We start from the raw sequence: 56913 nt of genomic DNA on the forward strand, positions 1-56913 counted from the left end.
AAATTGTAATAGGCTACCAACGTGATGGACACATCACTGGAGAGTTCTTATCATGTAACACTACAAGCCACCAGGACTAAGAGGTTTCTTATCAGAGAATAATAATATTCTTGAGAAAAGGGACATGAGACATGATCTATCTGGCAAATATCTATCCACATGTTAAAGTCAGCCTCACTAACTGTAGGCCTGTGTCCAAAGCACTTCCCGTTAAAGTTGTGTGTGCAGAGGATGGGAAGAGGCACTGAACTAGTGTTGCTAGGCAACAGAGTAGAACAGAGCCTGCTCTCTTCTCACTCACGCACTTTGTGTCTCTGTCCTCTCCTCAGCTCTGCCCTAGTACAACAGCTATCGACAGATGAGTGATGTAACCACAGTAGAACCACCTGGCTCATTTGATTTGAATCCACTGATTTACAGGAGGTGAAGAGAGCAGGGCTGTCTACAAACCAAATGTTTGGATAATTATTTCTGCTATGTAAACAGTAGTAGGCTAAATACATGTTTAGGTCCACATACACTAAAAATATTTTAATCACTGAGTGATAGATAATAGGACCTATATGTGTTTCAGTGTGTTTGTATATAGGGGACAGTGCAACTGCTGCTTATGAGGAAGTCCAGGGATTTGCAGCCTAAATCTTGCTCATTACTCCAGCTGTCTCCAGGTCTGCTCTGGACACGTGGACACAGGGATGTACTGCCGTGTCTCCTCCACCAGTCTGTGAGGGGACAGGAAGGGAGCGGCATCCAACTGCATCAGGACCAAAAACAAGGTAGGACAGTGTCAATATTTTATTCTTTGTAGTTTAGCATGGCCACTTATCCATGTTAAGCTATCATTTATTATTGTTTAGATATGTCAGTTTTGTATAGCCAGTGCTTTGATATCTGTCCTTTATTTGTGACTCCAGCGATCGGCGAAAATACCCTGGACAGTGAAGATATGATTTGATTTAATGTTGAATTAGGTGTAGGTAGTAAAAGTTCCCTTTTCAAGCAGCAGATGGCAATAAAGTAAGTCCTTTAAATATTCTGAGGAGGGTTAGCAGATGCTTGTTATTACTGTCCACTGTCTAGTACCACAATTTCTATGGTCAAACATACTTCTTACAAAAACATACTATGTTAACCATAAGTACACACTCAAAGGTTTAGTGTATTCATTTAGTGGCCATATTTCAAAGAAAAGGCATTTATATAATATGATGTTGATTTATTGTTGTGGTTTAATAACAAAAACTGAGACAAAGTTCCACATCTCCTGTCAGTAATAAACATATAGCAGAATGTGGCTCAATTATTCAGCGATGTAATTGCTGTCAATTGGAAGGACTTAAAGATTATTATAGCATGATTGTGGAGCCACTCCCGAACAAATAATGTTAAGGTCCAACATTTGTAGATCATTTGGATATTTCGTTCAACAGGAAATGTGTCATACGGTATAGTATATATTTTCATTGGGGAAATATCCTCACAAAATCCTATCAGGCTGGAATAATTTGCCTGAAGCTCATGAATAGGCCCCTTCCTACTATCAAATTATAGAACATAAATACTTATAACTACCCACAAGACCAGGTTTACCAAAGACCTTATCCTTATTGAAGCCGCTAATTGAAACACTGGGTTTGTGGTTTGAGTGGCAGAATCTGTGTTTCCCAAACTTTTTTCTGGGGACCCATATTTTAAAACTCACAATCCTTTGTGACCCAAGTCAAAAGACATTATTCGTAAATCACAAATTAAAGGTGGATTTGACTATTTTTGAACATTAATGAGGATATTTTATTGTTGACTAACTGATCATGTCTCTCTGAAGAATTAGTATTACTCAAGTTTTAAACAATGAAAAACAGTCACTGAACCAGCAATAAAAGGATCCATAAGTCACCTATTTGGACATTGAATGTAGCCCATTTCTTTTTCTTTTCAACATTCAATTGAACCAGCAATACTAGAACAAAATAGTCAATAAAATAATTACAAAAAGATTAGAAATTATACAAAACATGTCTTAACATTCCAACATTTCTTATGAGATCGGTAGGCCTGTCTGCGTTTTTATAGAGCATTCCAGTCTGGGGTGCAGAAGAAGAGAGCAACACATATATCAGGCACAGCATTCAGTCTGTTTCTGTGCATTGTCTTAATTTTTGTGAGCACAGAAAATGTCAATTCACACATACATGTAGTAGTGAAAGGAGTAAGCATAGAAGCACTGGGCCTACTGAGGAGATTCTCTCGCTCTCTCATGTGTCAGAACTGTATATTGCAGACCTACATGCAGATTGTGACAAGGCGACCCAGAAAAAACCCTCTTGTGAGCCACCTAAGGGTCGCGACCCAGTCCTTGGGAAACAATGGTTTAGATGCCCCGTGGCCTACAGTTTATCTGACCTTATTCCAGTGAGTTATCTTTTTTTGTTCTCTTTTTTCACTTGATTATATTCAATGTTATGCTTACATGTTGATTGCAGTTGCTTTTGCAGTACGTAGTTTTTTGTTGTATTTGTGCTACTGTGTGTAACATACATCTCTAAATGTCACCCAAATACCACCAGGAACAAAACCTCTGGATGTGATTCACCTTAGGCTCACATTTTTCACTATAGTCACATCTATAGTCGTGTCAAGAGATGGAATAGAGAAAATGCTTTAGTTCTGATAGTCACAAGTTGTTAATTGTCCAGTGTTTTTTTTTTTTTATTATTCTAACCATGAGTTTTGTTCGCTAGTTTAGTTTAATTAATACATTTTGTCAAGTGAAAATTGCCTGTGATGTACTGAAGTTGATGCATTTATTTCAGAAAATCCTTCCACCTTACTCACTCATAGTTGGTATGAGCAGGATGGATACTAATAGTTATTGTTATTTGTTGCCCTTAAGTAAAGATGGAAGAGCAAAGCTATAGTCTCTTGGGTTGAGTCACTAGACTGATATTGACTGTACTTGTAAATTATGGTAGAATAAAAAAAAATAAAAAATGAAACAAGAAAACTCCACATTCAGCAAATATGAAAGATTCAAAGTAGTAGTTACACAGTACATCACACCCACAAGATGAAACTTAATAAATGATTTTTGAATAGAGTGAAAGCAGATCTAGACTGCTGCAGGCCTTTTGTTCTAGTGCTTATGCAGACTGTGCAGTTTCAAAAAGAAGGCCATTGTTCTCCCCTCATTCCTTGCTCCTAATATACGGACTCTTGCCTTGACTATTGTCTTTACTTTACTCTATTGGCATAGAAGTGGTGGAGTTTTATAACTCACAATTGTGCTCTGGCCCATATATACACATCATATTAGATCTGACAAAGCTCTTGTCAGAACAGCTCCAGTGTGCTCCGGACATGGACCAAACAGACAATGCAACATACAGACACCATGTCATGTCAGCCCACATCTGTTCAATCACTCATTTGTTTGAAATAACTTTGACACCCCATCGTTAGGAGCACAAGTAGTATTATTATATTCTGTACTTCACTTTGGGAACCACTGGATTTAGCAATAAGAAGCATTCAAAATGTACCAAACAACGCAGATTTGTTATTCACAATCTTTGCAGTTTTCATTTACTTGTCCTGTTAGCTTTCTGATTTTCCTCTGGCTCCTCTCTTTGGCAATATTTCATTCTGTTTTACCCATATGTGATGTGTGTGTTTGTTCCTTGTTGTGTAGGCTTATTACACTCACTTGTTCCATACTTAATGACAAATGAGTATTAGTTGACAGTGGCACATACTGCTATTGTCTCCTTCTACAATATTTAGTCACCAGCACCACCTGCTATAATCGAAATATTCCATCTCTCTCTGAGGCGTATATATTCTTAAGGTTGTTTACAGTTTTTTCTTTCTGCCGATTCTGTACTAATTAATTGGACCATCCTGTTTCTCTGCCGGGAGCCCCACAGTACTGACTGGCAGATCTGTCCCTCGGTCTGGTGTTGGACTGTCCACCATATTAAATGCTGTAGACTTGTTGGCTTGGACGCTCTTGCAGTAATAGCAGGTGGTTTTGGCCTTCTTGTTCTCAGTTGGCAGCTTTGTCAGACTGGCTGAGAGGACTGGCCGTGGATAAACTGACATGTTCCCTGAAAGTTTGTGTTGAATATTTATTTGTGTGGAGGATGGTGTCTGGCTTTGCCTCAGATGCTCTGCTTCTTCACTGTGTATTTCTTTGGTGTGTTTAACATTGCACCAAATGTTCCAGTAACATGCTAATTGATATAATAAGGAATGATAAAACTGATGCTTGGACCATCTGTTAATCTGTTTTGAGCCACCATAACCAAGCAGCTATAAGAGTTTAAGTATTACGTTTCAAGTTCAGTAGAGTTTTATATGTAAAGATGTAATAATAGATTGTTAATATAATATGTGTACATACCAAGGACTGTATAAAGAAGTGGACTTAGGGAGTGTGATGTCACCCATAACATTCGGCTCCAGTTAAATTAAATGCACAAGGCTAGCAGCTATAGGAGCGGATTTCAAGCTAAATTCAATATTAGGAGTAGGAATTTATTTACAGACAAAATTGTTAAATATAAAGACCAGGATTATGTAGAGTGGCTTAATACCAATATTTTAAGATCAAAATGATGAGGCTTACTGCAGCGATTACAGAGAGAAGTGACAATTTTTCAATGTCAAATCAATTGGAGGCGGATGCACCCCCATGTTCACTTCCTATTTGGAATGTGGCGGCTAGGGAATCAGCGATGTCCATGTCCATTCATGGTTCATATACAATACTTTATTTTACTTCATAGGGACCGAACAGCCTATGAAATGTGTCATTCTAATGACAGTTTCAAAAATATGAGCTGGACCGATTTTTAAATGTCTTAAAAATGTCTAGTTAGAGTTAGAGCATATGGAAATTAGGGTGAAGATTTCATTACTGTGTATAAATGGACATAGCTAACACGCTAGCTGGCATGTTCCAGATATTGAGAGGCGCTTTTGGTCCTACTGACCCTGGTTCCCAGGATTTACATTGGAATATTGTCACCCCTTCTCTGTAACTGCCACACTGAACCCCATAATGTAGGTCTTAAAATGTTCATATTAATCCACTCTACATCATCCTGGTGTTTTTTTGTTTTCACTATTTTGTCTACTACAAAAAATCCTATTCCTAATATGGCTCTTGACTCCAAATTTGCCAAATTTGTAGGTGACGCCACGCTCCCTTAGACCTCTTCTTTATACAGTCTTTGGTTAGCACAGAGCAAAGTCCACATCTTGAGCAGTGAATTCAAACTCTTCCAAACTACCCACCGACCATTATTGAGGTTGGGGGCCTGCTTTGTACAGATATAGTTTATTTCCATTCCATTTATGCTATGAGTGAAAATCCAGTTTCAAAGGCCATTTTCCCATCAAGAATATTTGTATGGGAGACAAATCTGTGAGACTGCAGACCTGTTGCAGCACAGGCTTCATTTCCAGGCCTGATAATCCCTTCCCTGTGAGTGACCCTGCAGGATACAGCTAATGCTTTAATACGTGGCCACAGGCAGAAGTGGCTAAAGCTCCAGAGAGTTTGCAGAGTTTTCTAGTCATCCTCTACTTGTTTGCCTGCTTCATTCAGAATCTGTGCTTTTATATATCCATAATGTTCAAGTTACTTCACATAAAAGATATCATCCTCTGCATCCATCTTTTAATCCTGCTGGAGCTTGGTCAGGAGTACTTTAATTGGAGGATATTTGCCTTTTTTCCTGTCAAAGTATTACATTAGATATTATTTATTTATTCCTCACTCAATGCTAACCACTAACTCAACAGTAACTGGCTCTTGTAGCCACTGCTGTCCCTGGGTAGATTTACAGAAATAAGGCTGTCAATGCAAAAGAGTCTGGCTGCAGGCTTCTACCCAGAGGACCCTACCTTGCAGAGCTCCACCAGGTTGTACCTCCACCCAAATGTTCCTCACCACTTCATTATTATTATGTATTACTTTACTATATGATTTCGAAAGCATTTACGCATTATTTGTGGTTTGAAATGATCTTGCTTCTCTGCTCTATTCTATAGGTTAATTAGCCCTCACAAATAAAAAATGTTATCTATGCCTGCATATAAGGGCATAAATAGTATAGGCATTAGATGTAGTTTGTCCGCAAATGTGTTAAGAACACCTTGTTTTGTTTTTTGTTTTTTTTACTTTTAGAAAACTGTGGATGTCATGTGAGGGTCATCCTGGTGAAGGTCTGTGGGTGGAGCTCTGCAGCCAGATCCCTCTCTGTCAATGTCTGTCACATCCTGTGCATATAGATTTCAGAAAATAGAATCCAACATATTTTTGATGCTCTACATGAGGGTAGGATGCTTATCTCCATCAAAATAAATAGAAAGCTTGTATTTGTTGTTGATTTTTTGCTATTACCATCCGCATACGTACTGCAGGAACTGCCGATAGGACCATCCACGCATTGTTGGCTGTCATTTCACGAGATTATACACATAAATGCTGGTGTGTGCAGTGTGTTTAGAGCCTTATTCACACTTTGCAAGGTGGGTAAAGTGACATGCCCAAGAATACAACTGCAGTATGCATTGGTCCCAGCTCGGTTTGAATCTCGCCTTGAACCTTTGACCTTCGAGTTAGTAATGAATTAATGTTTTAGGTTGGAATATTGCAATAAACAGAACACAATTAGATATTTTTAGTAAGAAAAAAGTTTACTTTAAAACATGTCAAATTAAATTATAGGAATAGAAATATCTGATCTGACTGTTTCATTTCCAAAATGTTTAATAATGACATTAGGCTGAGGAAGTGAAGTGAAAACTGTGTTAAAATTGTAGGGATGCTGATAAAATGTTAATAAAAACTCTCTCTTTTTTTTTTATTCCTATTTTTTATTTATTTTTTTTGTAGTATCTTTGCTTAGGATTCCTCACCGCAAAACCAAAACACATAGTGTTCATGTGGAAGCATCAGTAGAAATGTGGTAAACCCACTTCACTTCCTCCTTTTTCCTCTCACATAATCTCTCCTGAGCCACTCCTCATTGTTCACACTCTCTGGATCACAGGCTGAAAATAACTATAAAGCATGTCTCCTTCTGGGCCTGAGATCCTGCTCTGACTACATCTGTAACATAATAATAACACTTCTTCTTTTCAGCAAATGATTTTTGTCTAGACGGACACTTGGGTGGTCAATTTTACAGTCCATTTACATTTTGTGAGACATTTATAGTCTGATGGACTGCTAAAAATTAATTGGGATGATAAAAAAATATATATTTTATTTATTTTTTGCCTCCCACCACTTGTTAAGAAGCAATAACATTTGGGTAAAGACAGAAACTGCTAAACTAATACAAGAACAATATATTACCTAACTAACAGCCTTTGCAATATGCTAATATGCAAACATTAAAGTCCTGATTGAAATTTGACTGTGACAAATCTTGCAGCCCTAGTATGCGGTAGATGTTGTGGATGCCTGGGTGTGAGGTCTGGGGTGGATAGGCATGTGAGCTGTTGTCTTGGCAACACACCCATATGTCGGAGTGTGGACATACAGGCATAGCAAAACCGACAAAGTGGAATAGCTGCTTCTGTTTGAAGTCTCAACTGCCTGAAATTAGTTTGAGCAAATTGGGACAAAGCTGGGACCAGGCCCTCATAAGGATAGTGGCAGCCGACAAGTATTGAATAAGTGCAAAAAAACAAATGTAAATTATGAATGCAACTATGTTAACATTTAACCAACATAAGATGTATTTGAAGATGAATTTATTGCATATTTATATTGATAGTTTGCCTAACCTTAAGTACTACTCATTATGTAGTTAAACTTTATTTATACATTATTTATCATAAGCATTAATTATACATAAACAAAATACTTTACAATGTCTTTAAATGTCCCTGTCCTGCTTTAGCTTACATCACTTTCTGCTTTATAGAGACTACTGTGCTTTGCTGGCAGTCTGAGATATGTTGTACACATTCACAGCAAGGAAGCTGGCACTGATCCCATGCTTTTGTCTGTCCCCATAGCCAACATGTAGTTGTCTACCATGTAAGTCAATACGATTTTGTCATTTTGTATGCGTGTGTGTGTGTGTCCTAGTGTGGTTTTAATATTCTGCAGTTACTGTTGGATGCAGTCCAGTTGGGAGCCTGGCAGTATTTCCACTGTCACTGCTGACAGCTTCACTCACAGTCTGCATCATGCTTATCCAGGCACACGCTGACTCCACTGTGGATCTGCTGGACCAAGAGAAACTCGCTCACAAAAGCTCTATATTAGGCCATGCTCACACAGATCACAAACACACAATGGAAAAAGGCATAGGTCGTGTTCACATTACATCACAACATCTAGAATTTCCATAGTTTAAAACTGTAACTAACTAACATTAACTGATTTGCAATATAACTGTCATATTAGTGTAATATTACAGATTAGTGTAATTTTTCCCCATTGTAAATGGGAAAACAAATGATACTTGATGCTTGTAGCATTGTCATGAAGCTTTAGAAGTAACTATATTAAGAGTAATCAGTGCTTTATGCTGATTTATCTGCTATGGAAATGCAGCCTGCTATCCTCCCTTTTCTCGCTTATTTGCTGAAGTCAGAAAACTTTAATAACATGAAGTTCTTAGCAATAGGCTAAGAATGTGGGTCTTTTTCAGTTGATAAATCAATTTTTGTTTTATCCCTAACTAAAAGGTTTCTGGTTTGAGTCAAGGCCTTAGATCCAGGTCACCATGATTGTCTGCTGTCTTATTAGATGTCCATACTTAATGAGTTCCTAGTTGTTTTCTGTTTCTCCAGAAGCTCAGCTTGGATTCTCTGACTTGATGCAGAAGGTGGGCTGACCCTGAAATGAGAACACAAAGTTTGACCTGGTTGCCGGGGAACAGCAGTAACAGACAGTGCAGTACCTCAGGTGAGGAGTGACCTTCTGTCTTCTGTGTGGCTGCTGCTAAAAGGCCACAGCTGTCTCCCTGGACACTGTCCCTATAGCAACACTTGTGTACCACCACCAGCTGGTCCCAATAATGATATGGGCTGCCCTGGACTGAGGAGGACAACAACTAATCAATACGACTAATAGTACCGCTGTCTCAACATGCTGGACAATAGCCCTTTATACACTGTGTAGTCAAAGGAAACAAACAGGGGTTAAGCATAGACCTGTGTAATGTGGTGCGACTTTTTCCTGGACAATATAGTCACCATCTTTTCTAAACTCTGAAATAGCCTTCCATCCTTCATAGAATTTGACCAGTTTAAATCTCTGCTAAAAACTCTTTTTATTGAGCTATACAAATGAAACCGCTAGTCTTGCTTTTAATGTTGGAGAGCATTGTTACTTACTTTATTCATTCAGATCATGTTAGGCCATTTAAGAAATAGAGATTTTAGTTTGATAATATAATACAATCATCATTATGACTCACCGACAATGTCTAACTTTGGGACAGCACTATGATAACTCAAACACCAGAGACAGGACATGTGTGCTTTGTCCATACGTTGACAATATTTTGGTCTGTTCTTGTAAGAGATTAGAAGTTTTAAATTGGTTAGTCTCAGGTGTGCAGTCTTGCTTTTGGTAAGTCTTCATTCTTCGGACTTGTTTTCAGTTATCTCACCTCTGATCTCTTCTTATTCTTCATTATATATTATATTGTGGAAACCATCCCAATCACTTCAAGGCTAGCTGTTCCAATTATTTTGAGAATTGTGTTTCTGAAAGAGTTGCAGTTTGTCACTTGAACTATGAACCACAAAAACTGTGCCTGCCTGACCATTCTGTGCAGACCTTGTTTACTCACAGCTTTCACTTTTGTTTTCAGCCTGTAAATGGAACCTTTGTTTTAGTCATCGCCATCGTTCAGTTCTGCCACAACACCAAATGATTTTCCTCCGTCATGTCTCCCTGTCCACACAAAGCAATTGCTCCTTTCTGTTTTCTTTCCAATCTCTTTCTACTTCCTGTTTGACCTCTTTACTGCCTGGCACAGACAAAGAGGCTGGGGCTGCTGTGTTTGCTTTAAAGCACCAATTATTTGATGGAGAAAACCAGCCTGCAATTACGCAGAATAAACAGATGATATCAGATGAATTATTTAGGCTCAAATGCTTGGATAGGGTGAAGAAAACACATTACAAAGTTTGCACTGGACCCGGCGTGACCAGAGCTAGAAAGATTTATTGCATGAATAAAAAGTATGGATAATAAAAAGTATGGATAACATTTTGAATTAGAGTTTATTTTATTTTGTCAGGAAAAGACATGACACAATACTAAGTGGCTCACTGGATTGAGAGCTCATCCAACAACTTGAAGGTCTGAAACTTGATTGGACCAGAGCATACTGTTGTGTCCTTGGATAAGACAATTTATCCACCTTGCCATTTTTTTAATGTGGTGTATTCTGAGATTTTTTGGGCTGGTTGGAAGGGCCAGTGACATAGATTGGCAGCCTCGCTTCAATCAGTGAATGAATCATGATGACTGTATAGAACTTTCAGGGCTTTGTCAAGCATGTAAAGCACAATGACAATCAGGGATTATTGTCATTCTTAATGTTACAAAATTATATTGAGCTTCTGACTGGCTATTTTAATTTGGCATGGGCTGGGCTGTTTATGTTTTAGTTTTTGTTTCTTTTCATTTTATTTTCTAGTACAGAAGTGTTCAGAGCTTCCAGGCAGTTTTGATGCTCTTCTTGCAGATCCCAGGGTCCATCATCTTCTTTAAATCAACAATATATAAGCCCATTTACCCATGGAAGATATTCATTTTAGAAATCACACCTGAAAGCCAATGCACAGAGGAGGGATTGTGAACATATAGGTATGGATGTTGTGGTCAAGGAGCAGAAGACCTAGAGGTCTTCTGAGAGCCAAAAGAACAAGTCATCTACACTTTGTTTAAATGTACTTAAATTGAAGGACACACATTTGGACAGAAGCTTAACCATGCATAAACTCAATTTTAGCAAGCATCAACAGTTTTCTACATCACTCTTGTGTCACACTGGATAATTTCACCACTTAAATTCTGTTCCATCTAAAATTACAGTGCTGTCAAAAATGTAGGGCCTTCCTGGATTAATTGAAAATCTCTTTAACAGGATTAAATCACTTTGGGGCCTGGCTGCAGTATACCGACATTTCTAGTGACACATATACTCACATGAACCCCCGCATAAGCTGATGTCAATATGATATAATTACTCATTGTGACAAGGCAGTGTAGGCAGTGTGATAGCAAGTCCATTCTGTGTTGTAGTTGGAGGCTAAAAACTGTGAAACCGTGAGGATTAGACACAGCGAAACCGAAAAAGGATGCTTGAACAGGACCAAATTCATGCTGAGATTTTATGCAAATGAAACACATTTTCACACAAACAAGGCAGCTCGAGTAGCATATTTTTGTACATTGCATAGTCACAACACACTGAGACAATAGTACTCACTTCTAAATGGTTATTGGTGCCCTGGGCACTCAAAGTGTTTTACATTAAGATAATTTCCCATTCAGGGCCGCAGTGATCTTTACATACTCACTGAGTGTAGCATTAGTCTGGTTAACTTGATTGATGCAAAATACATAACACATTTACATCAGTCCTCAAAGCAGTATTAATAAACCACTAAGGATGAGGACCAGTGATTCTTTTTTTTTTCTTCTTTTTTTTGGATCAAAGGCATTAATTGACAGAACAGCTGAAGCATCAAAGAGGCAGAGAGTGGGTAAAGAAATTCAGCAAACTCTTTTGCTATCTTTTTGCTACTTATTTAGAATTTATTATTACCATTGGTATTTTTTTACTCTTTGTTATTATAATATATTGTGATGTGTGAGCTGCTGTGTCCAAGTAATTTCCCTTGTGGATCAGTTGAGACCAGATACCAAACCCATGATGATGAGGTGGTGACTACTACTACTACGTATAATCTGACAAGCAGTTCTTGTGGTATTTATGAGGGTATTTGTGGCGGTATTTGTAGTATTTCACAGGGCAACATTGTAGTTTGGACGGATCGTGTTCAGTGAGAACCTTTCCATATTGATAAAAGTGAAGAACCCATTTCAGAGCCTAACTCCCCACATATCATTCTCCTGTTAGCCAGGTTATTAAACCACTACCCCACAGGTAAAATATAGTGCAAAATGTCTGTATGTAAAGTAAAGTTCCCCTCATATCTCATGAAACCACAAACAAAAAACCTCAGGCATTTAGACTGCTAAATAATTCTGACACACCATGAAGTCAATGGACTGATTTTAATCCTTTTACAGTTCCACATGTAGCGTTAAGGTTACATTGTGTGTTGTGAGAGCTATTTAATGCATGCTAATCATGTTATTATTCTACAGAAACAATAACAAGCAATTTAAGCTCTTATTTAAATGCCTTTTTTCAAGACCTAATGGCTACTGTTAAGCATTACTTTACCCTTTATACTTTGTACACTTTAGACATCTCCATTTAATCCTTACTCTAACACACTGACCTACACTGACAGACAACCTTGCACTTGCATGAATTTATTACAGGCCATTTAGATTCACTAATTCCCCTGTACATACATGTGTTTCAGCTGTGAGCGGAAGGCACTTATGGCCAAGTGGTATCTAACAACATAAATACAGCAGATGTAGATCACCTGACACTGACACATGAATTGTGGGTAGTTTACGATGGGAGGGGAAGATTTGCAGCCACCATCACTCAAGCGCACATCATCAAGGCTATTTTGGCAGTCACACATCCCAGACTGCGTAGGCCATCCTAATTTGTGCGTGTAACTCTGATTCGTCTGCTCTCAAATACCAATCTGTGGGTTTCTCTTGACAGTATCTCACTGATTTAACCAATGCTTGTAGTGCCGGAGCTGGCTGATTAATTCAACAGAGTGGATTTGCGCAGCTCAGTGCACACGCGGACGACGCAATGAGAGAATAGGGGAAATTGAGCAGAGGAGAAGAGAGAGGGAGAGGAGGATAGGAAAAAAGGATGGAGGAAGGGTGCCAAGGAGGAGTGTCTTTGGGGGTGGGGAGAGAGTGAAGGGAAAGGGAGAGTAGCGAGGGGGCGGAGGTAGTGTAGAGAGAGAGAGTGAGGAGAGAGAGATGCAGGCCTAAGAGCTGCTACTGCTGCAGCCAGCCGTTTGACAATTCCCCACCCAGAGAGCAGGGAGAAGGGAGGAGATCCAAAGCTGCCTGCGTCTTAGCCGGGATGCTCCAGCTCTAGCCAGTAGCCAACATCAACGGTAACAGCTGATCTCTTTACTATGTCTTTCTGTGTGTGATCCATCCACTGTCATTGATTTAGCCCTATATAGTGCTGCACAGTGTTAGCATAGCCAAGCAGCTGGGGAAAAGCAGTGTACCGCCTCTGCTGCTGCTGCTAGTGCTGCAGTCACTGACAGACGTCTACAGAGAGGAGGAAGAGGAGGAGGATTTGTCTTCTCAGTTCAGTTTCTCTCAGCCGGGAATACGCAAGGCAAAAATACACCATCCGGCTTAAATGTGCTTCTTGACAGCAGCAGTAGTGCCACCTGTTAGGGGATGTGTGGGTGAGTGTGCTGCGGGGGTGGGGTTACACTACAATGGCTTGAGGTTAGCATGTGAATATAAGGGGCATTTAAATAAGGGAGTGCCACAATAAACGGCCATAACTATGTCAAGTCTCAAATGGTAAAACTCTAAAGAGATGCTGGCACGCATGTTTATAAGGGGTCGTGCTTGTGCTTTTCTGTCAGACACATTGATTCAGTGTGTGTGCGTGTGGTGCGTTATCAGTGGTGGTGATGGTAACCTGAGCTGTGCCTATGTCCCCCGCTGCTGAGAGGATGCCAGGTGTTGGAGATGAATATTAACTCATTCATGGCTGATTGACACGGGCGTATTTGTCAGCACAGTACTCAGTCGAGTGGTGCGCATGAGGGAGAGGCACTCACTGGGGTAGTATGTGCTGGGTGTGTGCCCGCATACAAACAGGCAGTGACCGGTGAGGTGGACTTTTCTTCTGAATGCACTGTAACTAGTCTATTTTGGCCTTGTATGGTAACTGATTTACGGTATAATGATCTATGTCAAGATTAAGCCATTTCGTAATTAAGGGTGTGTTCCCTCTTTGGTGTTTGGTCCTGATGTAGTCCTGACGAGGGCTTGGTTTGTCCATGTTCTAGTCCTGATTTAGTCCCAGTTTTGACCATTGATAGTTGGGTATTTATCACATTGTAAACCTTTATTTTTAGATCAAGATTTAAAGTTAATTTATGGACTGAAAAGGGGGTCATTAGGTTGTTTAAAAAGGCTAGGGCACTGCTGGTGATATCCAGGCTCTTGTACTTGTTTTACTTAACGGGCTTACTAGACTGATGATTGCTAATTAGAAAATTACATGCTGGTTTAGTTCAAGTTTAGTGTAGTGGATACCTTGCTCAGTCTTACCCTGGTTTACATTAGAGATGGCTGACCATGGCAAAAACACAGTTACGATTATTTAGCTTATAAATGAAATCACAATTATTTAAAACTATTACTTTTATACTGACAAGATTAACCTATAGAGAAAGTATGCATCTAATATAGTCTATTAGTAATGTGACAATTTTGTTTATAGCTTTTCCTCCAAGTTTAATTGGCAGAACGAGCGCACACATATATCATTCTGAACTGGGGGTAAATGATTATATTTGGAATTATAACATATTTGTAACTGAATAGAGTTATAATTGAAAACACAAATTTAAATGTGATTAATTGCACTGCTATGTTATAAAAATATAAAACTACGTTATAAAAATCTTTTTTAGAACCAGTTCATACGGTTTAGGATTTGTTTCTCCTAGTACAGTTGTATTTTCTGTGATGAATGGTAGCCTAATGTAAATCCTTTTAGACTAGAATTTCTGATTAGACTATTATTGATTAAACAACAAAGTTTATTGATGACTTTTCAAATTAGACAGATTATGTGCTTTTATTACACAAATAATATTCATGTTTAAAAAAATACATTGTTTTAAATTGCCCCGGTGTCAGTTGCTTATGTTTAACCACAACAGTACACAGCTCATATGCTTTCTGCTGTGCATATGTCTGAATATATGACTGTGTGGGTGAGTGAGAGATCAGGAGAGAAACATGGCGTAACGCACACAGACAGCCCTCCCTTAGACTCATATGCTGCATTTGGCTTCATAGGGCATATTTCTTGTTATTACTCAAATTGCTGACTGTATTTTTAAAAAGTATTGAAATCAGGTACTAGTTGATAATAAAACTAGTGCTCATTTGGGCACAGTCACATTCAGAGGACAGAAATGGACTGTATAATGTAAGCTTCTGTACTGTAACTTTCCTACTTTCCTAATCAGGCTACTTTTACACTGCCATTTCCCCATTTCCTTTTCTTTGCTATGTACATCTTCTTCTTCATATAGCTGGGTGACTGTGCCAACTGATTCTTAGGGAGATGCCAGGGGGCAAGAGGGAGAGAAGTGAGATATGGGAAATGAAACTTGTGTTTGGAGTCTGATGGAGGATTTGCGCGCTCCTCTCTTGAGATTATCTGTGAAGTCTACCAGTGCTGTTTTAGCTAATCAAAATGCCTCATGGGACATACAGGCACAGCAGTCTCTATTGTCTCTTTAAAACATATAAATAACTACAGATAGGCCATACATTATACACACTTTTATATTTGTCCTTTTCTTTAATATGAAGCTTTTTCATTTATTTAGAAAGTTAAATTATGATAATGGTTGTTATGGTAATTAAGCACTGTCAGCAGTCTTCCACTTAAATTGGGTCCTTTAAAACAATGCATACTTTTCTGAATGTTTTCACAAAAGAAGTGATTACATTTTCATAGAGTTTATTTTCTTTTTGTTAGATAATAAGATTCTTTGCTAGAATAAGTCAACAAATGCAGCACATTCCAGAAGATGTCCTGTCCCTAAATAGACAGATAACAGATATAGGCTACTTTGTTTTAATGCCACCACCAATGTGTACCCAATATGATTTCAATTACATTATATTTCTTAAGAGTGCAATGTTCAAAATAATAATTTTCCTAAGAATAATTCACAAAAATATCTTAAAACTTAACTCTAACTGTATTGTAATATTGTCTTGTCTCATCTCGTGGAGTTTATGTCTGTACCCAGGCCTAAGACAGCACAGTGACTCCTGTGAGGAAGACTAAAGTTGGCATTGAAACATGTAAAGAAAACTTATCATATCAGTTTTACTTATTTTATTTATTATGAGTTTGAAAATTATCCCTTACATTTAATACACTTTGGGACCAACACAAACCGCTAACCCCAAACATATCCATATTTCAGTCCAAAGGCCAAAGAAAACCGCTCTCATTTACAACCACATTATGTCTCTCATGTTTGTTTTGCATGTCTGCTTCAAGCTCACATTCAGTCAATTCAAAGGACATCAGATATGCTGGATGCGATAGTTCATTGCTACTTTTTATCATCCTGACACTTCATACCTGAAAGAGAACCGTTACTATAGCAACCACTCCACCCCTAAACCAGTGTGTAGTAGAGTCTGTATAATGTCCATGCCATAACATGTGGTCCCAGCGTACAGTATGTGAACAATGACAGGACTACGGGTGAGAGAGCTGTATTGATCTCTGTAACATGTTGTGACCGTTGAAGCCATTTAGCCCACGGGTATAGCAAAGAAGGAAAACAATCAAAAAAGGCACATTTCCTGGCAGCTTTTCAAGATACACAGAAGTTGTATTAAAGCAAAGAAACATAGCACTGCAGAGGGGAACACAGTGAGAAGCTGAAGAGGGTGGGGCAGGTAGAGGAGAGATGGAGGCTCTGTCATACTGAAAATACAGATAAAATTAAATGGAATAATGAAACGTGCATTGCTTAAAGAGGGAGTGTTACACTTCTGCGGGGGTATTAACTGCTTACACATAACTTATTTAGATCACCATATTACCTTTAATTGTTTTGAAAATGTTATATCCGCCGAAGTCAGTTTTTGACGCTGTCTGCCCCCTGCCCTTTGCTCTCTGTGCTCACAAGCAGCATGCATACCGATCACAAATCGGTATGCTGCTAATGAAACTACTGCACATTGCATTAGGCTTGTGAAAATGTATTGTATTGTTTTGTATCATGCAATTGTATATTTATGGGTGATGTAGGCTTGTGGGCTCAGTTTTGGATAGGATCAATCATATCGTTAACTATAACAAGCGTTTGAATAAGGCGGATAGGGAGAGATTGCTATATTACTCAAACATGCATGGATGACATCTAACACAGCTTCAGGCATGTTTTTAATAATGGAACAACATTATAACATGGTAGAAAACTCCTAAAAGTTGATTTTGCATTATAAACTCCTCTTTTAGAGATTAGGGAGCTATTTTTTAATGTATACTTTGGCTAAGACACTGTATTAAGTGATTCTAAAAAAATGCTATTTTTAGTACATACACACAATGATGATAATAATAATAATAATAATAATAATAATAATAAACAGCTCCAGTTGTATAGGTCTTTTCATGCACGTTAAATAAGCAGTTCAAAGTGCTTTTCATAATGCACTCCTATGTTACAGGAATCATACTGGGGCCATCATAACATACTGCATGACACGGCCTGTGTTGATGTGGTGGTTTGGCTGGCCAAACCCATTAGTGAAGGGAAGTTACTCTGGAATCACTCTATCAGGGTTGTTTTCCACAGAAATCCATCTTTCTGTAATTTATTTTCCTTTATACAGTAAAACAATAATGTAACAACAACAGTGACTTGCATTGAGGCTAAAAGATCTGTTCCCATCAATTCCCTAACAATCTCACCTAGTTTATCAAAGTTCTTACCATGTATTGTGATGTATTCTTTCATTGTTGGAAGTAGAGCTTGTGCTGTAGGATTCCGTATTCTGATCAACATATACAAAAAATAATAATTCATATATTGATCATGATGTTAATGATATGGTTTGGTTTTAACTGGAGATGCTACAGCAAACCATCTGTGATAGGAATAGATTGAGCTATTTTTTGTATAAAATGGCAATAATTAAAGTGTCATGTTTTTTAAGAAATGTTAAAATTGTATTTAAAAAATTCAAGAGATCAATCAATTTTGAGTGAAAAAATGTGATGTGTGCACTACATACTATTAACATATAAGTAATTATTATTCTTTGATAAAAATATGAAAAGATTTGAATAGAGAAACAAACCAAATATCTATACTAAATAAACTAAACTAAATATCTATATGACATCACTCTGACGCTAGCCCCCTCACATGTGCTTGGCACTGTTGTAGCTAAACTTTCTTTTTACTTCACTCCCTTCACTTCCTCTGTAATCTCAGCAAACCACAACCAGTCTCCAGTGAGTCCAGGTGAGCTTTGTGGCACAGAGGAGGCCTGCTGATAAAAAGCCTGTTCGTTCCACTTCTCAAATTGCCTTCAAAATGTCCCTAGTTATTTCTCGTCAACCTCTCCATGGACTTCGGCTTGGCACATTGCATCCCAGTTGGTCCTTCTTCAAATATTCATAAGATTTTTTTTTTTTTTTGTATTGAATCATACCTGTGTTTCATCATTCTCCATAGAGTTGTCTGTTCACTCTCCATTCACTAGTCTCCAGTGTTTTTGTAACTGGGATTCTTGAATGATTAAACACAAGGCTTCAGCAGACCAACATAGAGAAGTCCAACTGGATTGAGTGGAAGTAAACGCAGCACAATGTCAGATGGGCCTGTCCTGTTTAGATCCCCATGACATGACAGGACCTGCACTCTTGTAACTGTCACCTATTGCCCCATGCTACTGAGTCCTATCCACCAGAGACAAGACTCGCAGTCATATCTGTAGAGAGCAGTGTTACGTAAGAAGAGAATTTCCCATCTGAGGTCACTGAAAACTGCTCAGCGCAAATGAACTGAATTGAAGCTGGGATGTTTGTTGGGATTTAGCTTTAGTCATATTATTTAGTTTGACTATAATGCAGTTTCATTCTTTTATAGTGTATATTTCTAAAGAAGAACAAGGAAGTCATTATTCCAAATAAGGTTTCAGTGGTCTTTTCACTGATACTATAAAGTTTAATCTTACTAGAAACACACTTTGTGTCCATGGGTATGTGATTACAGTGCTTTGAATGTTTCTGAGTAGGATATGAGTTTAAATCTATCTATCTCCATGGAGATACTTCTAGATAATACTGCCAATTATTGCAGTTTTTCACCTGATATAATATTAGTTTAAAAAAAAAAGTCTTTTTGCATTGCAAGCAGTGTTATTTCACTTTTGATGAATACACAGTAGTTGTGCAATGGCTCAGTAAGAATTATTTTTTCATTAATTTTATCAACTTATATGTACAGTTTCTTAAAACTTTGTATCTCATCTACAAGCTCATCTGTTTAGTAACTGTTTTACCTGTAAAGTAGTACACAGCTTATGCTCATTATAATCTCAATACTTAATTGTGGAAAAAAAAGTACATTGTGAAAATGGAAGATAAATGATAAGCACAAAATGATAAATGATGAGCACAAAATATTAGTATGTCAGATATATTTACATAAAAATAAGAAAATACAGCTGGTATTTATTCATCATTTGTTTCAGTGATCACATTTCCATTTTTAGCATGTGTTTCTATTAATCCACCCTAAAAAGGAAACCCCAGCCGTACTTCCTCCTACTGTACATTTAAGCAACTGTGCAATGGGGTCAGATGTGAATTATTGAGAACCCTTCTCGCAGTGTGTTTTCACTGGAGATCCGGGTCATGCTAGCATGAGCATCCCCTCACACTGATGCTTTTAGTGCACGTGACTGAGAAGTTGTATGGATTTTCTTCAGGCTCGAGGCTGCTGTCTGTGTGTTAAGTGTATTCCAAGTGAGCATAATGTGACAGTCCATCCAAGCACAAGTAATCCCAAACCGGTTCCTCTGCACTCCTTATTAGCAGCACACAGAACTTCTCTCCCATCTTCTGATTTGGGGTTGGACTATAGATTCTCTGCACATCAAGTGTGTTATGTCATTGATGTGACTGTTGGCTAGGGAGGCACGGCCAAATAACACTCATGTCTCCAGTATGTAGGATGTAGTATGTATTTGCACACGGTTCTGCCCTGATGTGCCCTGAGGAGCTGTGCACTCTCAGGAGAGGCTGCCTCAGAGGGGCGGCCCATGTTCTACTGGAGCACCACTACCTCAGCACATGTTAGCATGATGATAAGGACGGATTAGTAGTAGGTTTATATAGATGTATTATCATGAAGCCAGGCTGAACATAAAGGTGTGTAGCCGATAGTCTGACGTCTTGTTACTGCCAATTGTAGCATTATAATTCTTCCAGATTTCTTCACTCATAATATAAAAGAAAGTACTTTGATTTAATGTTGAAATTATATTCTATCGTCTAAATAAAGAATGTTTGTTATCATCTTTGTGGTATCGAAATCAGTCTATTCCTTAGTATCCAAATCAAGTTTTAATATTGGAACAACACTATAACAAACTATGTCTTATTTCACTTGCTGTCTTCTGTGTTCGTGGGGGTAAATTTTGTGGATTTGATTTGGATGTGACTTGGCAGAGGTTTGTTGGCATTGTTCAGTCCAGAAGCATGATGAGGGTTTATTTGAAAATGAAAAATGGCCAAACAGAAACAAGTGCCGCTGTCTCTGGCCTGTAATGACTTAACAAGAGCCATGATAAAGTCCATTCTGCCCAGAAAACAGATGGAGGCCTGGAGGGGAAAGCGTGAGTTGGAAATGACACTGTTTTATGACATTGTAGCATTTTCCTCTTCAAACTGTACCGATGTTTGTAGATGTTTTATCCATGTTTTATGGGTATTAGGCCAAAATATTATTGTTACGTTGCAATATTGTTTTCCTCACTTTTCTGTAATATGCCAATGTAGTGGCAAGGTGGTTTCAATACTCACTGGAGTCAATTGCAAAAAGTTACAAATACCTCTGTGTAATAACATTAGCAGTGAGTATAGTATGAAGCTTGACATGAGATTAATTCTCATGGCTTTTAAGTGGCATTGCATGCAAAAGTTGCCATTGACTATAGGGACATCTCTTCACATGGGACCTATGTTAAAAGGAGTACATACCTAGCTCATGCTTACTGCATTGTGTACTACTTCTGAGCTGGTATGAGTAACACTGGAAGTGATGGAGGAGGTTTAATGCTAGTGAATAAGATTGTGTAGAAGTTAATCTCTCCTGACATGAACCCCTGCCTTTGCTTGCCAGCCCTGTTTCCCCTCCATGCCTCCCCCTACCTCTCCTGTCTCTCCTACCTCCCCCTGCCTCTTCTGTCTTCCCCTGTCTCCCCATGCCGCTCCCTGCCTCTCCCAGTCTCCTTCTATCTCTCGTACCTCCCCCTGCCTCCTCCTGCCTCTCCTGTTTCCCCCTGCTTCTGCTGTCTACCCCTGCCTCTCTCTGCCTCTCTCTGCCTCTCCCAGTCTCCTCCTGTCTCCCCCGTCTCCCTGTGCCTCCCCTGTCTCTTCCTGTCTTTCCTGTCTTCCCCTGTCTCCCACTGTCTCTCTCAGACTCCCCCAATCTTTCCCTGTCTCCCCCAGCCTCCTCCTGCCTTTCCCTGTCTTCCCCTGTCTCCCGTTTCCTCTCCGTGGCTCTTTCTTGAAGATTACCGTTATCTTTCCATTTTGGGCTTTAACTCAACCTTAGCGTGGGCTGGGTTACTGTTCACTGTTACTGCCTCACTTGATCTACATTATAAAATCAGCAGGGGTGAGTCATGACTTTCAGTTTCACATTTTGTAGATTCTGTTTACCTACCCATCATTATGTAACATGGGGGTTCCCTCAAATTGGTCTTCTATTATTTCTCCCATTGTAGGCATAATATACTTTTTGTTTATGATGGAAGATGTTTTTGCTGCTTGGATACATTTGGTGGGAGTTTGGTTCCTGCAGGATGGGAGATTTAGAGCACTTTGAATGCACAAAGGCTTAAGGCTGATGTATGCCTGGAGATGCTACTTATGCAACTCATTCATGCTCGTATGCACACACACAGAGTGGAGCGCAGGCCTCACTTTATCAGCATTACTCACTGCCATCTGCGTCCACTGCCGACAGACCTGCTCTTAAATAAAGCTACCCCCACTGCTCAAGACTTACGACTTACATATTTGTCTTATAACTCTTTTGAAAATCACTATCTCTCATTGGCTGTATTATATTTGGTGGGACCTGTGTGCAAACCGAATTAGTCTGTGGATAATGAAGGGTTATTATTACTATCATGTTCTTTTTTTTTTTTACATGATTATATGAATGGCTGCACTTTTTTAGACATTTTCTGACAAGCATACAATACTAGAATTCTATTCCCTTTCATTTCAGAACAGGTATTATACATAATCAGACAGGATATTTAAAGAAAGGAATTATGTAACTTAGTATGGAATGCAGTCTTTGTAATCCAAAATTGCCTTCAAATTGTGATTTTAAGTCTTGCAACTCTTAACTGTGTAAGTATCAGGACCCAAGATAGAACATTATGTATTTGTCCACTTAATAGGTAACTTAATTTGCTGTTTTAGGGTTGATGTGTCTAAATAAACCTTATCCCTGAGTATCATCATATAGCACAATACACAGCAAATGTAAAGATATTACACAAAGTGCATATACTGTATCATTATGCTGAATATGCATTGTACCATACAGGCAAAATGAACAGTGCACTGAAGTAATTAGTGAGTGTCTTTTGGTGTTGCAATACCAAGGTCCTCGGTGTGGTATAAAAGAAGATATATACCCTCTCTTTGTCCTCTGAAGGGCTTAGTGCATGTTTGTCTTTTCACAGCAGAACGTGTAACTTCAATCCCACTTGATCTGCAGCCAAACACTGGGCTTCTTGGCAGACTGTAGAGAGCCTCCAGAGCTTTTTCACATCAATATATTGCTTATAATGTTGTTAAGGCTGTGCTTTGCCACCAGTTAACAACATGCCCATGACACCTAGACATGCCCCTCCAGCACTAACCTTCAGTCAAGACTTTGTAGTACATGTGCTCTCCATGAAGTCAGTTTTTGCTATGTATTTAGAAGTTGTTTCTATCCTGCACCACGTTTTTGGCATTTGAATAGCATTTTAGTTATAGAAAGAATCTCTGTAAGAATAGGCTTTATCCTGTGGAAATGCTGAAATGGAAATGATTTAGACTTGCATTAGACTTACACTTAGACAAACTTTATTGATCCACAAGGGAAATTATTTGGACATAGTTATTCTTGTCACTTTAAACCTTTCCATTTATCGAGCTTAGAACTGGTACAAATCAAGATACATAGTGACTTGTAACCCCATACAGCTAGGCAAAAAATGTGTATATATCTTTGAGATCCTAGTAGGACAGTGCTGATTATGTGTTAAAAGAATAGACATAGCTGGAGCTGTCCGTGGTGCTGACTGCTTACACAGTGCTGAACACACAGCTTTAACTGATCGCTGCTGACTCCATTTGTCCATTTTCTTGACAAAACAATCTTTGACAAAGGTACACTATATATAACTGATATACTGCAAGGATAACTTGCTGCCATTAGTAAAAAAGCTTTTCAAAGTCCGTGATGTTATTAGATTGAACAGGCTTTTATAGGTGCTGTTCACTGTTGAAGCTTGTCTCTTATATTTTTGTATACTATATCGCTCTTTGCATTATCAGATTATTTCATCTCTAATATCTTCTTTCTTCATCAGTTAAGTTTGTTAAAATAAGTTTAAGTATGTTCAGAAAGATCACTTTGGATCACTTATTAACAAGTGCAGAGTAGGTATGTGTACTGTTCTTTCAACTATGCGCCTTTTTCAGTTCATTTTGAAAGCTTGTCCTGTGGCTGTCCTGCCTGTGCCTTAGCAGTGGGCCTAATGACAGCAGATGTTGTCAGAGACGTCCCACCCGCAGTTAAGTGGAACAAAGTGTTTCCATTGTGACATTTGATTAATGAAGGCCCTCCTGAGAGAGACAGCGGTAGTGCTGGCGAAAAATTCAGTCCTGTCAGCTACCTCCTATACAGGGACATATGGAGTTTATACCTGCAGGTTTACGTGTTCCAACCTATGGAACTTATAGGGCTGACAAACTTTTTAATAAAAAAAATAGACCATTATCATTATCTTCCAAAATTTACTTTACACCCTTAAAACCATTTGACTAGACAGAACGTTTTACCTCAAAATCCATGCACTGAACAGGAGTGAAAAATCGTACATATGCATCATAGTTATTATCCTTTTTTATACTGACGTTCTCTGGTTTAACTCAGGATTCATTTGACATAAAGCATGATGGGGTAGTTTTTCCTGGACTTGATGGAGTTGAGCACAATGCAACAATAACCAGAAGCAGAAAGACAAATGCAATTATGTCATAATTATGTTATTCATGGGTGAACAGCATCCAGACACTGCCTTGGGAAAAACTAAATCTCCTGTGCCCATGTAACAGAGTAAGTTACTTTCATTGTGCTTTTTGCTTCCTCTTATGTATTACTGAGGAGAACTGCATTATTGTCTATCGCTGAGACTACTTCATAGGTTTAATTGAGCCTGATTTAGAAGGAATTTTGTTCACCGCCTTTGTGTAAGTCTTCCTTTACAACTGTTTTGTTAACAATTAGTTACTTTTTCTTGATTTTGTCCTGTAACAAAGCTTGTTTAGTAAACTGCATCTGTTGAAGAGATGAAACTCACAACTTACTACCTATGTGGTCCTTAGAAATGTTTTATCTTCAACAAAATAATGAATCTATGAAACCTGATGAAATACGAGATAGACTTAGGGTAGATAATGCTGTTATTGGGTTAAATTGAACTAAATTAGATTGAACTAAATACTAATGCTGTTTGGTCATTTTCATAAATATCAGGGAAATATGAGCTGTGCTGTTATGGTTTGAATTAGTCATTAGTGATAAAGACATGTTTTAGTATTAGAGATTGATATATCAGTTGACCCATATATTGTGCTGATATTTGCACTTTTTAGTGAATCTCTATACCTGCCTGTTTTGACCAACCTGCCTCCTAAAGATTACACACAAAGCTTTATTTGAACACTTGCAATGCAAATAAATAACTGCTCAAAATGTGACTGTAGCCCTCTTGAGGACTTGTGATTAAAAAGGATCATTAGATAAGTTTGTCATGAAATAAAATTGCGTAACTTGGTGAAAATAATCCAAATTGACCATACTTATCGGCCCAAAATTATCGGCAAGTCTTATCGGCCAGATTTTTTATCTTTGGAGCTGAGTCCAGATAAGACTTCTGTGTGTCATATTATTCATCATCTTTTATAACAGCTTCCCTTTTTATTTGTGTTCGCTGAGGATTTGCAGTGATTTGGCACAGAGACGCATGTGGGTCCTTTGCTTTTGCAGTGTCGCCCACTGTTTACGCGATGTCAGCGAGTGTTAAGCAGAACTGTGAAAGTGTGATTCAGTCGAGGTGTGAGGAAGTGCTGCAGAAATCATCCTCCGGCCCATAAAAACACACCAATAAAAGGTCATTCCCATTTGTCATGTTTTCCTCTTGTGTTTGGATTTGTCATTTAGCACTGGGAAGTTAACTCCAAGTAGTACAAAATGGCATTTAGTGTCATCAGTCCCACGGCAATTTGTCATGGATAAGGACCAGATAAACGGCGAAATCTGTGGATGTTATACTGTACATTTACATAATTAGAGGTGGGGGATGTATAAAAATATATATAATTTATTACTTCATGATGTAAGTTAAAAATATTGTGTATAGTGATATATTGTAAAACTATTAGAAATAGTGACAAAACAAAACATTTGCAGTAATAAACAATATGTACAAACTTTGTGTTATATTTTGCAGTTCGTTTACTTTTAATGAGATAGTTGCACCTGAAATAAAACATTTATGGATATGTTTTGGCACAGTATGTATTGTCTGAATTCATGATTGAGATGCCCACCCCTTGACATAATTATAAATGATATGTTTTTAACATTGCTTGAGTGTAGTACTTCATATAAAACATTGCAATTATGAAACATGTGATTTTCTGTAGTATTTCTTAGCTTTGTTAGATATTATATACAGGGACTTTTAATTAGAGGGCTCATATTACACTATTTTCTGATATGTTGTTTTCTATTCAAAAGCATACATGGAGTCAAACACAGAAATCCTGCATATCATATTTAGAGTTTTTTTTGTTTTTGTTTTTTCTCTTAAACAGAAACTCTAAACTAAATGTGTTTTTAAACTCCCTACACCTTCACTAGAATCATTTGGATAATTTCAGTCAAACAAATGGTAAAAGGTAGCTTTTAACCTATTTTGAGCTTTGGAGATGTCGACTGAAATAAGCATTACTCACAAATGTGAATGAAATAAAACACAACTCCAGGTATGCTTTTGAGGAGGACACTACATTAAAACATGGCTTAAAGCTCACAAGAGTTTCATGTTACAGACTTACTGACTTAGAGTTACAGACTTAAACTGAGACAATTCCAAAGAGCTTTACGTGTGTCTCTATTTCATCCAGTCATCTCTCTTTCTTATTCTGAGGTTTCAAGTTTCAACTTGAACCTACACAGCCCATAACTCATCTGCAGCACCCCTCCGACTGCACAACTCCTTCATCATTTAATCATGCCTCCGCCCACGCCCTCTGCCTCTCTGGTGCTACTGGCTGGTGACATGTCCACAGCTGGCACCTTGTGAAGTCTCTTGTCTGTGTAATTAACAGTCAGAGGAGTCCGATGGTTTTTGGCTGCTGCTGCTGGACTGTAGTTAGGTGTGGCAGACTGCACTAATGCCACTGTACGCTGCAGTGATGTGGAGTGGTGACAAGGTGGTACAATAAGAGCAGTCAGACCAGCCCTCCTCCACGTGTCCTCCTGTCCTTTCTCCTCTCCTCCTTGTCTGTCTGATGGGGCTGCCTGTCTCTCTGTACTGGGACACGGATGCGCTGTGATGGGTTTGTGTGCCTACAGGAACGGAGGCCAAGGCAATAATGATGATATATAGTGGAAAGTGCATGCATAATTTGGTTAGAAATTCTATCTGCTGGTAAATTAATAGTTTAATTAATAGGCCCTTTGTCATTGTTGATAATGCACCTGGCCAGTAGCTTCAAACATAGATGCAAAAGCTTGGCTGATATGGAGAAAAAAATATATACAGTACAGAATGGTAGATCAAATGTCCAAGTAACAGAGTTTAGACTAGGCTGAGTTGGCCGTGGGGAAAGTAGGCTATTGCCCCAGTTATAGCTTGCTATTTAAATATGCCAAATTTGAATGTCTTGCTTTTTGTGAAAGTTATAAGAAGTCTTAACAGTTTGTGCTTCATAAAGATTCATTAAATTGACACTATCTTTCTGATTTTTGTGAAGGTTTTTACTTTTACTTCAACATGATATTCATTAGTTGCATTTGGAGTAGTCATACTATATGTGGTATTTGTGTGTGTGGGTTGGGGAGGTTAAGAAATAACAACTATTGATAATAAATAACAACTATTGATAATAAGAAAACAAGACACATTTGCAATTCTCTTTTAACTTAATGTATACTTCGAGTTTGCTTCTCCCGCAGCTGGCAGTTTTAAAATACGCTCCAATCACCTTCCCTCGCTGTATACTGAATGGAAGCTGGGAAATGACGATGAGTAGTTTGAGCACATTACAGGACTATGGAGTATGTATGCATATGGTGGACCATGACCAGTTGAGTCCCTCTGCAGCTCTCCAGCCTCTGATTGGACAAGAGCCTTGTCCTACTTTGGTCCTGCCATAATTGCATAATGCTTGAGTACCTACCTCACTGTGACATCTTCTGAATATGAATCATGCTAAAACATGTGGATCAGGTTTTATTGAGTTGTCACACATACACATAAGGTAACTGCTGTGTAGACAACATGACAGACCGTGATATCCTCTTCTTGATTTCCTTAATACCTAGTATGAACCTTATTACCGGGTATGAACATTTCTGTCTTTAATTTGAAAGGTACATAATGTAGCTATTATATATGTATATATATATATATATATATATGTGTATATATATATATGTGTGTGTATGTGTATATATATATATATATATATATATATATATATATATATATATATATATAATAAAACACCTGCTTCTCTTCAGTGAGATGATATTGCTTTCTCCAGGATGTTTCTCAGTGTGACATTTATCTGTCAAACAAGCAGGTCATGCATGTTTATTTTTTTTATTTTTTATTTATAAATAAAATAAATGCAAGATATATTTTTATACTCTACCAGAAATGTTACATAGTGCCCCTTTTTGGCAATGTTGGGTGCTTTACAAAGTAACATAACTACTTTTTTCGGATAAAAATAATAGTAATAATTGTTCCTTTTTCAATTCGGCGCAACTTTACTTTTTTGTGTGCGTGGGCCAGACCTGGCCCTGGCGGCAGCACTGAGGGTACTCTGTCTCGGCCGACAGTCGAGCCACAAGCAGGGGCCTGTCCCCGAGAGGGCACAGTGGGCACTAATCCCACGGCGGAGGAAAAGGAGCCGTAAAGCATGCAGTTGGGGCGTCGTGCCACCTTCACCTCAAGTCTTTCCTGGCCAACCCAGAGCCGGTTGCAATGCACTGCCTTGGAGGAAGTTCTCTTATGGTACTTGTCAACTATCTGTCTCATGCCAATATTTTGCCTTACGTGGAGTTTACCACCAAAAAGTTACAAAAGTAACGAGTAACGTAAAAGCTTACTTTCCATAATGAGTAACTAAGAAAAGTAAGGGATTACTTTTTAAAGAAGTAAAGAGTAACAAACAAACACTACTTTTTTAAAGTAACGTCCCCAACACCGCTTTTTGGTTGGGGGTCCCTCACCAGCTTGTTTCTATGGATATGTCACTGCTCTGACTGGAATGTTTCACAGTATGACATTAAACAGCTCTACCTTACATTCAATACAAGTGAAGTCTTATAGATGAAAAATATCTAGAAAAACAGGCATTCTGATTGTGAGTGGTGTTGCCTCTCCACAGACTGACCTGTAACTTGGTCTGGTTTGGTCTCCATGAAGATAAAAGAATTTAATACCATACTGTAAAACATCCCAAAGAAAGCAATAACATCAGCATGGAGAAACCCATTTGATGGACCGTCCACCAGAAAAGTTACACAGTGCACATTTAATATGAATTTTTCTAATTCTTGTCACTTGCTTCAGATTTAACTAGTGTTAAATCTAAATAGTATTCAATAAGTGATGTAACTCATCTTGGTGTAAATTAAACCTATGGCCAGAAATGCATGAGCTGCCTTTTTGAACTCCTCCTGTACTGTAGCTCATTTGTAATAACTTACATATTGCACTGTTTTGCATAATTGCGGTATAACCACATCTGCACCTCTGGATCTCTTCATCTCCTCCATCTTATTCACTTGTTTCATGAGTAGTTGCTTCTCTTCTTGAATCTTCATTCATTTTTTACTCCTCCACCTCTTCTCCTTATTCACTACATATCTTCTTTTGCAAAATCCAAATAGAAGGAGACAGTTTGCAGCTGTGGGTTTTATGCTCCCGACAGTATCTTGAAGAACAGCTTAGAGGCCCACACTGGCACACAGAGAGATGGGCGGGATCCATAGTACTATCCTGACACTTTCATCTGTCTCTTATATAAGACTTTTCTATATGAGGGAACAGTGTGTGGCTTGCATGCTTAATATGCTGTGAAATCCTTTGCATTGAAGAAGATCATATATCACTTACTTACTTACTTAACTTATACTCTCTTTTTTTTCCTTTTGTAGTAAGGGCAGTATCACTGACTTTTGTTTCCATCCAATACCAAGTAATGCAATGTAAAGTAGTGCAGTACCAACACCAATGAGTTTTGTTTAAAAAATTCAATTAAACTCCACTACTATAAACTATTTCAATTATTATTTTTCTCCACCCCAACCCCCAACTGCTCCACCCCAAATGAACTGAACTGAACTGAAGTAAAAAAAATATATATATATGCCAAGACACTAAAATATAAACAGCGTGTTTAGAAAAGTTATTGAAATTGTATTAAAGGTGTTTTTAGGACTATTAAGTATCGATATTTGTGCCTGAGAATCAATGCTTTTCAGTATCGATAAATCAATATTTTGTATCAGTCTGCCCATCACTATTGTAGGAGGAAAACAATATAAACCCACAGTCACAACCTAAACACCTCAAATTATGATCAGGACCTTCATATAGTGATTATGGGGAATAAATATGCACTTAATTGTAATGATCAATAAACAGCTCATTCCCCAAGTAGATTTATTTCACATTATAGGATTTAAGAAGCAACATACGTCTGGTTCAAATCGCTGCAATAAAATTTGATCTTTATAAACAGATCAATGATTCTGTGGTTGAATGCGACTATAGATGCTATTTAATACCCAAAGAAATAATATGGCAATAAAAATCACATTTACTCATTTACTAAAATTATCGGCTTACTATGGTTTGGATAGGCTGTTTGCTTAAGGTATATTTGTCATTTCTCATGCAGTATAAAGATTTAGCAACAAAGTGTTTCATTTGTAGTTAACACAGATTTGAATAATCAAGTTTGAGATTGATGTTTCGAAATATCAATGATCAACTTGGGTCTTTTTAACTGGCAGGTCAGTAGCCAACCAACTTTAAAATGATCCAACAATATCAGATAAAAGAATGTGGTTAATTTAGCGCCTATAGTCTTACATTTTTGGTGTTCAAATGACATCACACCATTGCATAGGCCAATGATATTGAACACAGATGATGCAGCTCAAATAAATATTGTTAAAATGCAGATTTTTGTTGTTACTTTTTGGATATTTCATGGCAAAATACAATGTAATCAATAGGCAGATTTGGAGCTTGTCTGCCATCTTGGAGTAGCACATCAACACAATCTAAAATCTTAAAAGCACCAATAGTTACAAAATAATAACAAACACAATAATAATAATAAAAGACACACCAGGCTCAACCCTGTCCTAATCCTGTATTCAGTGTGATAACCATAAACTGCTGATGCTGTGGATATGAAAACTTCTTAATTCCCTGACATCTGGTCATTTTAACAACTTTCTTAGCTCTCAAAATGTAATTGAATAAGTGCCACACCAACAGATTTTGCTGCAACAGAGACCAATGATTAGTCTCTGTTGTCAACAATATCAGTGCCAACAAACAATACTCAATTATACCGCTACTACTTTAGGGTGACCAGACGTCCCTATTTACCCGGGACAGTCCCAGTTTTGAGCCCTGTGTCCCCTGTCCCAGCAGATTTATCCAAAAACAGTGATTTGTCCCAGTCTGAAACTTGCCAACAATAAAGAGAGACATGCATTGTTATTTGTTTATGTAAAATACAGAAAAGCTGCTTAAAAATGACAAAAACACAAAGAAAATGTGACTATTTTCCTTAATTATGCACTTGTTTCACAATTTTATTATTACCAACTAAGCCAAACCAAGGATGTCCCAGGTTTTCCCAGTCCCTATACTACTTTTTAAATATTCAGAAATATAATAACTTTGTTGATTCCTTTCACTGTCCTTGCCACTCCCTATGACATCCAATCTTTTTGAAGATGGAGAAGGCCAATAGTCTTTGTCAGCTGCTATAATAGCTTTCATTTCACTCTCTAATCTACTCTCTTCATCTCATCACAAGCACGAGTCCGCACATGTCCCACTCGACACACTAGTTGCACCAAACAGTGACCGTGTGATCGTTAGCGATTAGCTGCTCTGCCACTAATGGTGCCTCTCATGGTGGGGGCAAACTTTGACACATGTCCTGGGACTCAGTTCCAAAAACATGCCATCTGTGCCCAGACAAGGTGGGGATGACCAGGGATAAATGCAAGCATAAAAGCACTGGCAATGGCAAGGGTGACTCAGCCTGCCTTAGAAAGATGTAGAGCAACTCATAATTAGTTTAGTAAGTGGGTGTAATGGTGAGTGAAAGGGGAGAAATTATTAGCTAGATTTCAATTAAAATAATAACAGTTTTCAACTCAATTAAAGCTGCATTACTTGAAAACTCCTTATTGCTCTGGCCCCAGGCATTCATTTCAAATTAAATTTGAACTATAAACCTATTATATAAACCTGTTATATACTTTGTATGATTTAAACATTGTTATCAGCAGTTTCCTCTTTGTTCCATTTGTATTGTTGTATATTACTATTTAAAACTGACACTGCAATGTTGTCAGATTTTTTTGTGTGTTAGTTTAATTTAAAGGTGCGGTGTGTAACTTTTCTGTTGGAGGGTTCATCAAATGCTTTTCTCCATGGAAATGTTTTTACAGTGTCTGGAATGTTTCACAGTATGGCATTAAACCTTTCTGTCTTCATGGAAACCAAACCAGACCATGTTACGGGTCAGATCTGTGGAGAGGCAACCCTACACACAGTCAGAATGCCTGTTTTTTAGGTATTTTTAAGCTATAAAGCCACATATAATTTAATACATGTAAGTTAGAGGTGTATAATGTCATACTGTGGAACATTCCAGGCAGAGCAATGACATATTCATGGAAACAAGCAGGTGTAGGACCCTAAATAAAGATTTACACAGTGCACCTTCAAGTATTATTAAAAATTTTTTAAATTTAAAAAAAACTTTTTTCAATGCCAACATATTACAGCATTATTCCAGTTAATCTGAGTTATTCTCAGCCATAGTTCATGCATGTAATAATAAAATTTTAATATTTGAACACTTGATTGACCTAATTCTCCATGTTAATTCTTTTTGCTAGTGTATTGCAGTCCTCTTATCAGTAGTGTTAATTAATGGCATGATGTGTGTGTGACGGAGGGCAGATTAGCTTGTTCCTATGGGCCTGCTTTAGACTGATTGAGCCTCTGGGGCCATGCCTGACAAAGACATGTGCAGCCCATATCTCCAGTCAGCAGCTCTGCCTCATCACTACTAAATGGAATGTGCTGGTTAATTTCTCCCTCGCCTCTGAACTCCTCATCAACTCTACTGTTCAGAAAGGCAACATCATGACAGAGATTGAAATTGACAAAACCAGAAAACAAAGCTAATACATTTTACTTTTTGTAGCTAACTTTTTCTCTATTCCAACAGGTGCAGACCAACTATGAGCAGCTGAGGCAGATGTTTGCTAGTAGTAATCCAATAAGTCCCCTGACTGTGTGGAGAGCCTTAAATGGGTTGTGAAGGTAAGGCAATTCAATTTATTTTACAAAAAATACCTTGACTGGGGTCCCCTGTCCACAGATCTGACCTATATCTTGGCTTAGTGGTGTCATCTGCTTGCAAAGGGATATTTATTCGAAAGGTCGTGGTTCGAATCATGCTGTCAACATAAAATTCATTGGTTGAGCGGTCAAATCCATCGATCCAATATTTACCTGCTATATTTAAGGTTGCAGTAATATTTTTTCAGTAATAATTTACTTCTTCATGTTACAAGCTGAGATTTAGATTTCAGTGAGATGCCACAATAACACAGAGCCTGTTATCAAGCGCCTAATGCAACAGAGTTAACCATTCAGCCACAACATAAGTGAATTGTACTGTACTGATCCACTCACTCCGTAATAACAATGGATAAACCCTTCGCTAATCTGGCAAAATCATTTGTACCACCAGAATTACTTCTCTACAAATAACCCAAATCTTACAATACAGTTCCAAAGAAAGCTAAGAACTCAAGTGAGCAGCCAATTCCCAGAAACAGAAGCTCTAATAAATCATTTTGCCTTCCATCCCATCTGAAAACTTGCTACACCAATTAATTTCTCTGTGCTCAAACTTTAAAATAAAAGTGATATAATTGCTCTGCATGGGGTGATAAGAGCTTGTTTTTCATTGCGTTCTGGTGTGCCAATAACTATCAGACACACAGTGGCTCCTCTCATTACAAATCCTCGCCTCCTGCATCTGTTATTGATTGTCTGTTTTGTCAGGATGTTTGAAAGAGGAATGCAGCCATCTGAAAAATACTGACCCTTTTCCCAATACTGTAAAGGAAGGTTTGTCACTTTCTCATTGTGTATTGATTCAGAAGACAAAGAGACTATTTACAGAAAATTACGGCATGGGGCAGACACAGATGGGGAAAAAAACTGCCAAAAACACAAGGGACTGGCTGTTTTTAAGGGAGTAGACACTTTTTAAAGTTATGTAAACAGGGTTTTGTCACAGCTCTGTGGGAAAAGCATGAGTTTGATCTGCATGGCTTAACTTCTGTTATGTATTTTCACAAAAAAGTGTATAGAAAGTTGCTGTCCAACTTGGCTGATAGGTGGCTTTAGTTTGAATTTGTTGTTTTAAATCGTATTTAGAATGGTTTATGCATGTTTATGCTCTCAGTTTTTATAATTTTTTTCTGTTCTCCAATTTGCTTTATTCTTAAACTGTGATGCACATAGATAAGGCTGCAAGATTAATTGCCATCAAATCAAAATTGCTATTTGAATGGACGCAGTTAGTAAATTGCAAGAACGATAATTTCCTACACAAAACAGTTAACAACAAATAAGTAAAATCTTCTGTCTTAATCTGCATTAAAAAAAAACAAAAACCTGCTAACCCTGTAGTGTAGATCTATGCAAACATTTTCTGAAATACATGTGATTCTTCTATTTGTCAGTTCTATTTGCCAATTCTCCTGGACACGTATAAAATGCGAAATTTGAACAGAATCTGATTATTAAAACATAAATCACAAATCCAATCACAGTCAGAAAATGCAATAAGATATTTTTCTGAAATCGTTCAGCACTACATGTACAACTTTGCAGCTTTGCATAGTCATTTTGGAAAGAATTACTTTCAAAAGTTAAAAGTTAAAATACTCAACTTTTTGATCCACATAGAATTGTAACTGTATAGCAAACAAAAGCATAAAATCTCCTTTACGAGACTACCAGTTGTTGTTGATGTTACTGTGCAAATATGAATATGACACTATTCTAATAGTATCAAACCACCTTCATTCTGTAATACATTCAATGTCTTTCTTTTCATGTGCCCTAGAGAAATAATTCAGTGAAGTTTGAGTAAAAATAATTTTCACTCACTTCCACGTTCTAAGGGAAGTCTGTATTCATTAGATAATGTTTTTCCGGGTTGTATGCTGCCTATGTTTTACCTTGTACTAGAGATCTAGAAATGCTATTAAAATCCATACGCTTGGGCAAGAGCATAAAAAAAATCACAAAATATGCAAACGTATCACACCTCAGTCATGGATGAGCAGATCTTTCCAATAAAGTTGCACCTGGACAATTTTATACAGATTTAAAAATGTAGTCCCCTTTTATGATCCAGCCTTTTCATATCCACATTCTCTTGCAGAAATGTTGTATTTAGTTAATGGATCTACATTTTGAGAGGCCCTAAAAGACTATAATTTCTTAGAAACCCAAGTGTGTGCCGATTACATAAGGGTTAACAGTTGAAGTGCTCTGGTGACAGTCCTCCTGCCCTGAGTATTGCGCAGCTTACAGCTCCCTGTGATTATGCAAAGCTGAACACCTCCAAGCGACCACTCGAGGAGGTAAAGACACTCAGTTTTTATCTTACAGGGAGGGACCAGACAATGTGATGGGTATCTGAGATGGGTATTCTCTAGTATTTTATTCTTATGCCTCTATGATCTTATATAGCCTTAACTGTTTCTGTGAGCTATGGCAGCTGCTCCTATCTGTGTGTGTAGATAAGGGACTGGGGTCACGATGCAGCTAATTTGAGAAACAACTTGATTTGGGATCAGAGATGTGCGACCGAAACTGTTTCTTTAGAAAATGTCTTGATACTTAAAAGATATATTGTCTTTGTTCTATCTGAAGAACAAGTGTAATATTTAATTATCTGTTGAAACACATATCAAAATATGACAGCACACATTTGGAGATTTTAGAGGTCTGCTTTAAAGATTCTTATGTTTTTTTTGTTTTTTTTAAAAACTTAATTACTTAATTAAACCAAATTCAGAGCAGATTTTGCCACATGATCATCCTTGTTCGCCATTCCAAATTGCCACAGCTTGATACAAGATGACTTCTTGTGGAAATTACTCAAAAGGTTTTCCTGTGTAATCCCTTAGTTGTCCAGGTATCATCAGATCTGAATAACCCACTTAGATGGATGAGCAGCAAAACGTCTTCACTCTAAAATTTTGTCCATTTGTCAGAATTGAATTCTTTGTTGGCTATTCCTGTAATTGGAAAAAAATATTAATGCAAGATTATTCTCTGCTCTTGTTAAAATCTCTGTATTAATTTACACACAATAAATAAATAAACCTTTGACTACTAGACCTGTATTTAGTTCTTTCCCATGTCTTAGCAATCTATCAAAGACAAAGCATCAATGAACAGGCGTCCAGTCGATAGCAGATAATTTGTTTAGTATACTGTACTGGTCTCTTAATGATCTCTTAATAATATCCATCAGTCTGACCACTTCCTGTTTTCCCTTCTCTGCAGCATATGCACGAGTCTGTCAGGCTGAAGCAGCGGCTGCACACGGAGCATGAGCCTGGCCTGGTGGAGCAGAAGGGGCCAAGTAGACTGCCAAAGGTATCTGTTTTCTGCTTTTTGCACACACGGGTCTTGGGGCTTCAGTCAGTTCATGCCAATGCCACTTGTGCACTTTCACTGATCTTAATCTCACCAGTGGCCCCATAGTGCTGAGTCACTGTCATTTGCTACTGTCCCTTGGAGTGTAAAAGGATCGGAAAACTGTCCAAAAGTCCTCAGGGATATTTGAAACGTGCTGCTCTGATGTTTTGTTTTTGGTACTTTGATTTAGTTAAGTTTTTTAGACTCACCTTTATAATCATTACACTTGAACAAACACTGCAACAAAATGAAGTGCTGCATCTAATGAACCCGAAGTGCAATGAAGCAAATACAAGATAAAAATGTATCATATAGTATCTAGGAACTTGGCACATCCTTGGGTGTGGGTTGGAAAACACATTACATGCTAGAATGTTTAAAATTATTACAAACCACTGCAATATTCTCAGTAGTGACTCTTGGGTGAGTGGTTCCTTAATGTAAAGCGCTTTGAGTGGAAGGTAAAAAAGCTCAATATAAATGTGACCATTTTACTATTTGCCTTGTGAATGGGGTTAGTATGCTGCAAAAGAACAAATCTAATCACACATTTTATGCTCAAACTACAGAAAAAAAATAAAATAATAATAATAATGATTGTCAATAATTGTCATTAACAATGATTTTTAGATGTCAGATTTAAATTTTGATGCTTTTATTGTTGACACATTTTGATAACACCTATTCTTTCATCATAATTTGTGTATTTCAGGGTTATTCGTTAATTTAGCCTCTCATTTGCATACATTTGCATCTTATATAATGTGGCACACACTGTTTGACAGCAATTACAACACCGAACCAGCTTAATTTTATGCTCTCATTTATCATCCTTGCTTTGCCTGTTTACCGAATATGAAAATAAATCCACAATAGCAATCAATTAAAAACCCTCTTTTTCTAATAAAAGCTGTGTAAATACTCCTCAGTTGCTTCTGGATTTGTCTGCACATGCTTTGATGTGCTAATAAACAGTTGCTAAGCCCTGGAATTTATGTCAAGGTTTTGCTGTTTGTTAAATCGTTCATTGTTTTGGTGTTTGTAATTATGAATGTTGAACTGCAAATGTACAAATACGTTACTGAACAGAGACCTGAGAATTTAAACATTTTATTTTTGATGTATCTAACTCATGTTAGGTTTCGTTTCAGGTGCTTAAGTATTAAACTATAACATACATAGATATTGTAAACCTCAATATTCATGTAAAATGGCTTAATAATTGAAATGGTCCTTCCTGTTCAAAACTGCAGAACTGGCATTTCACCATAGAAAGCAGTGGATTTTAATTTATGTTTTGTTTTTACATTTTGGAACCTACATGTATGACCCAGTGTCTGAAATTGTGGAATAATCAAAAGTATGTAGGAGACAGAGGCTCAAAATCCTCAAATGCAGAACAAAACGTGAAATATGTGAAATCATATAATCAATACATGGAATATATATATATATATATATATATATATATATACATACATATATACAGTCCCTGACAAAAGTCTTGCCACTTATCCATTTTATCATTTTATAGAAACAAAAGCTTATAACCTGACTTTAAATTAATCGATTGGTTTTAGAAATGTCTCATATGAAAGCTAAAACCCTCCCAAATTATGCTCAATATACTAAAATAAATTTGCTTCACTGAAGAAAGATTGATCATTTAATGAACACAGAAAGGTCAGATTTTGGCAAGACAAAAGTCTTGTCGCCTACAGAAAACTGAACAAATAATTTACTTCAAATACAAAAATATGTTGCATAACGTCAGTGAATTAAGTAGTGGTGCTGTGAGATCCATATTTAATATCTTGTATGACTTCCATGAGCTTGAAGGACGCATCCATGCAGTTCGACAATGATTCATACAATTTGTTGAAGTCATCAGGAATAGCAAAGAAAGCGTCTTACATGCCTCCCAGAGTTCATCAAGATTCTTTGGTTTTGTCTTCCATGTTTCCTCTTTCATTCTACCCCAGACATGCTCAATGATGTTCATGTCTGGTGACTGGGCTGGCCAGTCCTGGAGCACCTTGATCTACTTCACCTTCAGAAATTTTGATGTAGAGATAGAAGTATGCGATGGAGCACCATCCTGCTGCAAAATTTGACCCCTTTTATGGTTGGGAATGTAAGAGGTAGCTAATACTTCTTGATATTTTAGGTTATTGATATTGCCTTCCACCCTGCAAATGTCTCACACACCCCCATACTGGATGTAACCCCAGACCATGATTTTTCCGCCACCAAACTTAACTGTTTTCTGGGTGAATCTTGGATCCACGCAGGCTCCAGTAGGTCTCCTGCAATATTTGCGGCGGCTGTGATGTAATTCAACCGAGGATTCATGTGAGAAATCCACCTTCTGCCACTTTTCCAGTGTCCATCCTTTTATCAGGCTGTGGGTCTTGGCAAATGCCACATGGTTTTTAATTGCCTTTTGTTTAGTGCTGGTTTCTGTGCACTGATTCGACCATGGAGGCCAGAAATAGAGAGACAGAAATCTACAAACTGTTGTGGTTTACACAGGGACTTGAGGTGACCAGGCCTGGTGGAGCTCTGCTGCAGTGGAAAAGTTGCTGGCCTTGGATTGTCGAATCAACAAACGGTCCTCCTGAGCAGTTGTCTCGCGGGGTCTGCCGGACCTGGGCTTGTCAAAAACATCTCCAGTCATTTCAGATCTTTTTCTTATTCTTTGTACTTGACGCTGAGACACATTGAAGGTGTCATTCACCTCAGCAGTGGATCTGGTCTTCAGCCTCTTGATAATTAACGCTTTGGTCTCAGGGTGGATCTTAGGCATGTTGTCAGAGGTCAAGTTGCAGTTGATGTGAAGGTCTGGTGTGCTGGGGTTCTTTTTATACACACCCACTAATTGATTGATCAGTAACTGATCACAGGTGAGGCAGTAATCTAGGATTGGGTGCATCATATGACAAGGCGACAAGACTTTCGTCTTGCCAAAATCTGACCTTTCTGTGTTCATTAAATGATAAATCTTTCTTCAGTGAAGCAAATTTATTTTAGTATATTGAGCATAATTTGGGAGGGTTTTAGCTTTCATATGAGACATTTCTAAAACCAATCGATTAATTTAAAGTCAGGTTATAAGCTTTTGTTTCTACAAAATGGATAAGCGACAAGACTTTTGTCAGGGACTGTGTATATATACATATATATATATATATATCTATATATATATATATATATATATGTATGAGGGAAGGCTGTTATAACATGGATTTCATGTAATATGTTTATTTTAACATCCAAATATCCAAAAATAGAGGAGTTATTGTTGGTTGTGTACTGCAGTGTTGGAGGAGTAACCTCGGGTGAGCCTCTGGTTTGACAGGCCGTCATCTGTGCGCTGTCTGTTCTCTATGCGCCTCTGTAATCACACTGTCAGCTGTCATGGTGTGTTGTTGTGTGTTGCTGTGCACAGGATCGGCTCCAGTTTATCCCAGAACGTGATGATGGACTACACCTGTTAGAGGTATGGTCACAAAAAAAAATCATCAACATATAAGGGACTGTATTAGTATACATGGTTAGGGCTGAGTAATATGCCATAAAGTAATCTTAATAGAGCCTAGATCAGAATGATCTTTTAAAACAACTCTTGTATCTTTCTTTAAGAAGTAAATGATTCATTTGAGAGGTCACATTTCACTGTGAAATGAAAAAAAAATGAAGAAAGTGTCTGTTTAAGAACTACATTAAACAGAGAAACACTGATTCAACATTTGAAAATATAATCAAAATAGTGCATGATCTTAGGGTGTCTAAATCAGGAATAATGAATCATTGGCCATAATTAATCAAAATTTGATTAATTTGGCATTATTATGAAGAATGTGTCACACTTTTTTTTAGCACAGTAATAGGATGGATATTGTTTGGTAACTATGGGATAACTGTCTTGGATTAGAAAATATTGTAGAAAGTATCATTTCAGATGATTCTTGTTTTTATAGTGTGCCAGGATTGCACGTTCGGCTACTGTATACCGTATAATCATATTTACCTTGTCTATTACTGTGCTGTCAAATAAAGTTCTATCAAAAATGGGTATATCAGTTTATTTACATATAATGAAAACCAAAGTCTTATAATGTCATTCAGAACAGAATATTAAGTATTCTCAAACACAGCTGTAACTTTGATTAGAAATGGTGTTAGAAATATACCACATTAGTTGAATTGTGCTGAGAACTATGCCTTTGACCTTTTGCGATTAAAAATAGAAGCTCCCTTAAAAATATCCCATTACTCTCCATGTAATAGTTGCTTATTGTGGCATAAAGGTGTATACCAGTATTTCCAAATGTATCCTTTAGATGCATGTGCCTGCTTTATCCAGTCTCTGTAATTATTTTCTCATTTCTCTTTAATCCTTTTGTCATGGCGAGGGTGTGTTTTGGTGGGGGGTCAAGTGAACTCAGGTCAATCATGTCAAGTATTTTAATAAGATTCAGTTGTGAGGATTACACATGCACTGATACCTGTTACTTACTCATTTTAGTTTACCAGATGTAAAGACATAGTTTTTTTTTTTTTTAGCAAATTTTATTACATTTAATTGTGTCATTTTAATTAAATTTGTGTTGTATTTTTAGTTATTACATTTGAATTGTTATATGTTTGTATGCTGACCATTCCCTGATTGAAAGATTAAATGTGTTTCCATTTATGTTCATTTTTTTGTGTTATTATTGTTTTCTTAACTTCTCTTTTCATTGCTCTGGAAAGAACTTTAAGGACAAAATGTTGCAGGTATTTCTGTTCATGCACTGTTTTTGTCTCTTAATTTGTGTTTGTTTTGTATTCCATCGTAGCTTGTAGATTTTAATCAGTTTGAATGACACAATAATCACTATACATAAAGCTCTCCTTAAACAGTTTACTTACATTTGGAAATCAATCATTTTTTGCATGCTGGTTTAGTATGTAAATAAATGTAGCATACACTGGCAATGGAACTTTGAAATCAGAACTATGGTATAAAACATGTTTTTATTTATACTAAACTTCTATTTAATAAGAGTGTGGTGTGTAAATAATATTTACTTGACCTTTTTTCTGCTACAGTTCTTTGATTAAGAGATACTCAATACCTATTAACATTTTGCTGTGTTTTCATGTTTCAGCTGTGTTATAAATTACAAGCTGTAGATACTTGTCCATGTTGGAATTAAACCACTTCCACACAACATGCTGCCCTAAGCTAAAAATGACAGAAGGAATCTCATTGCTACAGCAGTTATCTAAATCAGCACTAACAGATAAATTATTTAGTCACATCAGCAGATATCTAATGTATGTTTTCTTCTTTGTTTGTGTTGTGTGTCATAGGTTAAGTTACATGTCCTCAAGCACAAATGTTGCCTACAGATTGAGACCAACCTGCAGTTTTCCAAAGAGCTGCTAGAATTGTGTTTGCAAAAAGGAATTGTGGTTCTTTTTCAAACTGTTCAAATTAAATACTACATACACGTGTCAGCTGAACAACAACTAGAAACTGGTGAGTTGCCCATTAACACTGTCATGTTTTATATACATGTACTATTTCTGATACAGCCACATTCCTTTAGATATGCAGAGCAAATCTATTAATAACAAGCCATGTGTCTGACTTTAACTGAAAGAGACTTTGCATGTATGATACAGTTTCTATGTAAACTAGCTATTACTGTAATTGTATCTATTTGGTTTGTGCTCACATGCCTGTTAAATGTATGCAGTATTTTAAAGACCCTCAAAGATGAAAGAGCAGCTTTAATCACATCTGATCACATGTGATCACAAGGCGTATGATCAGAATAAACTAATCTTCCAGTGCCTCACATAACAGCTGTATCAGCTGTATCATCTCCTGACCAGGGCCAGACCCCATTAAAGGAACACCACTTATTCATGATCAATATCTTCCCTAATTGATCACGGGCCAGATGTATGGCACACATGCTATTTAACACATTAGTATTCTATCGGCACACAGTGCAAGCTGCACAGCTACAAGATAAGGCCTGATGTAGTCATGTAGATGTACAGGGTGTCAGAGAACAGAGGTCTGTGAAGTGCTGGAAATCCTACTTCATTTCCACTTGAAACTGTGGTTTGGAGACATATCCTCTACTCTGTTTAATGAGCTGGCATTAACATAGGTGTTTATGTATTTAAAATGCACATCCCATCTCTATATCATTATCTTGAAGTAAGTAAGTAAGTAGTGTAATTTCGGAACTTCATTTTACTCAAGATTTCAATGACAATGACAAGTATTAAAGTTTACAGAAAAGAGTATGGAAAAGATTGATACATACTTATTATATGCCATTATATGTCCATGTGCTGTAGGAAATGAGCGTGTGGCACTGATCTACTTTGTGTCAAAGAGCCGTTCAGACTGGAGACAGACAAAGACCAGACCTGCTGTCAATCAGAGAGTGCACCGTGACCACGGCTCGGCCCAGCAGCCCAAGGCAGCCCTCCTCCTCCGAGGTCGGTTCAAAATGTCACAAATTTTGTATGACTAGATTTAATGACTACATATGACATTTATTTGATATAACAATACAATTATTGTCCAACCTGTACTGTACATGTATGTAAAGATGGAGGAGGAGGCTAGCCCATCACCCAGGTCCAAGCCTCGCTACACAGGACAGGTCCGCCTTTGCACTGCCCGTTACAGGTAAAGACCAAAGTTTTTGTTTACTTAAAAAAAACAAACAAACAGATTTTAATAATATTTTTTCTATGTCCTTTTAAGTTACAACCCTTATGATGGACCAAATGAACACCCTGAAGCAGAACTCCCACTTGTGGCTGGGAAATATCTGTATATTTATGGCAACATGGACGATGATGGCTTTTATGAAGGTAGGCATAAAATATATTTTTATATTTTATTACAAATTGGATTTCTCAAATAGTTACCACAAGTCTGGTAGACACCATTAATTCTGATTTCTTTAATCTTTCACACATTTCACAATTTATAAATATAGATCTTGTTAATTTACTCTTTGTAAGTGGTGACTGATGCTCTATCTGACTAATCTCTTTGAGTTATGAGCGCTTCTCCATCACAATCAATCCTAATCCCTACAGCGAGCAATCCAGACGTCATTTTACGCTGAAGACATAGTACAACTCATCTGCTGTGATTCATTAGCCGTGGGCGGTGAGGTAGCATGGCATTGTGGAGGAGCCTTGTGTTATGACGAAGGAGAGAGAAGCAGGCTTCAGACCAAGCTGTTGTCAAGATGGGACCTTGGTCGCTTTTAGCCTGATGACTAATCCAGCAGGGCACAGTTTAATCATGTGCACACATATACTGCACACACTGCAAATACATAGGCACACACAGATGGCCTCTGTGCCTCCAGAGAAAACTACCCTGACGGACAAGAAAGATTTTCAATGCAGACATGCTCCCTTTGGCTACACTGTACAGTACAAGCCCCTTTCCCCCAAACAAACATGCTTTGATTTTAGTCTATTGCCTGTCAAAGAAAAATCTTAAAATTCCGAAATATGGTTTCAGATAATGTCATGTACATAGGGTAAATTACATAACATATTATGTAACCATTTGAATAGCCTAAATTGTTTAAATTTGTAGTTTCTATGACTATGTTAGTCTTGCATGTAGGTGTTATAATAATATAACACTGATTGTCTGTTTCTAAGAACTATTTTTTACATATTTAGGAGAGCTGCTGGATGGCCAACGTGGGCTGGTTCCATCCAACTTTGTGGAGTTTGTCCAGGACAAAGAAAAGCCAGCAGCAGGTGAAGGAGGAGAAGACCTGGGATCACTGGAGCATACCTCATCCCTCAGTCTGACTGCAGTGGACAGTAGTGCTTCTCAGGAGGGCCTCCTGAGCTCGTGCAAAGCCTTGGTCCCCTGTAGCAATGGGACAGGAGAGGCCCTGGACCCTGAGGACCTGGCAGAAGATGTAGTGCCTTATCCCCGAAAGATTAATTTGATAAAACAGCTGGCACGCAGTGTCATAGTGGCCTGGGAACCTCCGATAGTGCCTTTGGGCTGGGGGAACATCTCTGGCTACAACGTGTTGGTCGATGGGGAACTTCGTGCTAGTGTCCAATATGGTGGCAGGACCAAGTGTCTTCTGGAGAAGTTAGACCTGGACGGGTGTGTCCATCGTGTGTGTGTACAGTGTGTCACTGACAGAGGCTTCTCCGATGAGCTGCGCTGCACTTTGTTGGTTGGGGCCAATGTAGTGGTAGCGCCTTCTGGTCTGAGGGTGGACGACATCCAGCGGGACACTGCTGAGCTCTCTTGGTTGCCAAGCAACAGTAACTATTCCCACACAGTATTCTTAGATGGGGTGGAGCATGCAGTGGTAAAGGCTGGAAGATATAGATTACGTTTTCACAACTTGAAGCCCCTCACAGTCTACAAAGTGATTGTGGTGGCACAGCCACACCAGGTGCCATGGCAACTGCCTCTTGAGCAGAGAGAGAGGAAAGAAGCTGGAGTGGAGTTCTGCACACAAGCAGCAGGTTTGTCATGATCTAAACATAAAAGAGTTATGAAGGGTGCAGTATGCTGTAGTAGTACTTTCACAGAACATTGTCTTACTATGTCATGTATGTTGTGTATTCTGTTTAGGTCCGATTCCATTTTGCAGAACAGGTCAGGATAAATCAACACATTTTAAACTGGGTTAAACATTCAAAATATTTTCTAGAAAACACAAGACACAGTATGATATTAGTACTAAGTATTGTTTGCACTGCAGTATAGTGGTTTCACTCCTTCCATATTGTGACTTTGACATACCTATGGATCAACAAATGTAGACAATATTTGTGCAAAGCGACTCTCTGAAAATGCTTTTTTAACAAATGCATGTACAAATACAGCCAATGGACAAATAGATTGATGTCATTGCTTTGCCACTTTGAACAAATGTTGTATTTGCAATGAGCCTTGATCATCTGAGTAGATGAAAATACCAAAAGACACGATCCTTAGAAATTAAAATGAGTAATTTCAGCCTTTAGCTCACTTAGAAAAACACCTCTCACTGTAGTGACTATTTTGTATCTGTGTTGAATTAGCTTCTGCATGAATGCAGATGTGCATGTTTTATCCACTGACCCAGGAGACTAAGCAACAAAGCACAGGCTCTAGTTAGTCTGGCTGGATTGTGTCCTGCATGCATTGACAATGGTGGTGTGAAACCTACATTGTTCAACAAAGACATCTTAGTGCAATTCAGCACTACAGCTCAAATGTAACAGTAAATCCCAATGTGCACTTATGAGAATAGCTGCTACTAACACTATTTGGTTTTACCTACTAGGCACTAGGTCACGAAATGCAGAATCATATCATGCACAGCATACTGTGTGCATATGACTTTGTGAACCCTACCAGCTTAAAATGGCACCCAGTATGAAGCTCATCATTAGATCTTAAAACAAAAGCAGCATGTTCTGACTTGTTGTACCTTTTATAATCATCAAATATTTGTCCTTTGCATGGTTGTATCTCCCCATCTGTTCGTTGGATAAAAATGTCTGTCAGTCCAATATTTTAATTTTGTGTGTTAGAACAATTAAAACATCTTATGAAAGATGCATGGCTCATAGGTGTTGTCTGACTGTGCAGGCCCACCTCTGCCACCCCAGGACGTCCAGGTGCACTGTGGACAGGCCCCAGGAGTCCTGCAAGTCCGCTGGAAGCCCCCCATTCTCTCCCCCACTGGCACTTCCAATGGGGCAAATGTCATCGGTTACGTTGTATGCACAAAAGGACAAAAGGTGAGAAAGTAAGAATCTGTAGTTAGACAAGAAGTATTAATATGCCCTTTATTAGCTTTTGTTATACAAAATTATTAGTAGTACACCCATAGCTAATACAGTTGTAACCTTCAGTAGACAGGGTAATTATTAATAAGAAGATTAGGATATATAGCACTGGTGGGGTGCCTTTTAAAGTAAATGACATTATGTCATCGGATTTGGAAATTCACACAGCACTGCCACCTACCTGCATTTCATAAACTGCACAAATCATTTTGTGTCAAAAAATAGAAAGCCCTCTAATACCCTCTAGTGGACAAACATATGTAATATTAAAAGACTAAAACTCAACTGGATTATATCAGTGTACAATAATGACTACTTTCAGTAAACAAGATGGCAAACATGGCAAACCATCCCCACCTAGAGTTTATATTATGCAGAGACAATTAATTTCTTTTTCATTTAAAAAATAAATAAGTGTGCCTTCTTCTTTTTTTCAGGATAGCATTTTGGAATAATTGTGCTTTTGTTATATTCTCTCTTTTTTTTATTCAGATTGCTGAGGTCATGTTCCCAATGGCTGACTATGTCACAGTTGAGCTAAACAGGATTCAGTGCCTGGAGGCCCGGGAAGTCATAGTTCGGACACTGTCTTTACAGGGAGAATCCCAGGACTCACAAGTTGCTGTCATTCCAAACAACCTGCTTGTGCCTCCCCCTCAACTGGCCCTGCCACCTCCCATGCACCCCCACCCGGGGCCTCCTCCACATGGCCCACCCCTCCTCCAATCGCCACATCTTCCTCACCCCCAGCCTCAGTTGCCCGGACCTCCCTCAGCACATGGATCACCTCTGCCACACGGACAACCTCTACCACCCCAAGGTCCTCATCCTCCACCACCCCAAGGTCCTCACCCCCCACCACCCCAAGGGCCTCACCCCCCACACCAGGGTCCTCACCCCCCACCCCAAGGTCCTCACCCTCCTCTCCAGGGCCCTCACCCTCCACCACCCCAAGGCCCTCACCCCCCACACCAAGGCCCTCACCCTCCACCTCAGGGCCCCCACCCTCACCCTCCAACCCAGGGTCTTCACCCCCCACCCCAGGGTCCCACCCTCCACCCCCAGGCCCTCACCCCCCACACCCAGGGCCACACCCTCCTCCCCACGCACAAGCCCATCCCAGGCTTCCTCATCCAGGAGGCCCCCCACAAGCCCAGATTCGACCACCACATCCCCAACCAGTGCATCTCCAGCCACACCCGCCACACCAAGGTCCTAGGCCACAGCACCAACTGCCTCTGCTCCCACAGCACCCACCCCATCCTGTACCTCAGAGACCAGTAAGTGCCAGAGACCTAGATGCCAAAGACCCGGCAGCTCACCACAGAGGAGCTATTCCACCCGGTCAGCCTGGCTGGGACCCACAACGCTCCCCCTCCGCTCAGCCGCCTCCATTACAAGGCCACACGCTGGAAGCCCCTCCCCACCCGAATCCTCGATCACCCTCTCCACAGCGGATATTACCACAGCCACGCGGGACTCTTATCCCAGACACTGTTGCCAAAGCTATTGCCAGAGAAGCAGCACAAAGGGTGGCAGCTGAGAGTGGCAAGGTTTGATTTATACATTAATAAAAGCTATCAAACCAAAATGTGTCGTAAAGCTCTGGTGACAAAAACAATTAGCTGTTTCTATCAGGCCTGTATCATCAATATGTTGAAACTTTGTTGCTGTGACAGAGATAAACTATAAACTGAATGATAAAATGATTCTTTTATCCCCTTTCTCCACACATGAAATCCTTTATACTTATTTAAGATGTGAAAAGCTAAGAGCTAAAATACACAAAATAGAAAATAAAAAGTCTCTTATTAACTTCTTTATTGTGTTTGCAGGGGGAGAGGAGGCCAGTCAGATACGGAGAGCAGGGTCAGTCATTTCATCCGCATCACTCTGATGAAGAGGAGGAGGATGAAGAAGGCTTTGGCCGCTGCCGCAGGAGGGGGCCTTCTGTGGATGAGTTTCTGAGAGGATCAGAGCTGGGCAGGCCGGTAAGAGAAGTACTGATGCACTGGGAGTTTTCTGGAGAAAACTGTGTGCTCAGCGTTGTGTTTGAGTGTGGGCATGTGCATGTTAGGGTAGTGCATGCTTTCACCCTCTGCCTCTGTCTCTGTACGTCTCTCCTGTACCCATCTTTGTGTGCGCTCATATTATTGTGTGCATGTTTTTCTGTGGACTTACACAATGATGTCTGTGTGTTTGTGTTTGTTTGTGTGACTGCCAAAAGCCTCACTATAGTCACAATGAGGAGTATCACAGCGAGAGCAGCCGGGGCTCTGACCTGTCTGACATCATGGAAGAGGATGAGGAGGAGCTGTACTCTGAGATGCAGCTGGACGAAGGACGTCGGCGCAACTCGCACAACACGCCCAAGGTGCTGTTGTTTGCCCTTACTCTCAACCCAACAGTCTTTACTGTGATGGCACAGACTCTTACGTATGAACTGATGCCCTGACTACTACTTAGATCTGTTGATTTATGAAGTACTTCTATCAGGTAGAAGTAGAATATAAATTGGTTGCTAACAACGGGTTGAAGGTTTGGAGATAGACTTAAGATTAAATTATATTTTTTTGAGCTTTGAATTTATATTTAGATAGATTAGGTGGTGATAATGTGCTTGGGATTATAAATATTATTATATTATCAGAAATTTAGTGAAGTGAATCCTTTATATGCATGCTTTCCCATAAATTCAGTAGAGGTTAAAATGCTACTCTATATTATGGCCATGTCCACATTATGTACGGAATACTATTTTATTTCGATACTTAATTTAATTGCAAAGTATTACATACAAAATAGTGTGGACATAGCTCCTTATCTTGAATTTTTATATATATATATATATATATATATATATATATTTTTTTTTTCTTTAATATCCTGGCAAAGAAATGGTTACATTGACCCAAGCACAGCAGGCTGTCACTACTTGATTTAATTACTCAGATCTGATAGTATTTCCTGATAATTTCCCTCAGGCTCGTGCTTGTGTTTGTGTCTGCTGTATGCGTCTGTGTTTCAGTGTGCCTGCTTGTGAGCGCTGCATGGTTTGTTTAAACACTGTATGTACTTTGTCTCAAAGTGCTTATCCACACACACTGTGCCAATACTGTCTGTCCACAGCCCTTAGTGACATGTGAGTGTTTGTGAATGTTCCTCTGCTTATCTTTTTCCAGGGAAACAACGTAGGTCGACACGACCGGGAGCCAGGCAGAAGAGTCCAGCACAGTGGTCCTCAGAGGCGGCCCCTTATGGTGCCCTCCATTGGTCAGTAGAGACGTTTCGGATCCTGCTCAGATAAAGATGTCTTCCATAGTGTTGTACTGTGTGTAAAGTCTCATAAACCTATTGTCTTTGTGTGTTTATGAACCATGCTCATACCATTGCTATAATACAGTCAAAATGGTGACCACAAACAAGTACTTATAGAAGTCCAGGTTGAGACTGTTAAGAGCTAACAAAGCGGTGGCATATTTGATGGGACGTTTTCTCTGTGACGTGATCACACTGTGATTGGTGTTGTTGTCCTGTAGAGGTTACCTCTGAGAATAGTGAGGGCACTCTGACTCCCGTCACTGACGATGTTTACTATGGCAAAGGCCGCCACAGGACGCGCTCCTCCCGCAGGCACAAGGGCAGTGCCAGGTCTTCCCATGGTACGTCCTAATGCCCACAGTCCTGATTTAAGCACCACAGCACAGCGAGCAGAGGCCAGGAGCTGTGGACACATGCCAGTGCCTGCCTCAAATGAATAATAAATATTATTATTATGCTTCCAGTTGAACAGCATGACTACACTGCACTGAAATGATAGAGCCACTTGTGAGCCAGTCCCGTGGTTCAGGATGAATTTTCCACGGTTGTGGATGAAACATGCACAGAGAATGCCTCACTGCACTAAAACTCCAGATGCCTGCTAAACCCATTCCCTAGTGGTACAACTGCACCACACCTGTGACTGGAGCATTCATGCATGCTTTGTAAACGTACTGGCTATAAACAATACCCAGCATTCACTAAGGATCTATAATATAGGCATATACTTATGATGTTTGTTGGTGATGCAGAAGACATCTCCTGTTTTTATGTCATGGAGGCATCACAATAAAACATCTAGTTTCACATTTTGCTTGTTTATTTGCAAGTGACACAGTTATATGTTTCTTTTATCAGTAGATACCTTGTGTCACTTGCATGTGTCTTGTGTGTTGCTGATATTGAGCTCATGATATAGTTAAATGTGTGCACCATTATTTGTCTAACTGCTCATTTGTTTTGCATTGAATGTATTAGATGTTTATTGGTAATCAAGTGTCTATTATATTGTATGTAGCAGTTGCATTTGTTTTTATTCAGATAATTATAATAGTGGCGACTTTGCATGCAGATGTATTATAGAAATGGACTGACACTGAATTAGATTGTCAGCCTCAATCATTGTTTTGTATCATGTTTCAGATGGCTACAGAGATCGGGATCGCCGCTCACCTTATTATGATGAGTCAGAACCTGAGGAGCCATTTCGCATATTTGTGGCCCTTTTTGACTATGACCCTCTGTCTATGTCGCCAAATCCAGACGCCGCTGATGAGGAGCTACCTTTTAAAGAGGGACAGATCATCAGGGTACCAGCTAATCCTTACCATCTGTTAATATAATTACTATTTGTTTTGTGAATACTTCTTGTCACAAAAACTCAGTGTACTTTGTTAGGGAAGTTGCAAAGCTGTGACTCAAGCAGCGATAGCAACATTTCTAGCCCCTTTTCATACCTTGTCCACTCTTCCTCAATGCACTAATTAAAACCTGGATCGCTTTGGTTTGATTACAGGTTAGTGTTTGCACATTCTGAATTAAGTTATCATTCACACACAGTTTTCTTCTAATAAGACAAAAATATTATATTTGTCTTATTAGAATTTAAAAAAACAAAACAAAAACATTGTTCTTAATAATAGACTAAATAAAATTCAGAGATGTTTAGAGGTGTTAATATATGCTTATCTTTGCTCATCTTTTACCTCAGTGGGCATGGTTAAGAAAATTGTGTGATCATTTTCTGTTTCTCAGATCTATGGCGATAAAGACACGGATGGGTTCTACAGAGGAGAAGTAAGAGGGAGAATGGGGCTCATACCTTGCAACATGGTGTCAGAGATCCGCGCAGAGGATGAGGAGACTATGGACCAGCTTATCAAACAAGGCTTCCTCCCCCTCAGCACCCCTGTGGATCGAATAGGTACAATCCAAGTCATACAAATACAGCTATGAACAGTTCAAAAAGGCATATATTTACGTGACGTTTTGCTACTACAGAGCACAACAGAAAAGGCCTTCGTCGTGACCAGGCTTCAAGGAGAATGGTGGCACTGTATGACTACGATCCCAGAGAGAGCTCACCCAATGTTGATGTTGAGGTAAAGCCTACACTAAGGGCTACTTTAAAAATATTTTGTCAATCAACAAAAAATTGTGAAAATTTAAATCAGACAAATGTGACCACCTATTTAGTAATATCAGTTTATACCCTAATTTGGAAGTTTACTTTTACTCATTTTCATTTTTAATGAGCCCCTTTATGATTTTTATCACAAACAATACTACAATATATGATATTAAAATTTTACATTGCTTCAGAATAACATTCATGCTATTATTTGATGATTATGACAATCTGCCCACCTCTGCTTACTCACTTTACTTTTAAATATTAAAATAATGAATACATATAAATATAAATAATAAAATATTAATAAATATTTACTTAACTTTATACTGTAACAATTCTTAAATGTGTATTAGTAAAAATTATATACAGTGCAGGTTAATTTCTTTGACACCATTTTTATCCTCTTGTCTTCTGATAGGCTGAGCTGACCTTCTGTGCTGGTGATATCATTGCTGTGTATGGAGACATTGATGAAGATGGCTTTTATTATGTAAGCGAAGTATTTACATTCAGAGTTGATTTGTTCAGAAATTTACATTTCTAATTGTATAAATAATAGTTTTTCAAAAAAAATTTTTTAACATTTTGCATTCTATACTGTACATTTTTTGGGCACCTGCACAAGTGTAAGAATACAGCACAAGTATTTGGACATTAGCTTGGAATTGATTAGTGTGTTATATACTTTGACTTAACCAGAACAAAACGAAAGATTTAAAAAGGATTAATCTAACCTCTATCTAAACCAGGGCGAGATGAATGGCCACCGTGGTTTGGTCCCCTCAAACTTCCTGGAAGAAGTGCCTGATGACGTGGAGGTGTATTTGACTGATACTCCATCCCACTACCCCCAGGAAGAACCTGCCAACCGCCCCCCGACCAACTCGTCTGGCAGCACGGTCCCAGAGGGCAAACGGGTACATCACCATCGCCGCTCTCAGCGCTAGGGCCCTATGTCCATCCATCCTCCGTCCTCTCTCTTGATTTCCGTCTTTCGCTTCTGTGTGCTGTTCATTGTGTGTGTTTGTCCATGTGGTGACAGTGGTGACTCTTCTTACAAACTAACAACCTCTCCCTACTACTACTTCTACTACTACCCGCTCCTCTCCTCTTTGGCCCCTTCGGAAAAAGAGGGACAAAAATCCAATCAAACCCCTTTCTGAGTCTCAGACAAGGAAGAAGCAAAGCCTGACGCGGACAGAGAGACGCATTGTGGATGAGTTTTGCATGTAGCACTGGTTAAGGAGGACTTGAAAAAAACACTTCTTACACATGAGAATTTGCACTGAAACACAAAACTGAATTGTGATTATTGTGTATAAGAGTATAGGTTATTTATTATTTAATTAACACAGATTGCTATCCAGTAACTTAAATCAAAGAGGAAGCATGCCTTTTTCAAACGTACAACTTGATACATTTTATAACTTTCTTGGCTGTATTTCCTTAAAAAAAGGCTTTGTTTCTTGATGTAGATTACACACACGTCAAACAATCTATTTTTCAGCCCTGTTGTCAGTGGATTTGCCATGTTTGCTCTGAGCTCGACAGACTAAACTAACCGCAGCGCTGAGACATCCATTCTGTATTGTTATAAGTGAACAATAAAGGAAGGAGAATTGGATACTAAAAGCTCTCTCTTTGCTCTGCGTGTCCTTGTGTCGGTGTTGTTGTTGTGGTTGTTTTGAGTTCTCATAGTGGTGTGGGTTTTTACCGACAGTGAGTACGCTGCCGCATCTGATTTCTTTTTTTGTTTTTCCTCACCCGCTTGGCAAAACAAAACAAACAAAAAGAGGAAGATTGTTCATTTCACACCATAAGTGGCTCTGTCTGCCTTGTACAGTAAGTCTGCAACTTGAGATACCAAACTCAAACCATTCTAATGCACACAGCTGGTGGTCTCAAACATGGATTTTCTAATGAAAGTGCATTGCAATAAGTGATAATGTTGCTTTTTTAACTTTTATCTAAATTTAAAAATATTTTAAATGATCTATTGCACACATCTAGCTTTTGCATTAGAACAAAGACTGGTATCTACAGTTGTGTTGCTAGCTGTTGTTCTGTATTTGAGTGTACTATATGTTCCCCTCATGGCCAACCGATGGTGAACCTCTCCGGCTCTGTGATGTGTAGTGCTCAACTCAACTGTCAATGACTTCCTTTTCTCTCTTCTTCTGCATTATGTACAGTGTCTGTGTGTGATATTTTTCATTACCCTTAATGATGGATGTACTATTAATACTCTATATTTTGGTATATAGTCCAAAAATGTTTAGCTAAATATCTAAAATGAGGGCTGTATAATATATTGAATTGTATGTTAGTCGCACTCTTGTTCTCTTAGATCTATTTTAGATTGTATCTTAGATTGTATATTGATTGTGTGTGTGTGGGGGGGGGGCTTTTTAATCAAAGTATAGGTTAATTTTGTCTTCTGTGCACAGTGTTCAGAGTTCTTCTTCCTAATTCTTTTATAATTGTATATAACATAACTCAATATAGTCGTAGAAAATAGTGAATTCCTACTGTTATATTTGAAGTTTGGCATAAACATGCAGAGCCACTGTGGTTTTAGAAATGTACATGCATCAAATATTTATTTTGAATCTCTTGAATCTCTTTTTTTTGTAGCCATTATAGATCATAATTTATTTCACATGGATAGTAGAAACCATAATATCAAATGGCAAATTGCCTGTCATGGTTTTATATCTTTATAAAATTACTCCAGTCAGTACATTAGAGCATAAAGTCTCATTACATTGTGTAAACTCACATTTTTGAGAATCAGTAATACATGAACTATAAAAGCTACTGAGCCATAGAACTCAAACTTTGCTGGGTATGCCGTTTAAAGAGAAAGTTAGCAAATTAACTTTGGAAAGAGTTTAATTTTTGATGAGAAACCACTGTGCTGCATGAGTCTAGTTTCCTTTATAATCCCCTGCCCCCCATGCCTCCACACCTCCCCACTGCTTCTCTCTTCAGGTTGCCACGGAAGCCACCGACACAGTCACCAATGACAGCACGCCAGTTCGAGCACCATCCCCCATAGTGCGCCCCCTTCTGCCGGGCACCATGAGGCCCCTGAGCCCAACCAGGGGCCACCACCTCCCCATGGACCCCCGAGACCCTCAAGATCTGAACAGGAAGAAGAAAGGACTGCTGTCTAAAGGGAAGAAGCTGCTCAAGAGACTGTCACCTGTGAAATAGATAGAAGACACAACACTTCTATGGGCTCTGTACATTGCATTGACACAATCAGTACAGCAGAGTGTAATTGTCTTATGCAGTGAATTTCATTATAACCAATTCTTCATGTGCGATGACGGATATCAATCAATTGTGTACAGTAGAGTGCCAAACACAATCCCTCAGAGGTCGCACTCAGACACATGTTACTGTGATTTGACTGACATAAAAGGATGAATAAAAGAAAAATAACTAGGATTTTCATGACAAACCATAAACAACACTTAAACAACACTTACTAAACATTTGGATTTAAAAAAAAATAATAGAAAAAGTTTTCAATTTCACTTTATTTTCACATTCACATTAGACAATAAATAGGACAATCCAAGTCTCAACTAAACTCAACTTTTTATGAGAAACAATTTATAATTTTACCCAAATTGTATCTGAAGTTTGAAAATTAAAAACTGAGAAGAAACTGTCTTTAAAACCAGAACTAAATCTAAACTAGAACAGGACCAAACCAAGTCTACATCAGGACTAAACAACAGGACCAAACTAAGACCAAATCCGGATAAGTGTGATGACCAAGCCTCTGAATTAATACAATTGATATAATTGGTAAGTATATATATATATATATATATATATATATATATATATATATATATATATATATATATATATATATATATACATACGGTCCATTAGGATGATAATTCATATGTATTTCAATGTATTAGCAATTGATTTCATATTCAATTTTTTTTTTCTCTCAAATAACAGTGCATATATCCCTTGGATACATTACGTAAGCAGGGTAGCTAGGTTTACATACCAAACTGGTTTTAAATGACAAGTTGGAGCTAAGTACATCTAAATACTGTTATATCAAAGCATTTCATAAGTAATGCTGGCTGCTAACATTACACAAAGGCTTTATTTGGTGCAATATAGGTAGCATTGACAAAAATGTGTGTATTATTTAATGTGGCTCGAAGGGAGCTTTTTGATGTAAATTAGGGAGAGAAAATTGGGCATTAAACTTAAGAAGGAGCAGAACGCCAGTCGAGCTTAGTCTGTCTCTGTGGCCTTTATGAAAAAAATGAAAAAAAGATGCTGATATTCCTCATCTAATTGCAGTTGACAGTGTTGATTTTAGCGCATCCTCTCCTTCCCCTCGACTGACGGGTCTCCTCTCTCTCCGCCTAAATGTCTGTCGCTGTCAGAGCTGTCATGAAACGCCTAGTTCCAGACTAAACTGTGTGTCTATCTTCCTATCGCACAAAGGTGGGTGTTGATTGGTGAGATTTTTTGTTTTTGTTTTGGTGTGTGTGTGACTATGTATCTATGTAAGTGATGCATTCATATCGCTCACCTTTCTGTTTCTCCGGAGAGGCCATCATGTACTTCTTGTGGTTGATGTGCTGCTACCTCCACGGGCTCTTTTGTTGACTCAAGTTGACGCCCAAGGCCAAGTCAGAGCCTGTGTAAATCAATGAAGAAGGCAGATGTCAAAAAGGTTGTGTTGGCGCTTTTTGCAGAAGTGTAACTAAAGTCAAGTTTGAGTTAGATCAAGTTTGGTGGATGTGTGGGTTTTTGTGGCTGTAAAAATATAAGATATGACTCAACCGACATGCTGAATCAGAGCGGAGCTGACCCTGCTCCTGTCTTCTCTTTGGCAAGA

General features: G+C 38.4%; 1 protein-coding gene across 1 annotated transcript; it reads left to right on the forward strand.

Annotated features, from left to right (window-relative positions):
• The first annotated feature begins 31870 nt into the window (after positions 1–31870).
• Positions 31871–55244, forward strand: rimbp2a (RIMS binding protein 2a). The gene is made up of 18 exons (XM_055153188.1): positions 31871–31953; positions 43123–43228; positions 43342–43421; positions 43500–43609; positions 44444–45259; positions 46374–46525; positions 47066–47417; positions 47687–48126; positions 48409–48564; positions 48801–48947; positions 49756–49846; positions 50113–50235; positions 51038–51204; positions 51650–51818; positions 51896–51996; positions 52447–52518; positions 52778–52945; positions 55020–55244. Exons 1-18 carry the CDS (start codon positions 31871–31873, stop codon positions 55242–55244), a joined length of 3558 nt encoding a protein of 1185 aa, XP_055009163.1.
• Positions 55245–56913: the final 1669 nt, after the last annotated feature.

Source organism: Boleophthalmus pectinirostris, unplaced genomic scaffold, assembly GCF_026225935.1.
Source record: "Boleophthalmus pectinirostris isolate CB_2022bp ecotype Guang Dong unplaced genomic scaffold, ASM2622593v1 HiC_scaffold_18, whole genome shotgun sequence".
Lineage (NCBI taxonomy): Eukaryota > Metazoa > Chordata > Actinopteri > Gobiiformes > Gobiidae > Boleophthalmus > Boleophthalmus pectinirostris.

Coding starts and splice junctions, on each gene's coding strand:
- rimbp2a (XM_055153188.1), top strand. CDS start 31,871: ATGGTGCCTCTCATGGTGGGGGCAAACTTTGACACATGTCCTGGGACT. Junction 43,610..44,443: donor CGATGATGGCTTTTATGAAG/GTAGGCATAAAA, acceptor TTACATATTTAG/GAGAGCTGCTGGATGGCCAA. Junction 50,236..51,037: donor CAGTGCCAGGTCTTCCCATG/GTACGTCCTAAT, acceptor ATCATGTTTCAG/ATGGCTACAGAGATCGGGAT.